Here is a 71551-nt window from a genome sequence, read left to right as displayed (position 1 = left end):
AACATACTCTGGCCAGCATATCATTATTTTTCTGTTTTTCCCCCCAGTAAGCTAATTTAGACTTGTTATTAGATTCCTTGGTTTGTCTCTAGGAAAGAAAAATAATATAGTTCTCACATAGGGAGAGAAACTCAATGGCTTTGCTCACAAACACTGTGTGAAGATAAGGATTTAAAATAAATACAAGTGCCACCTCTGATAAGATGCCCCTTGTAGGAATTTCCCCTGAATGACACCTCTAACAAGATGAAAATACATACGTATGCAAAAGATCATTCATCGAAGCATTATCTGTTCAGTCATAGGAGACTGTTGGAATAAACTATGGTGCATCCACACACAGAGTACTATGCAGATAAATTGAACTTGACGATAAAGGACAGATGGACATCATATGCCTCCAAATGTGCTGCTCTGAGAAGGACACTACATCACCCATATAATAATCTGGCCAAAAATACGTAACATTTTCAGATTTGCATGCCTGTGAGTAGAAGACCCTCCCTTCCCTTTGGATCCCAAAGTGGTTCGTGGAGGGCTTGGGGAGAGGCTTAAATTCATGTATGAAATAGAACCTATTTCTTCTGCAGTCCTCCCCCATCTCAGGAAAAGACAACTCCAAGCTTCCAGGTGTTCAGACCAAAAGCTTTTACTCCTCAAGATTCAGTATCCTCTTCTCGATAAACCGTAAGAAAAAAAATGGATCAAACGTGGATCTTTTTGGATCAACATTTGGCTCCAAGAGCCTCTGCTCAGGCATCTCAGATTTGGGGAAAGAGGTAGAAGATCTGAAGATAGGCAGATAAGATCTAAACCAACCCAAATGCGGGCACTCTCATAGGTCATCTTAATACATTGAGTATTAGGTTAAGGCCCACACTAGAAACCCCTCATTTACTTTTTGGTGATATCTGTAGATCCAGAGGGTCATTGGGTGGGAAGAGAACTTCAAAGAGGAGGTACACAGTGGTGGAGCCCACACTTCCCCTCGCCTTCTGCTGGCCAGTACTCACAAGGCTAAACCTAGCTACGGGGGGGGCTGAGAAATGTAGTCTAGCTGTGTGCCCGTGGGGAGAAGGGAAATTATTTGGAGAGCAACTGGCTAATCTTTGCCACCTTGGTGATAGATTACAAATAATGTCTTCCCCTTCATATATTAATTCATTAATATGAATCTATTATTATTAGCTATTAAAGTGTGTTATTTATTTTTAAATTATGATGACTTGATTTCTTTTAATTTATTAAATGGATGACCTACATGAAAATCCTGATAATGTAGAAAGCCCTTTAAGGACATTATGGATGCCAAACATCAAGTAACATCGCACTCAAGTCATACTAAATCATTTCTCAGAAATGTTCCCTGGTGATGGCACTGAGACTCAAGAAAAAAGGCTGGTACCTCTGTGGGGAATAAAATTCAGTGTTGCTGAAGAAATTTTCAAGTGCTAGCTGATAACAACTGCACACCAGCTGTCCCCATTTTATAACACTTTTCCATAAAGTTTTGCTCCCCTGGGGTGGGGCGTGAGGTGCAACTGGCATCTACTGGGTGAAACTAGGGGTGCTGCTAAACATCTTACAATTTACAGGACAGCCCCCACAATCAAGAATTATTGAGACCAAAATATCAATAGTGCCGAGATTGAGAAACCTTGACTAAAAGCAACCATATTCACAAAGTCCAAAGGCAAAAACCGTTTTAGGAGACCTGTAATAATATAAATCTGTGGTTCTCAACTGGGGGTGCTTTTGTCATGTCTGGAGACATTTGTCTTTGTCGCAAGTGGAAAGGTGAGCTGCTGCTGACATCTAGTGGACGGAGACCGGGGGTGCTGCCAGGCATCCTACAGTGCACAGCCCCAGGACAGAGAATGATCTCCCCCAAATGTCACTCGTGCCCAGGTGGAGAATCCCTGCCCTGGAGTCACCTTTATTGGGGCTGTTGGGCCCCCTGGTTTTTCCACCCCCTTTTGGTTTTGTGCTTTTGCTCCCATACCTTGCATCTGCTGCGTTTTGGATCTAGACCCGATACACCTCTGGCGTAGCAGTAGGGTGGCTAAGCAGGAGGGACGCGTGGCAGAGCCCAGCCATAGAACAGACCAACACTGGGGAGCAGCCGCTTACCGCCAAGGGTTCGGTCAGGGCTGGGGAAGGCAAGGCACAGTCACAATTCAAGCTGACAGCACATACGGCCCTTCAGGGACAGTGGCTGGGAATATGGGGTGGTAGAGACTTCTACTGTGGCGTCAGGCCCTTTCCATAAAGTCAGCAGCAGGCAAGGCGCTTCCAGCCAGCAAGCTGGGGCTCGGGCGTGGGGCTGGATCCGGGGCGGGGCACCTCCCCGCAGGGAGCCGGGGTACTCTGCAGGCCAGCTGAAGGAGGCTTGAGGCAGGGGCTGACGGCCCCGCGGAGCGGAGGGGAGCGGAGCGGAGGGGAGGCTTGGCCGCGGTGGGGAAAGGGCCGGGCCGGTCGGCAGCGAGTGCAGCGGGGGGAGCAGGGAGCCAGGCGCCCAGCCCGCCGGCCCGGAGGTCGGCAACGGGGCATTGCATCTTGGGTCTGAAAGACAGGAGCGCTGACTCCGCAGGGAAGAACAGACTTTCCCTTTCCTCAGCACCACGCACTCACGCACACGGACACGCATGCACATGCAAGCGCACACAGGCACGCGCACCACCGCCACCTCCTCTAACAGCAGTGTGGGGGTCACTGAGACAGTTCTTGCCTGTACGTAGAACTGGTCCGGGGAACTGGGGGTCATGTTGAAGCAAAAATTGCTCAGAACAGAGCAGAAGCAAAACAATTGAGACCCGAAGTGTATTCAGTTATTTGTGTTTTTTTAGATAGCATTGGCTTTATTTTAAACGTTACATTTTTCTAAAAAAATTTAAACATGACATACATTCTTTATAGAAAAATCTGGAACTTACAAAAGAAAATAAAGAAGGTGAAAAATTACCCACATTCTCATAATATCTCTATTAATATTCTCTATTAATGCCTCTATTAATATTCTTCTACTCTTATCTTGTGAAGATTCTATTTCTTTTTACAGAGGAGAAATATTTTTCTCTCTGTAACTTGGTATCCTTAACATTATGACAAAAGGATTTCCCTTGCTATCACAGACTCTACATGAATAATTTTTGTGATATTTCTTGGTTTTTGTCTTAGAGGAGATGGTATTTGAGATGGATCTTCTAGTGTTAAAATACATTTCTAGGCTCAAGATGGAGCTGCTGCTGCCCAGGGTGATACGTCAACAAACCAAAACTTAGCTAACTGTCATGTCCCTCTAAATGTTCCTCTTGACCAGAAACCCAGTATGTCCAGTCGGCCAGTCCCCAAATGCCAAGCCAACTCTGGGCCTTCTCACCCTAAGCAAGGTTGACTGTGGCCCCAACCAATCAGATATTTTCTGTTTTTCTATTCTTTGCTCTTTATTCTTTATCTTATAATAGCTTCCTGCCCCATTTTACCAGTCTCCAAATGGAGACCGTCCACTTCATAAAGTGTTAAAGTTTGTATCACCTAAGTTGTCTTCTTTAATCATTTTTTAACACCACAGTGGTAGGATCCAGAAAGGTAGAAAGGCAGTGGCCCAGAACCCCATACTCAGAAGGGCCCTCACTTAGCTTAATGCTCTGTGGTCGCTCTCTTGAAATTCTTAATTTGTGAACAAGGGGCCTCACCACGGCATTTTATACCAGGACCCCACAAATGATGTAGCTCATCCAATTTTCATTCTTTGTAGAAACCAGATTCTAACCTAAGCCTTCTGCCCTGCGCTGATGTGGAAGGGAGGCGACGTCTGGAGCAAATATCTAGCTGTATCAAGCGCTCTATTTTTTAAAATGTATCTTTATTGATTTCAGAGAGAGGAAAGGAGAGGGGGGGAGAGAGAGAGATGGAAATATCAATGATGAGAGTCACTGATCAGCTGTCTAGCCCACAACTCGGGCATGTGCTGTCTAGCCCACAACTCGAGACTTACTATCTATTCAGGACTCTCTTTAAGCTTGAGAAGCTATTTTAAAAATAAATAACAGGAACAACAACACGACTTAATTTTTAAAAAGGTGAAACATCTCTGGCACTTTCCAAAAGAAAGGTTTCTAATATTGGCCAGCAGATGGCGCCCTAGCTGCATGGCAGGACAGGAGATTTGTAACAGGCTAACTCATAATTTCAGATTTTTGAGCCTTTAGGGAGGCAAGGCCTCGAGCTTGATCTAAGAACTTTTATTATAACATCTTGCTTTCTTCTGATGAGGATACCACCGCAAAGACATGAGAACCTCTGATTTATAGCTGGCCAGTCATCAGAACTACAAGTAGGTAGTGTCAGATTGAATTGAACTGTAGCACACCCAGCTGGTGTCCTAAGAATTGCTCGTTGGATGTGTGGGGAACCCCCACTCCCCACAGTGAAACTGGCTCTCAGAACACGGAGAATACAGTAAAGACATTTCCCCAATGTGCTCCCTGTGGTTTTGAAGGGTTGTATTTGTTGCCAAATAAAGTGTCAAAGGTTCAAGTCCAGCAGAGAACAGTTTCGCTTCAGGGCTCATATGGGAAATGGCAGAGCGAACCCGAGGTTTCCCTTGGATGTGTTTCCTAATTTGCTGGAAGGTCCCAGCTGAGCATATATTGCCTGTCTGAGGTCCGTCATCCCCATATAAACAGTGATGGAATGAGACGATTTAGTTGCTAGAGTAACTATTGGTTGCTCAGACTGAGCTCCATTCTTAGGTAATGGGATTGGTCTGCCCAATATTAAAGTGACCCTAGCACTAAGGTAACAATTCATCATGGAAAGACACTGAGACAGCCCTCACGGTCTCTCGAATGGGTTCTTTTATGTGGCAGAAGATTAGAAAGCATTCCTAACTCTCACTAGAATCCAGTAGCTTGTGCCTCCCTGCAGGATCAGCAGACTTGCAGTACATACAGCAATGCACCTGCAAACAGTGATGCCAGCCAAGCGTCGTCATGCCTGTGTGGCATTAAAGAAAATGGCCTTGGTTGGTCCGTCATCTGGCAGTCCATAAACCGGCGGGATGATGGGAACCTAGCCCTCCAAGTTTCTGGGCTTGGACCGGTTATCGAAGATGCATATGCAACGGACACGTAATTTATCATGTGTATACGTAACCAAGTTGCATTCGTGTCACGCAGCATAAATGTCTTTTTTTTAATCCTCACCCGAGGGTATTTGTTTCCATTGCTTTTCAGCCCGGCCAGCGTGGCTCAGCGGGTGAGCATCGACCTAGGACCCAGGCGATCGGGGTTCGATTCCCGGTCAGGGCACATGCCCGAGTTGCGGGCTAGACAGCTGATCAGTGACTCTCATCATTGATATTTCCATCTCTCTCTCTCCCTCCCTCTCCTTTCCTCTCTCTGAAATCAATAAAGATACATTTAAAAAAATAGAGCGCTTGATACAGCTAGATATTTGCTCCAGACGTCGCCTCCCTTCCACATCAGCGCAGCGTGCAAATCCCCATTTGCACAGGTGATTCTGAGAAGTGGAAGAGCTTCCTGGGGTCATTCGGCTTCTGAGTGGCAGAGCTGAGATTTGGGTCTCGATCCGTTTGACTCCAGAGAACTCGTTTTCGGTGTGTGTTTTTGTTTTGTTTTTGTTAATCCTCAGCTGAGGGTATTTTTTACCATTGATTTTTAGAGTGGAAGGGGGGAGAGAGAGACATCGATGTGAGAGAGACACATCGATTGGCTGCCTCCTGCACATGCCCCGACCAGGGCCAGGGATGGAGCCTGCAACCCAGGTTCGTGCGCTTGCCTGGGAATCGAACCCGAGACCCTTTGGTACGTGGGCTGTCGCTCTAAGCACTGCGCACCCGGCCAGGCCAGAACACGTTTGCATTTCCAGGAGACGCGGGCCCCTGGTCCTAGACGGTCCTTACCCAGAGCCGGGAAAGCAGCGCACGCTGGCGAGCTGACGCTGGGGAGCACGGGCGGAGGGCTTCCTGGGGAGCAGGTGGGCTCAGGAGAACGCGTTTGCTTCGATTCCTCGGGTGGCTGAGGCCCCTGCTACGCATCCTCTCGTCCCTCTCTGAGGAAGGCTGTTTCCTGTGAATCCCTGTGTTTCTTGGCTTGAGGCTGTTTTCTGCTGGCACGAGGATGTTTGATGAGCCAAAGTGTTGGGAAGGTAAGTTCTGGAAGCAGCATTCAGCCAAATGACACATTGCGGTTCCCTTGCCTCCCTGGCTGGGCTAACTAACTCCTAGCAAGCCGGTCACTGGCTCCCAGAGGCCCCCAGGAGGATTGTGCCCATGCCCCCAGGAATCGATGATAACACCCACCCTTTACCGTCTCTCTTCCCTTCTCAGCAGCTCAAGTCCTGGCCCTCTACTGTCAAGTTTCTGGAGATAAGCTCCCCACACCCAGACCAACTGCTTGTGTTCGCATCCGTGCCCAGGGACTACTTCTGGAAACTCCAGGCTGTGACAACAGGGAAGCATCATAAAGAGATCATTGCTCTAGAGGAGACTCAGACGCTTCAGTTTGTATCTGATGGAAAACAATACCTCACTCGTTGCATTTTGTGGGCACCAGTGTGGTCCCGGACTCCTACATGGCATTTTGAGTGGGTAAGCCCAAGAGGCCGCGTTTTCCGTCGGAATGCACAGGACAGGGGCAGCTCTCGACCATTTGTCCAGATCACATATGGCCTAGTCCCTGGGAAGCTGCGCAGAGTCTCTGTCCCTGTGATGGAGTGTCGGACATGCGCGCCGCCATCTGTGCCAGCGCCAGAGAGAGAGGAGATGGGCGTGGCTCAAATGCCCTTGTCCCTGTGGGCGCTCCTCTGAGATGGAGCTCACTGGGTGCATTCACCCCCTCCCTCCCTCCTGTCCTCCAAAGCCAGAGCCCAGCCCCGCCTCTCCTTTAAGCAGCTCTGGCAATCACTACGTGCCCCAGGCCTCGCCAGAATCCCTTACACCGCTTAGTAATTTGGACAGAGATTCTTTCTGCTGTTCTTAGCAAAATATAACCCAAGATGCGTGGGAATTGCGCACTTGAGTAGCAGAGCAACTCAGAAAAAGACAAATGCCCAGTGACCTTGCCCTGCTTACGTGGTTCCCGGTGTCAGGCGTCATCGCCTCCGCGTGTGCACCTGTGCAAGGGAGGAAAAGCCGCGAGGAGACCTGACCACGTGCCAGGCAAGAGGGAGGGGAGGGCAGCTGTCAGTGAAGGCAGGGTTTCCATGTGGACGGTAGAAAGGGTGGAGATAAGTGTTGCTTGGTTTTCACTGTCACTTGCTTTGAATTTGGGTCCAGTTGAAGTGTGAAAGTGAGATGGAGGATGGACTTAACAACCTTTCCCTTATTCCCACTACCCGTGCTCTGCTGCATTAATACCTCCACATTCCTCCCAGGTCAGCCTGGAGTTTGCTCTGGGGCAGTCCCAGCTGCTGAGTCCTCTCTACTCAGGCTAATTAGGTTGCCGGCTTTTAAGGAGAGCGCTCCCTACTGGCCTCATGTTCCTGTTCAATGTAGACCCAGGTCTCAAAGGCAGAGGTGTTTTTTATCGTTTTGGTCCCTATCTCACCTCATGTATCAAATCAGTCACTAATCATGGGTTTGTCCTTCCTGGCACCCCTCTAAGTCACATTTCGGTTTCCATTTCCACTGCCTCTGTCTAGACAGGTCCTCATTAACAGGAGGGCAGAGTGTTGGTTATCTGGATTCTTCTGCTAGCATCCTAATGAATTTCCTTACTGGGGTTTCAGCACTCCCTAAACTGCAGGGTCATAGTAACCTTCAAAAATGCTGATTATGACGCAGCAGCCAGGGTGACACTTTAAACGTAAGTCAGCCTGTGTCACTCCTCTGCCCAAAACCCCTTCAGTGGCTTCCCATTTCACTGATGGTATAAAGTCAGTCTTTTTTATATGCACATTTTAAATTTAGAAATAATTGACATATGTTCGTTTCAGGTATACAGCATAATGACTTAATATTTATATAGTATATTGGGAAATGATCACTGTAATAAGACCAGTTAGCATCCATCACATACATAGTTAAACAGTATATTATTATAATTGTTACTAATTGTTAACAATTATTATAATTGTTCCATTTTATTAGTTGTTATTAATCCTGTGCCTAACTGATAAGTTAAACTTTATCGTTGGTGTGTAGGAAAAAACATAGTATATATAGGAGTTGTTGCTATCTGTGATTTCAGGCATCCACGGGGGGCCTTGGAACATATCCCTTGTGGATAAGGGGGACAGCTGCATGTGTATACAGACTGCAAGCGTGTTGACAGCAAAGAGTCAGTCACCAATCTAATTTACTTCACAAACATTTATTGAGCACCTACTAAGTGGCAGTCACCTTGTCAAATTGGAATCCAAAAGAAGAAAAAAAAAAAGAATGGGACTAGAAAGGGGTAGGGGAAGGCCCTTTTCCTCAATGTTTTGTGCAGAAGAGAGATGTGGCCATTATGAAAGCAGCAGAGGAAAAGCAGGCTGTGGAGGACATGAAAACTAGCAGCTAAAGGGGCAGATAGCCAGCAAGAGGCAGGTGGGGCCACGGAAAGCAGGTGACTTGGAGGGGGCCCTAATCCACAGTGAGCCATGCTGCGGGGAGGGGAGGGCGAGCAGGGCTGACAAGCAGCCGCCAGGTGGCAGCGAGGAGCTCGTGTTAGTATGGAAGATTCCACCAAGGTTTACTTATCAATCAACATTTAGATTGTTTCCAATCTCTTGCTATTCTAAATATGTATTATATATTCTCTCTATATCCTAATATTCTATAATATATAACTTAAATTTACCAATTTGACATGAATTTATTAGTTTCGTGGACTTCAGATTTTGCTATATGTGCAATGAGAAAAAAATGGATGGATTTTAAGCGAAAGAGAAAAATGATCCCCTTTATTTTTTCCTTCTTTTTAAAAAAATTTTTAAATTTATTGACTTTGAAAAAGAGAGAAATGTGGATTTGTTGTTCTACTTAGTTGTGAATTCATCAGTTGCTTTCCTGTATGTTCCCTGACCTGGGACGTAGCTCACAACCCTGGCACATCAGAGCAGTGCTCCAACCGACTGGGCCACCCGACCAAGGCCATTTATTTTTTCCAGTGAGGTAAAATAGCAAAGAACCTGAAAACAAGCCAGTGAAAAAGATGGAGGATGACCACAAAAAGGACCAGAAAAGGGCACAAAAAGTTACTTTTCTTAAGAAGTTTGGCTACGCATCAAAACAGAAACAGCCTTCCTGCTGCAATTCTCAATACTTGAGCTTATGTTCTGAAATAAAGCAGTTTCCCTGAGACTCTCTGAGCTTCTAGAATTTAGAGCCCATGCTACCTACTGCAGATTGTCTGCCTGTGCCCTGACTGGAGGGAGAGGCCAGTTAATGTTCCTTCGTCATATGGTTTCCGTACCACAGATGGTTTACTGCTTAGCAAACGGAAGAGCCAGCCAACATCTAATGTCGGCTTAGCAAAACCCCAATCCTGGGAGTTTGAAGACTCATAGTCCTGATTTTTCCAAGTTCCAAAAGTAGTACCCCAGTGGAGGACTAGCAGCACCCCAGCGAAAACGATTTGCTTAAGTTGCCAGAAGAATGTTTAAGTTCCTAATTCTTGCCAATGTCTACATTCGATTCGTGCAGGGCCTGCTGAAGATGTCATTGAGACCTGAAGGGAATTGCATGGAGAATGCTTTCCTTGCTGAGCGTGGGAGTCGGGGCACTGCAGTAGGGGTACAGTTCTTTATTTCTTTCACTGTTTTATTTTAGGAAAATATATCCTCTAACCCACTGACACATCTGTTGGCCACATGAAGGTCAAATCCAGATCAGCATAAATTAGAATAATTTTGCATCTATCTCAGGAAATTAGGTCATGAAAATAAAGGCGAGCTTCAGAAAAAACATCCCTGTCCTTAGCGATCTGTATTAGCAGTGGCGTCTGACTGGGGAGCCTCTGATCTGAGCCTGGGGGCCCTTGAGTGCTCTGGGCTCTTACCAGCATGTTGCTGCTTCCTGTGGGCAATGCAGAGTTCAGATCCCCTGCGGTTCAAAATCACTTCACATGTGTTAAGGAACCAAAGCTTTGATTTTTAACTGCTCAAGTTGAGACCACCCAGACATGTAAGAACTGCTGGGCTCCAGCTTTTCAGATGTGGGATATTTGCCATCATTTTTTCCTTAGTTTTATGAAGTTCACTTGATATGTGATCTAAAAATTGTTTCTCTGAGCTGTCAGGAGTGGCCACTGTCTTGGCCTGGTTCAGGCATTGCCATCCTTGGGGCACTGAAACCAGTGTTCCCTTATTCAATCAGGTATATGTGTGGGGAGATGGGCTGATTGAGTTCAGCTCAGTTACTTCTCGCTCTTATAGGCCCTGGAAACCGAAAGCATCAATTCTTTACTTTCTGTATCCTGACCCTGACCCTGACCCTGAGCGAAGCACCAGTTCAGGACCCCTTGGATGACTTAATTACTCAGAGAGCCTTCCAGGTCATGAAGAGAAATTGCTAGCTGTGTTTTCCCTTCAAAACTGTTACAGCAAGACAGAGTGATTCATGAATTTTTTTTTATGATGATCTATAATGAAGCATGGAATATACTCGCGTTATAAGCAAACCAGATCCCATAAATCTTTATGTCCCATCTGAGGGCCTGGAATATGAAAGAGTGCCTTCCTAGGCCACTGGGACCACTATATGCCTAGTCACAACTGTAAACAAAAAGTACCATTCTGGCCCAAAAATACAGTCACCACCCTTCCACCCCCTCCACACCCAGGTAAATAGTAAATGAGCAAAAATTCAATCAACCACTTCAGAAAAGTTATTAGTCTGTTTTCAGTGACATTTATCTGTTATGACATCATCTTCATCTTCTTCTGGGGACGGAAATGGTGACTCTTATTGCTACTGTGACAAAGTTTGAAATGCTCATTAAAGATTGCTAAAATAATATTAGACAGTGTGATAGTGAGTCACACTGTTAAGCCAGTCCAGTTTCTTCTCCATCTCTGTACCAGCTCCTGGTGTGTAAGGGCAGCCAGCAAGCTGCGACACATGGGCTCTTTGTTCTCTGTCTCGCACTATGATCAGGGACATTTTAAACTATGTGATGGCCTGATATTTTAAGTTATTAACCTCTGCTGCTTTTTCTGCTCTTTCTTGATGGTCCCACCCTTACTCTCTTCCCTGCACAGGTAGCCTTGGTTCCCTCAGGGTCTTGGTGATATGAGCAAAAGCAACTAACCGAGTGGCCCAAGTTTAGAGTTCCAAGGGCCCATGTCTGGACAAGCGCATGGCAAAGAAGGGCCCAGTTGCTCCATGCTCAAGCCTAAGAAAGTTATCTGAGATAAGGGAGAGGAAGGGAGTCAGAATGAATTGAGAATCATTCATATGCCAGGGGACCCTGAGGAGGCCTATGCCCTTGACCAGGCCAAGTCATGGCAGAAAGGAGGAAATAATGGAAGACCAGTCTAGTTTGGGGATCTGAATGCAAAGGGAACCTGTGCCCTGTCCATGGTTAAAGCTGAAGAGGGCAGGAAGACCCCAGGGTTCCCTGTACCCAGCTTGCTGTGGGAGCAGAAGATGCATCACTTGTTTTGTTTATAGGATGTGTAAGGCCTCCCCCAAGAGCTCAGAGCCCTGAGATGGCCCAGAATGTCAGAGTGTTTCCCTGTGCCAGGGAAGGGCATGGTCATGGTACTACAGGCCAGTGGACCTCAAGAGTCCTTGAAGTTAGAAACAAGGGCAGGCAGAATGGTGACAGAGTGCTCAAGCACCAAAGACCAGAGGAGAATAAGGCTGGCTCAGAGGGCGCCGGGAGGAAGAGCCACAGTGGCAGAATGGTCCTGCGTACAGGGCGGAGTGAGTCTCTGTCCTTTGGGAGAAAGGACCCAAGGAAGGTTGAATCCCATTACTTTAAGTTTTATTCCCATGCTAAGATTCATACCAGAAACCTAGCAGCACTTCGCTTCTCAGGGAAGACAGATTGGAGCAGCTGGACTGCAAAGAGGACGCATGACTGTGGCAGGCGGCGGGCGAGGGGAGGCGCTGAGCACGCGTGGAAATAAGGGGGACCGAGAAGGGGGTGCAGGCTCGGCGTGTGCCGCGCAGAAGGGTGAAGGGTGGTGGAAGAAGGCGGGCGCAGCTGCAGCGGGGGACAGGAGGCCCGGGGCGCGCGACCTGCAGGACCCGATGATTTGAACTCAGCCTTCATTTCATCCACGAAAAGTGGGGTGGTTTAGATTTTTACACAGAACAGAGACACATTTTAGAGTTTACCATGATTAGGGCATTTATATAATTTCTTTTCTGAACTAGGACACTTTAAAAAAAATTCCCTAATAATTAATGATATTGAAGATCTTTTCTTTTTTTTTGCTAATTTGATCTATTTATTTAAATGATATTAGTGTACATTTCTCTTTCATTTTACCCGTCTTCCCACCCCCTCCCATTTGGCAGCCATCTGCTTGTTCTCTGTATCTATGGGTCTTTTTCTGCTTTGTTTTGTTTGTTCATTTGTGTGGGGTTTTTTCCACATGTAGGTGAAATCGTACAGTATCTTTCTATGTATGACTTATTTCACTTAGCATAATGCCTTCTCTGTCCGTCCATGTTTACGCAAATGGCAAGATGTAATTTTTTTTATGGCCGAGTAATATTACATTGTGTACCTCATCTTCTTTATCCACTCATCTATCAGTGGACAACTAGGTTGCTTCTATATCTTGGCTATTGTAATAATGCTGCAATGAACTTAGGGCTGCATGTATCTTTTCAAATTAGTGTTTTTGTTTTCTTTGGATAAATACCCAGAAGTGGAATTGCTTGGTCGTATGACAGCTCTGTCATTAATTTTTTGAGGAACCACCAGGGCTCCCCTTTCCCCACACCCTCGCCAGCACTTGTTGTTTGTTGATATATTGATGATCGCCATTCTGAAAGGTGTCAGGTGATATCTCATTGAGGTTTTAATTTGCATCTCTGTGATGATTAGCGATGTTGAGCATCTTTTCATACGTCTGTTGGCCATCTGTATGTCTTCTTTGAAGAAATGTCTGTTCAGGGCTTCTGCCCATTTTTAAATTAGATTGTTTAGGGGTGGTTTGGTGTTAAGCTATATGAGTTCCTAATATATTTCGGATATTAACCCCTTCTCAGATGTATCATTTATATAATGTAATATATTTTCTAAACTAGGACACTTTTGAGTGTGAAAGAAAGTGCTAAGCAGATGAGATACTAGGACATATGGTTACCCCCTCCAGGCCTGTGAGAGACGGGGAGGGACGGGCCATCTAAAGGAAATGCCTACACGAGTTCATTTTCAAACCTGTGAGTTGCACTCGAGGGTAACTCTGTCCTTGAACCCCACCAATACATAGTAAGCTCTCAGTAAAGATTGTCTACGGAACCAACCAGTATTCTTTACTTTTGCCATTCTTATCTAAATTGAAAATTAATTGACCATAGCTTTCTGAGTTTAAGGAAAGCAATTCTCAAAAGCACCCCTTGGGGGGAAAGGGAGGTCTCTTATATTTGAGTTCATATGAAGTCCTTCATATCAGAAGGTCTTTCCTAAATTATGTAACAAGAAAGTATTTTTTTGGTGGAAGGCAAACTAGCCTGACATGACTTTAATCAGTACCAATTTTGGATACCTATAGAAGTCACTGAAAGAAGTTACTAGTAAAAGTCACCTTTTAATACAGATTTGGTCATTACTCCTGGGCATATGATAATATGTAACATGTTTTGACTGCTTCCTGGGAGCCAAGCATTAGCTCAGCGTTTTATTCATATCAAAGTGATCTGAAGTAAAAGGAACTCAAAACAACTTAAAAGAGAAGATAATTGAAATCTAGAAGATTCCTTTAGATGACTCAAAAAGTACCTCTCAGAATAATGAAGATATCATTGTTAGAAGATGCATGTGGAGAATCTGAATAAAATATCTTTTATAAAATGTCAACAGGGAAAAATTCTAAAGTAATGTTTTATTACACGTGTATTTAAATATGTTCAGTGGTTCTCAAATGGGAGTTTTGTCCTCCAGAGGACATTGGGCAATGTCTGAAGTTTTTAGAGCTTGGGAGGGGGCTGCTACTGGGATCCAGTGGGTAGAGGCCAGGAACGCTGCTAAATGAGCTTCTGTTCTAATAATGTGCCCCTAGACCCAATACATTCAGCCTTGAGCACAAACAGCTCACGGGGCTGTGATGTCACTCAGGACTGGGTGTAACCCATGACTGAGGCAGGAAAATGTCTCTCGAAGCACATCCTCAAGAGCACTAGTTGTGTGAACATCCCTAAAGAACGACTTGCATGGTCTTAGGATTTGGGGAAATGCCACATACCAAGTTTTCCCTTGTAATGTGGGAAGAGACGGTAGGATGCTCAAGTCTCTGAGAAGTCCTGCAAAGTGCTGGACATTGTTTAATCCAAAACTTCCCAAATCTCTTTGCTCGTGGAGCCCTTTAAAATAGTTTCTATTGAGTAGAGGGCAGGCATGCTTCTAGTGGTGTCAAGCTTGCTGTTCACATGTTGAAATACATTTTCTGAATTACTTTCACTTTATTCTTTTTTATATTACTATAAGAGAAGCATCCCGATTTCTGAAGGAAAAAAGGGTATGTGAAGGTAGATTATATTTGCATGTGCATTGCACAGAATGATGGAAGAGCGAGGACTGTACACTGCCTGTCATAAGGGACAGTGGCGGTTCAGTTGGGTGTGAACCGCCGTCGAGCCGTGCGGGAGACTGATGGCCAGGGCCACCCCCCAGCAGAGATGAGGCGAGAAGACGGGGAGGGCCATGGGCTGGGGAATCCTGCTGAGGTCCCGGCCTTGCAGGGCAGAGCCGGAGGCCACCTGGGTCCCTCTAGCCTCACCCCCCGCTTCACAAAGAAACCGAGACTCAGGAAGGTAACTGCCTCCCCGTGGGCCCTCACGGTCAGCACAGGCTGCAAAGGCCCTTCCAGTGTGGCCTGGACTCCTGCAGTATGTGACCAGAAAGTTCTGGAAGCGACGATTGTACCATGATACTGTTTCCATAGAATTTGCTCTGTTGGTCCATGTTCACAAGTCCCTGAAGAGCAATAGAGTGAGAAACACGTTTCCTCGTGAGTCCTTCGTTCCTCTGAACTACACGTACTCAAGCCCCCAGCAGAGTTTAAAAATGTCCGCATAGAGACCGTGTGACATTTGGGAAAGGGAATTGGCCCGGGAGCCAGAAAACACATACAAAAAAGAATAGCTTTATTCTTGAGGATAATACCTTTTATATTTCTTTAACCATAAAAAGTATTACTTGCCTCATTTGCCAGATGTGGTTGAAATGAAACACGACTCTTTTGAACAATCAAATCCACCCCAACAGGATCAGAGTTTGCCACAACTGAGCATTCTCGAAAGTGAGAAGTTAAGGGGTTCGGAGGCCTGGCTTTTACCCTGGCTAATTATGTGCACTTGAGATTGTCACCTCACTTCCCTGTTTTCCAGTCTGTAAAATAGGAATGGGAATGTATTTTCAGTGTTTCTCCTGGTTGTTTTGAAAGTAAATTAATACAGAGCTTCACAAATATAAGCGATTGTGGTTATGACCTGTGCACACAGCTTTTCCAACCTGAAATTAATGTGACTGTTTCAGGAGACTTCTGTCTTGGGCTACAGACTAACTCAGATTCCTAAATGTGATCATTGCCAAGTAGCCTCCCAGTGACTTGCTGATTAGTTCCAAGCAGTCTGCTTCCCTCCCTGTGGATGAAACCAGCAGAGACGCCAGAGAGTTCTGGAACTTACGTCCAGATGTTTTCATCATGCTTTCCAGTTTTCACTTAACTGTAATGGTATTTCTCCATTTCCCCAAAGAATCAAGAAATAGAAACTCCTCCACACACGGCACTGTTTACTCTCAGTCACAGCAAACGAGGATCTCGATTTGAAGAGGTTTCTGGATGCTTGGGACATTCTTTCCCAGACAGACAGGGACTGTTCGCCTCTGCGAATTTTTCTTTTCTTTCTGTTTCTTTATCTTGACCAAGGACCTCCCTCCCAGCACCACCAGGAACACCTAGAGTTGACACGAAGGCGTAGTTCAGTAGCGATAGTAGAACATGTTGGGTTTGTTGCTCGTTGCAATAAGGAAGACTACACACCGTGGGCAATTATTGGGCATCTCATTAAAGATGTTAGAAAGGAGTCATTTTAGGGTCTGGGCTAGTGTTAGGAGACGGAGGGAAGAGTTTAGGGAAGCGGGCTTTTGCATTAGAGTGGGTGGTGTGAGGACGTGCGGTAATTCTATGCTTGGATGTCTTAGGTCTCACTGATGAGGCAGAAGGACTAAATTGCGGCCAGAGTTATCGTTGGTCGGTGCAGCAGTCATCGTATTTGCCAGAAGAGGACATGGTTGGTGGTTTTGTCGCCTCACGGTGCACATGTTTTATCTTCTGTACTCACACAGGGCTGTCTTGTATTTGTCTCGACCCGTCCTGGTCACAGGTGGCCCTGTGTCATGTTGATACTGGTGAAATATTTATGTTCAGCGGAATACCGAGACCCAGAGGGAGCAGCAGGCAGCTTTTAGCAACAGCGAAGCCGAGCCGATGGGCCCGGGCTGTTGGGCTGCTTTTCTTTTTCTCGGCCTTTACCATGAAATAAAATACAGGTATGAGTGCCTGCACAGGATGAAGTTTTATGGATAAATACCCTTCGCCAGCCACCCCAGAAACCCGGCAGGCCCCCACCCCAGCCCCAGCCCCACAGGAGCCTCTGTATCGCCGTAGTCATCACTTCCTTGCATTTCTTCATCATTTCGTCACATGGCTGTCCCTAGGCATTGTACTTCGGTCTTACTCATTTTTAAAAACTCGATGTATCTTTTGAGTCTCTTTGAACCCTTAGTGCCTCCTCTCCTCTCCTTTTCCTAGTATTTATCTGTTGAAAAATGAAGGCCATTCAGCCTGTGAAATTGCTCACCATGTGGGCTTTGCTGTTTCCTCAGCCCTGAGCTCTGTCCTCGTCGTTTCTTTCCAGTGTCATCTGGGTCTAGAGGCCTGAATGGCCTCAAGTTCACTGTCTTTGGAGGTCTGTAGGTGATACGCTCTTTCCTCAGGAGGCATATTCCATTTCATTGTCTCCTAAGTAATTTTTTATAAGAAAAATGCAAGCTGTCTGCCTTCAGGTGTGAAATGCTGACTTAAACAGCCCCCCCGGAGGCCAGCCGCGCTTAGGCGGCGCCGCCCAGAGGAGCCCAGCACACGGCTGCCGAGGCTTCTGGAGCGCAGAGGGTCAGGCACAGGGGCTCAGACACCGCCTCGGTTGCTCGCAGCTCTGCTGGGGCCCAAAGATCAAACTGCCTGTGGGTGTCCTGAGTCAGGGCAGGTCCAGTCATACATCCAGTCCCTGGAACAATAGTTTTCTACGTGCATTAATTACCAAGCCTATTAACTATATACCTAAAGCTAACATTTTTAACTTTTTGAGTTCCCCATCATAAGCAAGGCTAGAAAGAGGCAGGGTGAGGAGGTGGGGTGCCTGGGAGTGGCTCCATGGACCAGTCCCTCAGAGCATGTTCTGCCTGAGGCCACCTTTCCTAGGGAGACACTGTCTGCTGGCTTAGACTGTGGGCCAGAGTTCCAGGATCTGGGGGAAGAGAGCAGCTGATCCAAATTTGGGGCATTTTGTCCCGATTGATTCATGGGGACAAAACAGCTCAGTGAATAAGTTTTAAGGTAAAAAATGGGAATTTGGAGAGTCCGGGTCTGTCCTTGTGCTAGGTAAACAAGGGGTTTATCTGCAAGTCTCATCAGAATCATGTGGGAAAAGGTGGTTCTTTACCGTTTCCAGGAACACAAAAAAGCATGGGGAGATTTCTTTTTTTTAAAAATTGGGGTGTAATTGACATATAACATTATGTTAGTTTCAAGTGTTCAACATAATGATTCAATATTTGTCTATAGTGTGGAATGGTCACCACAATAAGTCTAGCTAATGTCTGTCATCTTACAAAAATTTCTTGTGACGAGAACTTTTAAGATTTGCTCTCTTGGCAACTTTCAAATACAGTATACAGTCAACTACAGTCAGCACACCATGGGATTTCTTCACTTTCTGCTGTTTTCCAGGGGCTCAGGTAGAGTTCAGTATTGTCATTGCTGAGAGAAAGAACAGGGCATGTTTTTTCATGGCATATTCTTTTGTACTTTTGAATTTTATCCAAAAATAAACTAAAAAGTTAAAAAATATGAAACTTTAAAATAAATGTTAAATGAATAAATAGAAAAGCACAAATCCCAGAAACCTCTTTTGCTACAGTTTAGAGTTCTTCTCAAATGACTGGATGTAGAAAGAAGCCATAGCTGGTGTTCATTGAAACTCCAGTGACATAGCTGAGAGTTTAGAAACGTTCCCAGTGTTTTGATAACTTGGTTCCGCGTTTCACTCCTAAGATATAAGGGGCAATATGTGGTCAAGCTGGCACCCCCCACTGCAGAAAGCACCCCTCTCTGTGGGTTTCATTTCACAGGCAAGCATTGTATTGCATTCCCACGAATGCCTGTGCTTTCTAATCTCCACTTCTCATGCAAACCTGAGCCGTCATGAAACAGGAGACAACCTCTAGCTCAAACATATGCAAATAGAGCGTTGCTATTCCGGTCCCTACTCCAGGGGATTTTGCTTCTGTCACAGGGAGCCCTTGTTAGGGGCCTACTGGGCACAGTTTGCCAGGGTTGGGGGACTTTCTCTCACCTCCGGATCTGCTCTTTTTCTGCTACACATTTTCAGCTTCAGCCAAGAGTACTTCCTTCATCAGCCTGTCACTGCCCTGTCACATTTTGGCCATGGCCTTTTGCCCTCCAGGTGCTTAGGCGAGGCTAACGCACCCAGAGACGCAGGCCTCCTCTGGACCCAGGGTGCACAGAGCATTTGTTAACTCGATCTGCCTCTTTTGAGCACCAGAAACTTGATTTCAATCGCTGAAGTTCACCAGTCCAGTTCTAGTAACTGTAATTGAAAGGTGGTTTTACTAAAGATATCATAATGACGACAGGAAAATTAGTCAAAATAGTTAAACTCACTCTAGGGAAATGAACATACACAGCTTTCTGCGTAATTGACATTAGGGATTGATAAGGACAAGGCTGGCGATGGACTGGTTAGGACCTCAAGTTCCAGTCGGCCTCGATGCAGTGGCTGATCCAGACTCAGGAAGGCCCGCGAGAAGCCTCTGTCCCGGCCTGGGGTGCCCGTGAAGGGACCTTGCAGGAGCGTAGCTGACCGGGGACCGGGGCCCGGCGGCCGTGCTCGACAGGACACTGAAGCAGCCTGTCCCTGGGAGTCGTGGCTTCCATCTAGTGTGGCTTAGGCTCCAAGCCCTCACCGCAGCTTTGCCCAGCTTTCCTCAGCCCGCGCAGCCGCCTGGGACGCGCCCGCAAGGTGCCTCCGCGCCCCCTGCACTCCTCCTTGCGTCGGGTGCGACAGGTCCGATGGCCCTCCAGCCTTTCCCAGCGCCCCCTCCTCCCGCAGGATTTCCCCTAGGGAAATCGGCTGTCCCTGGCACAGACTTAAGAAATTCCAGCCAATTCCATCTCCCCTTTGATGAGAGTCTGCGATTCCCTGTTGAATGTCTGAGAGCGCTCTGGGCTTGGCCTTTCTAGATTTCGCCGACATGGTTGAGGGGAGTTACAGCCGCAGGATGTCTGGGGCAGGAAGAGCAACTACAGACTGGATAGGACCCAAAGGGCCCCCTGGTACCGAAGCCACTGACTTAATGACAATGCAGCTTTTTGCTGTTCAGCGCTACCCACTGACTGTTTGCCGTGTCACCCCTTTACACTCATTGCGCGGCTACACAAATACAGGTCATATCTCACTGCAAGGTATTTTGTTGGAACGGAATTTTGCTGCATCAAATGTAGTGCAAAAGAGTTGGAGCTCAAGGCTTGTGTTTATTTTGAAAATGGATCATCTCCACGTAGGTGATGGTAACTATTATATCTAAGGAAGGGTATTGAGTGACTAGAGGACGGGTAAAGAGGAGGCAGACTTCTCACTTTTGAATTGCTCTGTGCTAAGTAAGTATTACTATTTTTTCTAGAAGTTTTTTAACAACAAGAAAAAATGAATTAACTCATAATAAGCAACCAAATAATGAAAACGTGATTCTCCTTGGATTGTTTAGACATTTAGCTTTACGTTGTTGATTGAATCCTATGCTTGACCCGTTGCCACAAAAGCTGGATGGTGACAATCCTGATTGACTTCACCTCTAACTTGACTGACTACCACTCCCCTCTTCTAGTGCCTTTCTTTTTGCAATAATATAGAATTTAATGATCACTTTGCCTTCACACATTTGGTCTTGGGTAGGGGAATTGATTTTCACCACTTTTGTTCCCAGTGATGGTCAGCTTTCAGTTAGTCTTTGTAAAGTCCATAAATATGTATAGGCACAAAGTATCTCAAAGAGAAAGTAACCATCTGTAACATTACAATGCTCTTCTTACTTAAAAAACTAAAATATCCCTAATGTCTTTTAAAGCTGATGGCTTTTTCAGGGTGAAAAGGCTGCTAACAGAGAGGTACAGCGTTTCTAAACCAACATATGGAAAGCATTATAGACTAAGAAGGGAAAGAGTCCTGAATTACATCCAGGAGATCTCCCAGGTTATAATTATAAACACTAATGAAATCGCTGATGTATAAATGCAGCAATACGAAGCCATCAACTCTTGGCCAGAAGCAGGCAAAGATTTTTTTTTTTTTTTTTCATTCCAAAGTTAATGATTTATAGTCATAACACTTCTGAGCTGACACTAGCATTCTCATTGCATTTATTAATGAAAATGATAAATGGGCCATTTCCTGATGAACGAGCAGATGTACTAGCATTCAATGGAAAATAAAGTACAAAAGAGGAAACATGTCCCTCAGCAAAGCACCTATGTACCTTTCCTCTCTAGACTGACAACCAAAAATTACATGAAAAATGAGTGCCTCGCAACCATCTGAGTTAGACCTCGTTTCAGGGCTCCTGAGGGTGGATTCTCAGGCATAGCAAAGCCGAAAGGCTCTGACGCGCTGTGCCCGCCTGTCCCGGCTGGCGCGGCAGGCCCCGTGAGGAGGGGGTGCAGACGCCTGGGGCGGCGGCGCCTGCGAGGGTGCCCGTCCAGGGTGGGCGTGGGAGCCGCTGCCGTCGGGGTGTTCAGCGGGGAGTTAAAGTCCGCAGTTGTCCCTGAGTCACACACTGAATTTACTGTTGGTCCTGGTAAAATGGGCCACCTTTCCAAACCTACAGCTCATCTTTTTTATCAGCGTTGCTTTTGTATTCCTCCCAGCTTCCACATTCTTTCTCTCTCTCTCAGAATTCTTCTTTCTTTTCCACAATTCTCTATTCTCTCCCATAATTTCAATCCTTTCCCACATTTCCCAGTCTCTCCCAAATTCTCTCCTCCCCCTCACAATGCTCCATTCTCTCCCCCGTCCCCTGTATCTTCCTAAGCTCCCCGTCCCTTCCACAATTCTGTGTCCCTCCCACAATAGTAATTGTGCTCTCCCACAATTCCTGGTCTCTTCTACAGTTCTCCATATTTTCCTGCAGTTTCTTGTCTTCCTTTACATTTCTCTGTTTTCCCTCACAATTCTGTGTTTTCATTTCCTCTCACAGGTCTACATTCTCTCAAAATTCTCTGTTCTCTCTTAGATTTACATTTCTTCCCATGATTCTCATTTCTTCCCAAATTCCCATTCCCACAATTACAGTTACTCTCAAAATTTTCTGTCTGTCCTATAGTTCTGTTTCTCAGAGAGAAGCTTCCCACGATTCTCCCTTTTCTCCCACAGTTCTCTGCTTCTCCCACAATTTTCCATTCTCTCCCCCAAATCCCGATTCCCCTGCAATTCCTAGCTTTCCCGTAATTCCGTGCTTCTCCCACAGTTCTTGTTTTTTAACTCCTTTGACCCTTTCCCCTCAATTCCTGCTGCCAGAACCCTAAAGCCTTCATTTTTCAAACAAAGACTAGACTCTCCATAGCCATGGATTATAGTCCCTGGGCTCCAGCTCTAGGAATGAACAGGACAACTTGATGTGGTCCTCCCAGAACCATTACTGCCTCTTAGACTTCAGGGTGAAATTATGTGTCCTGTGTTTCTCCAGAAGTAAAATGCAGAAAGAAATCCTCAACTCTGCAGCTCTAAACCCAAAACACCATTTTTACAACATATAAAGTATGGGCCGCTGTCAAAACTCATATTTTATTTAAAACACCAATCCTGTCTCTCTTGGCCAACTCCAAACTCCCTTAAAAAAACTTTTAAAGTCCCTAAAGTCTAAAACTATAACCTTCCTGCCACTATGTTTCTCTCCAAATATATATTGCTTCTGGCAACTTAAATTCCAAAGGCTCCTATGAGCTGCTTTCAGCTGCTTAGATGATTGATTTTGAATGTCAACATTTATGGTACCTAGAGGCTGACATTTACAAAACCTTTAACTATGTTCTTTATATCATATACAACTCACTGTAACACTTAAAAGTCATTTTAATATGGCTTTCCTTTTTCTTATACACTAAAGGCAGTGTTTACTGAAATGACTGCGATCCAGTCTGGCTATACAGTGGGAAAGGTGTTTTGACAGGAAATAATACACTGCCTGTGATCCCCGATGAGGCCCTCACACCCCAAATGTTTAGCCCCCAGTTACATGTTGGAAACTTTCGCTTTGGATCGACTACTGTTCTGTCTTTGAAGATTTTCTACAGATGAATGTTGAATCATCTTGATGTTTCCCATATCTTCTTTCTCCAAAAATTCAGACCAAATGATGTACTTACTCAGTTAAGGTTCAGTTTCCAGAATATTTTTATGTTCTCATTCAAGTTTTTTTTTTAAGTATATATTTGAAATGACTTCATTAAATTCTTGAAAATATCTTTCTTCAGTTTGTAATATAATTTTTTAATTAAAAATTCTACCAGTGACCAATTTGGTTCCACAATTTAACTTCTAAAGGAAATTAGGCCTCCCCCAACTCTTACTCCAAGAGAGAGAAATTTGTCATCGTTGAGAAAATGGGGTTTTGGGTCACACATCAAGGCTGGTCTGCTAAACTGTGGAAACATGAAATGGCACAAATCGTGTGTAGATATAAAACTGGGTAGGGTGACTGGTCTTCGTATAGCAAGAGTCAGCAAAGTATGGTCCATGGCCACATCGTGCCCAAGCCTGTTCTTGCACATTCTGGGAGCCAAGAATGATTTTTACATTTTGAAATGGTTGAAAACAATCAAAAGATGAATAAAAAATTTTAAAACCCCAAGCTGGTTTGGAAATCCAAGTGGGCAAAAGTAATGAAGAGTAGAGCAACAGCAACTGGGGATGTGTTAGTTATTAAGCAAGTGCCCACAAATAAAGAAAACCAAGACTTAAAAAATATACTTTGTACTACATATACTTATATTTTTCAGATACTTAAATTGTTAGCTATGATTTTCTTGCTGTTATAGGATAAGTTTTCAAAAAAGGCAAAATAATGACTCTTGTAAAGATAAAGATGAACCCATGTTAAAGATTTTATTTAACTCATTACTGTGGGAACTAGTAAGATATTAGAAGTAGTTTAAAGGAGAAACCAAAGAACAGAATTATATATAGATCAAGATTGTTGACATGAACTTGCAAATGGCCTTTTCCTCCATGGGGGAGGGAAGTCACTTGAACCCCCACGGGACTTGATGAACTTGTCTCTGGATATAAATGATTCTACATCGTTACCAGTCATCTACAACTTACAGTAAAATAGCTCCAAGACAATGAAAGGCTGGAATAAAAAAACCCAGGAAGGGTGCAATCTAAACAGTGCATTGCTTTTTGTTGAAGCACAAGTGTTTCTCTATCTTCATCACCAGATGATAAAACATATTTTTTGACTGAGTTTTCCCATTGGTGTCGTCGTGAGCGTTGAAGATCTTAAACCAATGTTAGTTTTGAAGGTGGGTCATAGTGTGGTGTTAAGGGCTAGGGGTGAAGCTCTGGTTGCCACTGTCAAGTCATGGGCCTTGGATACATCTCATAAAAAACAATTCCAACCCCAATGACTCCTTTTGTGGAGCAAGAAGGAATAGAAAGAAACAGACTGAGAAAAACACATCAATTTCTAGAACGTGTCGCTGGGCTGCAATAAAGGTAGAAGATTAAAAAAAGAGGTGCCATTGTCTTCCTCCATAGGAATGATTGAGAAAACATCATGAAGTTGGAGGGAAAGGACTATATGATGGAAACACAGAGAGACGAATGCATCCTGTGTATGACCTTGGACAAGGCACGTCACATGCCGGCCCTGAGTTTTTCCATCTGTAAGATGTCAGAGTTAGTCCAGATCAATGGTTCTCAATCTTGGCTCTCCATTAAAACCACCCGAGGAGTTTCAAAGTGTCCCCATGCCCAAGCCATAGTCCAGACATTAGACCCTCTTGAGGTGGGGCCCAGGCATCAGTTAGTTTCACAGCTTCCCAGATGATCCCACTTTGCTTCTGGTGCTGATATTTCAATATAAGTTTTGGATCTCAGCACCAGGCACATCGTAAGTGTTAAAAGTTTTATGTGTGTGTGATGCGTATATATTCAGAAAGCACAAAAATATCCCATCACACCTGTTCTACGCAGGGGCCTAAGTGGAAATAGATTAGCAGAACAAAATGTAGCCCTGCGAAAGGTGTGGACGATTTTATGAGATTCTGATCAAAGATTGTTTTTCCTTCGTAGAATGGAGCAGGGCCCCCTAAAGAGCAGTTCTCTTCAAAGTCAGCAACACCACGGTGGTTATTAAACACCTGCGTCTGCTTGATGGTTTGTGTCCAACCTGGCAACACATCATTTCCAGGCTCCTTCTCTGTTCCTCACACTACCTGGTGGCCCTTTTGTCCTCCAGGAAATAATAGGTGGGTTGGCCAAGGGGTGGGGGGCTAGAGCGTGACAGATAAACGTTATGCGAGATGCTACTCTAACCCCCTCTAACTCAGGGCTAAGAAAGCGGGATGACCCCCCCCTTTTGAGCTGACCATGTTTTATTTGGACTTTTTAAAAATAATGTATTTGGAGGAGGGAGCGGCTTGGATCTGAGTGTTTAGGAAGCAGTGGCACGGGCTCGGCCATGGTCTTCAATTCAGCTGCTGGCATTAGGCAGCGGTGCCGTGCCCACCCGCCTCCCAGGCTGGGCAGTCAGCATGGGCGGGGTTCTCCGCCCTGGGCACAGCAGGCGGAAGGCCTAGGACCTGCCTCCGGGAGGCCCTCCGGGAGTGCCTGGTGGGGGCGGGGCCTAAAGACCCCCGCTCCCTGGCCTCTCGGGAGACCCTGGGGCGCCCGCGCTCCGGCTGGTGCTGTGCGGTGCCGGCAGCGTGAAGCCGCAGTCGCCCGGTGACCCCTGGGTACGGACGCGCTGCCGTTCGCCTTCCCTCCCTGGATTCACCCTCCACGGCGGGGCTCGCTGCTCCTCGGGAAGGGACCCTGCCGCTCCATCGCCCCGGGCTGCCCGAGGGCAAGCCCACGCCCGATGAGCTGTGTCCCCGTCCGCTCGGGGGCCTTGGCAGGTGTGCCGTTCACGCCCGACAGCCTTTCCTTTCCGGTTTAGTGCTTTCGGCAGATGAAACCGGCTCTGTACAGAGAGCTCAGAGGGTTTGGGTAAAGGCCCGGGCGAGATCATCTGCTCTCGTGTTCGTGAGTCTCTGACATCTGATGCTGCAGAGGAGTAAGAAGGTGAGGACGGTGGGTTGCTCAGGAAGGTGACGCCTGTCCCTGTCGGCCGTGAGCAGCCCAGTGGCCGAACTGGTTACTAACCAGGGATGCTGAATCCATTAGGATGGTTTCAACCATGAAACGAGATCCACTCAACATGGCTTTCTTTCTTTCTTTTTCTTTCTTTCTTTCTTTCTTTCTTTCTTTCTTTCTTTCTTTCTTTCTTTCTTTCTTTCTTTCTTTCTTTCTTTCTTTCTTTCTTTCTTTCTTTCTTTCTTCTCTCTCTCTCTCTCTCTCTCTCTCTCTCTCTCTCTCTCTCTCTCCCTCTCCCTCTCCCTCTCCCTCTCCCCCCCTCTCCCCCCCTCCCTCTTTCTCTCCCTCCCTTCTCTCTCCCTTTCTCTCTCCCTTTCTTTTTTGTAAATTTGATTCTCGGGGTTCACAAACCCATTATAAAACCATGAATGAAAATTATAATCAAGACAAACCTCTTTCTCCATATTCTTCTTTATTTTATTTCTGACACCAGGTCACAGGGGTGTCAGCTACAGCTCGCGTAACACATCATCACAATGGGCCTCAGTAGCTTGGCTGGTCCTGCTGACTGTAGCTGATATACACTAGGCTTGACCAAGTGGTTTTGGTCTAAGCTATAGGTCTGCAAATTGGCCAAATGGCTCTGCCCCACCTGCTTCTCATTCCCCTTGAGCGATGAGGCCGGGTGGGGCATGCTCCTCCGTGGCCATGGTAGGTGCTCTGGGGTTTTAAGGCCTGGGTTTGGAACTGGCTGTTACGCTACTGGTCAAAGCAAGTCACACAGTCAAGTCCAAAGCCAAAGTGTGGGGCCATAGGTCTGCCCACCATGAAGACAAAGGGTGTGGATGCAGGGAGGGGCGAAGGAAGGGCCAATCGTTCATTCTCTCAGAACAAAGAACATGTTTAGTACCCAGGTGAATCCTCTGGACTCATACAGCATTCGTGTTTCTGCCATTCATTTCTGCACTGGCTACTATGTTACTGTATCATCTGGTGGGCCCATGTGAGTAAGCTGTGGCAGGTGAGTATGGCAGGTCCCTTGTCAGAGGAAGGGGTTGCAGGGGACTTGACATTCCACACTAGCAGCCCATGATTTGCAGCGTGTGAAAGAAAACTCAGCGGAGTATGAACGTCTAAACAGGTATGGGATAAAAGTGTCATTCTGAACCCGCATCCTTGGTTCCTGTTTTGACTTTTCAACTGAATTACTTTTTTTTTTAATGCTCACCCGAGGATATTTTTTTCCATTGCTTTTTCAGAGAGAGTGGAAGGGAGAGCGAGAAACATTGATGTGAGAGACACACCAACTGGTGGCCTCCCCGCGGAGCCCTGGCAGGGCCCTGATCAGCCGCCAGCAGAGCCCGTGCCCTCGAGGCTCTAACCGCCTGGCAAACCGGCTGCGGTCCGACCAGCGCAGGTCTCCCTGAAAGCTGCCCGCATCCGAAATAGGTGGCGGTGCAGCTCCAGCGAAGTGAACTGAGTCTGGGGAAAGTTTCTTGGCGAACTCAACGCGAGGATGCGCGAGGGGCGCTGGAGGCGGGTCCCAGCCAGATGGGCCGGGCCCGCCCCCCTCCCTCCCGCTCGGACCCTCTCCACCCGCAGAGGAGCCTGGCAGCCTGGCTCGGGCGCCCCCACCTCTCCCGAGGCCGCGAGCGCCACCCCGCACCCCACCCCACCCCACCCGGCCAGCCAGCGCCGGCCTCCCTCCCGCCTCTACGGCCGCGGGGAGGCGCGGAGGCCCCCAGCAGAGCAGCTGCGGACGCGGGAGGCTGCGCCCCTGCGCCCTGTCCCGCGCCCTCCGGGGGCAGGCGACAGCGGAGAGAGGCCCTGCGAGGACCATGCGGGCGCCCTGGGCCCTGGCGCTCCCGCTGCTGCTCCCCTGGGTGGCAGGTGGATTAGAGAGCGCGGCCAGGTGAGTGGCTGCCGATCGCCCCCAGCTCCCCGCGGGGCCCCTACTCCGTCCCCGTCCCTCCGGGCCCCCGCGGGTGTGTGCATGCCGAGCGGGACCTGAACGGTGGTACCGGTGCCCGAGCGCCCAGGGCGTCGCTCCAGCCCCCTTTGCGGGGCCGCCTGCCCGCGTCCCCGGGCGGAGGAGCGAGCTCCGCGCGCTGCCCGTGGTGCGCTCGGGCTCCGTGGCCTGCGGGCACCTAGCGCGGGGCGAGCGGGCGGGGGCCTGGCCGTGGGGCGGGTTCCGTGCCTGTGCAGTTCGTGTTTTCCGCCCTCTCCCAACGGCACCGACGGGTTGTCGTCGCGGTTTTGCTGGGGACCGAGGGGAAGGCACTGGGAGGACCTGTACTGAGCGCCTGCTGCCTGTGGCTGAGCCCGCAGTGCAGGGGCTTCCTCTGCTCAGCCGCTTTCTCATTCGGGTTGGTGAATTGGGAAGAACGTGGTTGTCGGAGGAAATCGACTCCTTCTTCTTGCTGTGGCAGTTAAGAACCTGAAGCTTTTCTAAGCTCTGAAACTTATTTTTGCAGAGATCAGCAAAGCCACTTAGGAAGTACGCACATAAAGTGCTCCCTGTAGGCCCGGCACTGTTCAAAACCCTTCAGGACTATTAGCCCGTTTAAGCCCCCTAACTGCTCCTTGTGGAAGGTACTGTTATTATCACAGTCTGGCCCAGAGTCCCTGCTCTTCCCCAGTCATTGGGGCAGCGTTTTGGGACTCACTGGAAAGGGTTTCCTGGTTCCCTGGCTGTGATGTCTTGCTTTTTGGGGTGTCCACTAGAGCAGGGCTGCTCTACTGTGGCACTATTGACTTTTTGGGCTGGAATGGACAATTACGGGGGGGGGGGGGGGCTGTTCTGTGCCTTGTAGGATTTTAGCAGAAGCATCTGTGGCTCCTCTATCCACCAAATGCCTGTAGCAACCTCCCCAAGTTCTGACAACCAAAAGATGTCCCCTGACATTGTCCAATGTCCCCAGGGTGGGAGCCAGAATCGCCTCCAGCTGAGTGAGAACCACTTGCTATTGAGATTTTTAGTGGACAGTTCCCAGGCAGAGCGAGCTGCTTTGCTTTGGGACAGGCTTCTTTAAGGCGAGCCTGTCTGTGTTGCCCTGTAGGAGAAAAGCTTTCATTAAATCAAAGTCCGCCACAGTATTAAGGGATTTTGAAGTTCAAAGAGAACAAACCTCAAATCAGGTTCTTTGAATGTGTGGTCACAAGTTTCAATTTCCTCTTCATGATAAAAATGTGAGATGTTATTTGCTCATAATCACATTGTCCTGGAATGGTGGCAGTTCTTATCTTGCCTGCTTATGAAAGACCAAGTGCTCTTCGGAGATGAGATTACCAATTCTCTAGCAACCAGCAAACTGACCTTCAGGAGCGTCACTCTCAAAGTGCCACCAAATTAAACGAAAAGACGAAAAGCCCCCCAAATAAGCCAAAGAATATTAAAATGGAGAATCCACGTCAGGATTCTGCAGTTCTCAAGATGTGAAGCGTGGTTCACCAGCAGGTGTGTTTATTATCGCCTCAATATGCTTTGAGATGTCAAGTGGCCAGCTCTTTAGGAGCTGCCGGATACCGTGTGTAGTCAACTCCAGACTCCGAGTTACAGGGACACACTAAAAGAGAAGGCTAGGCATTCACTGCAATGTCTACTGATTATTTTCCGAGGTTTCACAACTTATAGCAAAAATTGCCCCTGCTATAGAGAGATTTCTAATATAATCACCAGGTTTTTATAAATTAAAAACCTGCACCATAATTTTAGTGACCTAGAAAATTATGTTTCTTAAATAGTGTTTAGCACATAGTAGACAATTAGCACTCATCAAATAAATAGTGAAAAACACGGATTTGTAGCACAAATTACTCGTAATCCAACAAAACCCACACTAGGTAACTCTTGTTCAACCAAGCTCTTACACTTAATGCATTTAGATGATAAAACTAACCAGAAAGTAAGGGCATTTTGCAGTGAAATTCAACTGTGTATGTACAAATGTTCATTTCAATAGGTTCCAGAGAGCTAATGCATGAATTACTTCATGTCATCGATGAAATCCTTACATTTGCACAGGCTCATAATAAAGATGGTGAAGAACAAATCATAATAGTAATAATAATAATTAGTGGCATGCATTTCTGTAGTCTTAAGCATCAATATTTGGCTTGAACCCCACACTTTTCTATGCCCTTTGGGCATTGGGACAATTTAGGTGCTCTAGACATGCTTTGTCTATTCCTAGCTCTCCCATATTCCCCTGCTTCTACTGTAATTCTCCACTCTTTCCCATAATCCCATTCTCTCCCATAGTACTCTACTGCTCCCATAATCCCATTCTGTCCCATAATTCCATTCTCTCCCATCATTCCTTGCTTCTCCCATAATCCCATTCTATTCCATTGTTCTCTGCTTCTCCCATACCATTCTCTCCCATAGTTCTCTGCTTCTCCCATAATCCTATTCTCTCCCATAATTCCCTGCATCTCCCACAATTCTCCATTCTCTCCCATAATCCCATTCTTTCCCATAGTTCTCTGCTTCTCTCAGAATCCCATTCTTTCCCATAGTTCTCTGCTTCCCCCATACTATTCTGTCCCACAGCTCTCTGCTTCACTAATCGTTTTACACTGATTACATGTTGAAATGATAATGTAGATATTAGATAAAATATATTACTAAAATTGATTTCATCCCTTTTATATTTTTAGAAATGTGGCTACTAGAAAATTTTAAATGCCATATATGGTCATATTTCTGTTGGACAGTGTCAGTCGAGAACATTTATAGATCTAAACTCTAGTTCCTAAGTCTGGCATCTTGTTCCCTATGCATATAAGATAAATATGTTATTAACTTTGCTATACTCGAGATATTCACTTTACTGTGGTGGTTTGGAATCAAATGCACAAAATCAACAAAGTATGCCTGTATTCCAAATGTGTTTCACTCCCCCCACAAATTGAATACATGAAAGCTGATATTTCTACAAAGTGCTTTTGCACACATTATCACCAATGATCTTGTTAGCTTGACTCTGCCTGGCTCGATCAAAGGACATGTGTAGCATAGGTGGGACTTCCTGATGGTCCACCCTGCCAACACCACCGCCTTCCTCTTTAAGTTTACATTCTCTTAGAAGCACACTCAGACCAGGGTTTGAATGTGCATGGTTTATTTGGGAGGTGGCCCCAGGAACTTTAATATGGAAGCTGGGAAGTGGGACAGAGAAGGGAAAAAAGTGTTATAAATATCAGTTACCACTGTGACTTAATCCTACTGAGGAATTCTAGGAAGTTGCAATACCTTCTATGTCCTAATCTCAGGAATTACATTCCTTTATTCCCACCATGTTCCCTTTGTCAGAAGCCAGTCACTAAGTACAACCCTACAGAAGGGGAAGAGAATTATGTTTTATTTTTGAAAGAAGGAGTATCAAAGGATTTGTGGACATATTTTAAAACCCACACACCACACGTGCTGGTTTTCCTCCCACACTGGTTACTCCTTCCCAACCTCTCCTACCAGCCTCCATTTCCAGACATCAGTCTCTGGCCCTATTCTCTCTTTATCTGTACCGTCTCCAGTCCTAGCACTTTCAATACTTCTATATGCAGATTATGCAAAATAGGAATCTCAAGGCCCAGGCTTTCTCTGTGCTTAGGACATCTAAAACTGAATTTTTAAAAAATATGTGTTTTTTTATTTTAGAGAGGAAGGGAGAGGGAGAGAAACATCGATGCACCAGCGTTAATCGGCTGCCTCCTGCACGCTCCCCGCTGGGGAACAATCCCGAAACCCAATCATGTACCCTGACCAGGAATCAAACCAGCAACCTCTCGGTGCATGGTGCGTGGGTCCACGCTCAACCACTGAGCCACACTGGCTGGGCTAAAACTGAATTCTTTTTTTAAAAACATCCTTATTGATTTGAGAGAGGGAGAGAGAGAAACATCAATGACCAGAGAGTCACTGATCAGCTGCCTCCTGCACGCCTCCAACTGAACCCTTGATCAGCTCTCTAGAACTCGCTGACCCCCACCTCACCCCTTCTCCCCATCTCAGAACAAACAGCATCGAAAGTGGTTCAAGCCAAAAACCTGGGCATCCTTCCTGACAACTTGCTCTTCCTCCCCATTTGTGTTCAATCCGGTGCCAAGCCCCATTACCCACCGTCGCCTCACCTGAACCCCCACAGTAGCTTCCTTTTGCTTTTGCTTTTGCCTTCTCCAGTCCACAGTCCAAAATGTTGCTCTTAACCTTTAAATCAGATCACATCAGCCCTCTCCTTAAAGCCTTTCAGCGACTTTCCATAGGATTAAGAATAAAATCCATTCTATTGTAAATAGCATGAAAGGGCCTGCTTGATCTACCCTGTGCCTATTTCTCGAACTCCATTGTATGGCATTCTTCCCTGTGCTCACTATGAACGAATGAATGTGATGAGAAATAAACGTTGCTGTCTTATTAACACTGGCTGTTTTTAATGACCTTCCCTTCCTTGTCTCACTTCCCCACTCCCCTGTCGACCTTTCCTTCACCTCATCACTAAACAACTCCTGCTCTGCTTCTGGGGAAGCCCAAATTAACACACTCCTTTTCCCCAATTTCCACCTAACTCCCGAGCTTGGAAGATAAGTGAGAGACAGAGAGGAAGCAATGGAGAGTTCCAGGTTTTGCCAGTGCTTGCCCTGCCGCTCATAGCATGGGGAATTTGAAGGTCCATCAGTACACACTGGGACTGGCCAGCTTGGTAGCCTATACATTCAGGAAGGTGAGATGCTTCGGGATATCCTTGGGCCTGTTGGACTTGGACTCTGTATCTTGAAGATGGATGGGAACCCAGAATTAATCTCAGCTCCTTAAGTGCAACAGACTTGCCATACTTGGAGCTACGAAGAAAACAGAACAAAACTCAAAAACAAAACAAAACAAAAAAACTCGTCATGGTTGGACCTTGTTATCCCTATTTAGGAAAAAAAAAATATTTCATTAATTTGGCAATATTTAAACGGATTTAAACATCAGTAGAAGAAGCTTTAACTTCTCAATCTGTCTTGGAGAATATCATGAAGTTTCCTGGAACCATAAACAAACATACGGAGAATTCTGGCACAGTATATTTTTGCAGAAAATAAGGAATCCCATGAAGAAATACTACACTACTTACACAATCCCCGGAATGTTTTTAAATTAACTTCAGCTGTGGAGACAGCAATTTTCTGATTAATTTGATCAATGTAGACAGCAAGCTGTATAATGCATTAAAGGAACTCTGGCAATTCAGCATTTAGCTCAGAATCCCACGGCTCGGGGCCTCCTCTCCACAGAGACTCGCTCACCTACATTAATACTTCCCTGCCTCAGGACTAGGCTCCCCGGGCCGTTTATGTGCCAAACATTGTTTAAGAATAGAGATCTGTGAGAGAGATTGAGAGATAGATAGAGATAGAGGGATGGGGGGGGCTGCCCAGCCCAGTCAGGCCTCCCAAGGTGGCAGAGGGCAGTGGAAGTTGTGGGGTCATTTCACTCCACGATCAGGAATTCTTTTTCATAAACTCCCCTTTATTGATGCCCTCAAGTTGATCAGGTTCCATGGGGTTGGGTCAGTCCAGTCAAATGCACAAAAGCTCATTGTACTCGGACATCTGCCGAATCCCAGTGGTTAGTACTATGCCTTAGCCGTGTATGCTTGACACTCCCAGAATCACTGGCCTAATTCTACACATTTGCAAAATGCACGCCGCACTAAGTATGGAACGAAGTGCAATTCCTGCCGAGGGCTTTGTAAGGCGGCGGCTGCTGCTGTTCTGTAGGATGGCTGCCCGGATGGGGAAAAGCTGGGTGCCGGCCTCAGGAAGGGAAACGGCTCTTGGGTGCTGCCGGCATCAGGCCGCCTGGAAGCCCGGCGGCCGGCGCTGTAAAGGAGACAGAGAGAGAAACATCGATGTGACAGAGACACAGCGGTTGGTTGCCTCCACCCGAGCCCCAGCTGGGGCCGGGGGTCGAACCCGGGGCCCTTCTGTGCGCAGGCTGACGCTCTAACCACTGAGCTCGCCGGCCAGTCCCATATAGTGTAACCTAATACTTCCTGGCCCTTATCCGGAATACTCATGACCGGATGGTAAAGTAAAATAATCATTTGAATTAGGGATGGGGAAAGTTCAGGAGTGGGCGTGATGTTCAAGCAAAGCTACGAAGAGAAGCTGCTGGGGAAGTCATTTGAATCATTTGCTAACATTAACATGGCATGGCATGTGAGAACTAGGTAGAAACGGAAAGGTAAAGCTCTTTTAGCAGTTTTTCTATGCTTATTTTTTTTTAGTTTTATTTTTTTCCATCACCATTTACCCCCTCTATGCCTTCTTCCACCTCCACCCACCCCTTGCCCCACGATCTCCACGCTGTTGTCCATGTCTATGAGTTTTCTCTCCCCCCATTAGCAGTTTTGAAGAGATTTTATAAGATAGAGTGTCCTGCTGTTATTGTCAGTATCATGCTTGCCTGTGCTGGATTCCTTTCTTCCCCTCAATAATATTGTTTCAATTTAAACAGAAACACTTAATAATTAATTTACTTTTTATTTGTAGTTTTAAATAGCTGCACATGTGCATTTTTGAAAAGCTGGCAAGCATAAAATGCAGAGCTGGGTTCTTGGTGTAATAAATCAATTTCCTCTGGCATCTGTATAAACCAGCAAGTAATTATAAGCGTTTCTGTCCAGTAGTGATTTCCTCCCTTTAAACTAGTTTTCCATTTTCATGACCAGATATAGAATTTGATGATGAAACCAGTAAAACCCCATTTGTAGCTGTCCCTTTGAAGCTGTCTCTCAAAACTGGGTGAATATAGGGATGGCACACCCATTAATTAAAAGGCGTGTTGCTCATTTATGGACTCGCTTGGTTCTCTGGTGGTTTTTCCTTCAGTGTTGTTTGAAGCTGCTTGGTTGTCTTTTGAAAATATGCACAGAGCATGTCACTGCATCCACATTATAGCTGGAAGCTGAACCAGTGTTTTCTAATTTGTATAGTTCTCTGAACATCAGAATCCATTTTATAGTTCCTAATCATGAGTTGATTCTTAACTATTTTCATTTTTTAAACAAATGAGGCTAAGGCAAGATTTAATTTAAGCTTCTGATTTCTTCTAAGAGAGCGTGCATTCTAAGATACATTTGTGACTGAGAAAGGAATTTCTTACAGTGAATAAGAAATCTTACTTTATTAACATATTTTTGATGGCCCAAGTGTTACTCATTAACATCTCGGAGAGTTTTACAAGTGACACTTTGTACCATGTCAAAAACGATGACTTGGAAGAAATTAATACAACTCAGATTTCTCAGTTTCACCTTTTCACCTACAGGCAAGCATGTGAAAGCAATAAAACTTGAGAGAGAAGATGTCTCTGGAGAGTTGTGGTAACGTGCAAACAGTATATGAATTTCATCTCTGGTAACTCTCTCCTGTCAGTTCACCCCAGGCCCTATTCTGCATAAACCAAAGTAATTGACTTTGCCCAACACACATGAAATGGGTTTGTCCACCTCGGCAGGGGACCCTGGGCTTTTTCACCATAGTTTCTAATTAGACTTTTGGAAAAATATCATATTTCAACAAATTTCAATTTTTTGTATGTGTGATTTCACATCTAACAGTTTTAGTAATCTTGTTAGAGCTTATCAAGCTCATCATAGTTCTATGGAGGCTGGTTTGTGTTTTGTCAAATCTTTAATATTTCCTATTGCTTGAAATCCTTCCATAACTCTCCAGAGCTTTCAAGATGGACAAAATGTTTCCCATGGACACAGGTCTTTCCTTTCTGGCCCCTGCTAATCTCTCTGCTTCCTCTCCCACTCCCCTAGTCCCAACACACACTAGTTCCTATGTTCAAGTTTATAGGCCACCAACTCATGTTCTTAGTGGCTCCATCCTTGACACAGGCTATTTTCTCTGCCTGAAACACCGTCCCACTAAACAGGTTCCTCCCTTGCACCTGGGTAAGTTCCACCAGTCACCAGAATTCATATCAGGTCCCATTTCCTCCAGAATACCCCTTGATGCAGGCATTCCGGGGGTCTGGCAGCTACTGTGGGTTCTTGGCTTCGTACAAGAAAGAATTAAAATACTTTTAAAGAACTTAAAGTGAAAGAGAGTTTATTAATGAAGAAGGGAGACTAAGAGTGGCTACTGCACATACAGAGCGGCCCCTCTCTAGTGGGATTTACTTCATTTATTGAAGCCCATTTAATCGGATGGTAGGGCATTCAATAAGGAGGAAGAGGAATATCCAGGATCTTTCTGGGAAAGGGGTGGAAATTTCTGGGAAGAGCCCCAGCAGGCCTTTCCGTTTCCAGTCATGGCGGTGCAGGGTGTGTCATTTAGCATGCTAATATATTACAAGGAGCATATAAGGAAGCAAGGGGTCACAAAACGGAACCAGAAAGACCCCAAATAGCTGCAGCAATCTTGAGAAAGAAGAACAAAGTTGGAGGGATCACAGTACCAGATATATACTTTTAAATGGTAAATTTAATATTATGTGAATTATATTTCAATTTTTAAAATGCTCAAAAAAGATTCTTAAATGCATCACTGTTTAGGGCTTATTTGCTCAACACACTTTATGTTCAGTAGTCTGTGGTTTCTTCCTTGGGCATTGTTAGTTCCATGCAGACTGGATCAAGTTTATGGTATCCCTTGTAGAACTGTTAGTAATGTCCAGATTAGATTACAACAGATGGCTGTATTATTTCCCAGCCAGAACTCTTGCTGAGAGCACTGTGTTGCTACTTACCAGGCTGTCCTTGACTCTAATGTATCTGTTTACAGTAGACCATGAACTTAGAGAACAGTCTAAGTTCTCTTAGATCGGGTCATTTTCATCATGCTATGTGCCTAGGACAGTGTTTGGACTACAGCAAGCGCTCAGTAAATGTTTCGCTTTAATGCAGCGCTACTTAACAGGGACAGTTCTGTCCTCCAGGGACATTTAGCAATGCCTCAAGACATTTTTGGAGGGGTAGGTGCTACTGGTGTCTGTAGATGGAGGCCAGGGATGCTGCTAAGTATCCTACAATGCACAGGACAGCCCTTAACAACAAAGATTTATCTGGCTCAAAATATTGGTCATGTAGATGTTGTAGGGGTTGAAAACCCCCATTCAGGGGTTGAGCGAATGACTTATAAATCCCGCAAATTAACTCCATTAGAGGATGAAAAAATAGTCCCTTCAAGATCACCTTGATTTGGTGTTCTCAGTTAATGAAGTGTCGCAGTCCATATCTTTGTAGCTCTTAACTGAATAACCAAGTTGGTGGGAGGCAGACCACGAGGGAAACCAGAAAGGTGGTTTAACTTACCGACCTTGACTCAGATGTCATTAACTTGCATAAAATTCAGTCCTGCAGCAGAAAGCACATGGTAAAATGTACATTCCTTGTCAAACAGCCCAGGAAACATTTTACAGTGTATTTAATATGCATGTGCAAACAACCCCAGCCCTCCATAAAATATACAACTTAAGTCTTTTCTTCTAGAATCTGGTAGCAGCCCTGTCCCATGCTAGGCCTGTAAGTAGGCAAACATGCAGCGAGCTTCATCCATGGCCCAGAATACTTAGGGGCACTTGGTGGCCAGGCTCATCTGGTCAGGGGTCAGCAAACTGCAGCCTGCAGGTCAAGGGTGGGTGGGCATGTTTTTATGTGGCCCATGAGCTAAGAATGGTTTCTACCTTTTTAAATGGCTAAAGCTAAGACAAAAGAAGAATACTATTACATGCCACGTGAAAAGTATATTAAATTCAAATTTCAGTGTCCATAAATAAAGTTTGATTGAACATAGCCACTCCAGCTGTTTACGATTGCCTGCAGCTACTTTTGCAATTGGACAGTGACATATAACCCGCAAAGCATAAAATAGCTACCATCGGACCCGTTATGGAAAATGTTGGCCTGCCCCTGCTGTGCGGTTGAAGAGTTTAGCAGAGAGGAAGGAGAAGGTGCCAGGGCTGGGGAGGGGCCTCTTCCACTGGGCTGGAGTTCCCTCAACTATAACACGGGCGAGCCTGGCCCAGGGGGCCCCAGAGTCCTTCCAGCTCTTACCCGGCTCTAGTGTGTGGACCTTCCAGTTTGTCCAAGGGCTCCCGGGTGGCCAGTGGGGCAAAAGTGCAGTGCTCTTACCTGGACAGAGCCACAGGCAGGGGACGTCGCATAAACAGACACAGGCCTGGGTAGCCGCTGTGCCTACGTGGAGCAGACTTGAAAACTGGCACCCTGGGAGGCTCGGGAACATAAACGTTTGGCCACTTTCACGTGCCCTAGTTTCCTAGGTTATGTTAACCCCAATTCTTTTCACCCTGGGGAAGAAGGAGATGAGTGACGCTAATTATTGGGGAAGCCTGGCAAGGAGCAGACAGGCCGCCCCGAATTCGGGTTTTCAAAGCGGAATTGAGCGCTTCCGGCGAGTTTATTGGAAGTAGCCGGGTAACTGAGATGCCTGCTGCGCAGTCAGTCGCAGGGAATGTTCTCTGCTGCCCTTTCTGTGTCCTTAATACTAACATGCAGCCTTTTGTTCGCAGCCCAAGGCGCCACGGACTGTGGGGCCCAGCGCTCCGGCCCGGCCTCTGTCGCTATGGACCCAAACTGGCCTGCTGCCACGGCTGGAGGGGCGGCAGCAAGGGAGCCTGTGAAGGTAATTTTGTAAACTCAGCCCTTCTGTGCTCGGGTGGTGGGCCAGGTCTTCAGGTTTTTGTCTGTGACACCATACGCTGTGGGTTCCCGGCAGAGGAACGTGGATAGCTGCGAGCACCCAAGCTCTGAGGCCTCTTCCCATCGAAAATGTGACTGACCCCATCACCCTAGATGTGATTTGTTTTAGGAGACCTGCCTTGTCACTGATTCCTGTTGCTATCTTAGTGAGCGTGACGGGGTGGCTTGTTACTCTTTTAATCTGGAGAAACTGAGTTGGGCAAAAATAGGCCAATAAATATCTCCTTCCAATTATAATTTTTTGCAATTGATTTCTAATGATACATACTTTTTAATTATGAATCATGCAACCGGTAGGCTTTAGTCAGAAACATGAAAGTAAGTCATTTACTTTATAATTTTGTTACATTTCAAAAGTCCATTGTGCCAGTTTCTAGATGATTTGAAGGGATACATACATATATGCAAATATTTTAAATATTTTTCAGATTCCTTATACAAATTTCATACTAAGGAACAATAATTTGTCTTGGACATTGTTTCTCAAACCATATGTTAGGAGCTCCGAGAAAGGACTCTGATCATTTCAAGAGGGCTGGGGAGGACAGGGATTTACGCTGAGTTTTGTGGTGGTTTGTTTTTGGTATGACTTTCTACAATAACCAACACCGCAGTGTAGAGGAATGAAATCTGCATTCATCCCTCCCAGCTGACTGAGCTGGGGTGCACTCTTTTGTGGCAGGAGTCTGCTCTCACTGTCCCTGTGTCCCTCAGTGGCATATGGCTGAATCTCAGTGTTTTATCTGTTAAACGGACGAATGCGCCACTGCATGTCCCATACACTTTAGGTGATGGTGTGGGTTGTATTAGATTATAAACTGTAAGGCACAAAAATTTAGCTATTTTTAAGAATGACAATATTGCCTTATTTTTCTGGTCTGTCCCTGCCCCAACCTGCTCCTCTCTCTGGTTCAAAAATATCTGGCTAGGTGAGGGCAGAACTTGATAATATCCAAAATCCACGAGACACTGGAAGACATTGACATCACTCCTACACGCTCAATATTATTCAGAACCTTCCACCATCACAGTTTCCTTGTAATGAAATAACAGAGGATGAAGATACTTGAAAAAATATTTGAAGGTCATCATTGCTGGCCTAGATGAAGTTAGACATCCCCCTGGGACTTTATCTTTTAGAAGGGTGAGTCCTCACACTGATAGCACCATGAGCAAGGGCGCTGCTTTAGAACCAGAGTGATGCGGCCGCCCAAGGCCGGGCGGGTCAGCTCACTGAGGCCCCACTTCCTCCCCTGCACCCTGGAGAGACCAGCACCTACTTCAGAGGGTAAGGAGTGGAAGCACTGGAGAGTACGCTCTTACCTGGCACACAGAATATACCTCGTACATTACCCTCGGTTCAGAAAAGGCCCATAACTCTCCTCGCAGACTTCTGGCTGTTAGAGGACCAACCAGGCGACGGGGGAATTAAATGTTGATTTATTTTATTTCTAGTCACAACATAACATATTCGAAGTCAGTCAGGTGGAAAGGGGCAAAAACCACGTGAACCACATGACTTGGATCCTCTCTTACAGTCACAGGAACCTCAGCACCTGCTGCCGTAAAACGTGCATGTCTGGTGAATAAATGAGGGTGAGCTTCGGCCTTCTGGAAGGGCTATTCTGTAACTGGATCAGAGCAGTTTGGCCACGGGACACATGGCCGGTCACGTTCTCAGTGCTTTTGTGGACGATATAATACTATAGGCTCGAAAGAATTTAAAGCAAGATGTTAAAAGAGCAAGTAAGTGCAGAGGGTTCGAGAAAAATGCTCACTGTGCAAGTCTGGCGAGCTGAAGGGGTGCTTGGCACCCCCACTGCCCCAGTCAAATGTTCAGGTTAACGCCGTTGCCGTGACTTTTATATGTAAACTCTGTATCATATGTTACCCAGTTTGCATGGTCCTTCTTGATAGTCAGTCATATGCTCCTTGAGGCACCGAACAGCAGGGTGCTTGGTCCCCGATGGCCAGGTCCCTGATTGCTGCGCCGGAGTGTGGGCTGCGTGGCAAGGGGACAAGAGCACAGAGCCGGAGCCGGCCTGGGGCCCCGGCCTACCCAGGGCCTTCACCTCCACCTGCCCGGCCGCGCTCATTCCTCTCAAGGCCCAGCCTCGACGCCAGAGCCCTGCAGACCTCGGCCCTCAACTCCGTATCGTTAACTGTCACCTGCACATCACTTAGCCAGATGTTGGCCGCGAACAAGTCGCTAAGGAAAAGCTACAGATGGCGGGCTTTCGGGGAGAATTGAACAAGAGAGCTTTACTTCCTCTAAAGCCCACTTGAATCTCAGACCATTTTAGGCATAAACTGAGTTTCTCCGTGGATTGGCTATTCAATCGCAGGTCCGAAGTTGCTTTCTGGAGCTTGGACCTTATGGTAGCAGGAGTATTATTCACCGACGCTTCTGTGTTCTGTTTGGCATTTATCCTGGGCTTTCCTGTCTGGACCGCATTGAAAGTAACTTTCCAGGGAACAATCAGAGGGCTCCAGGGCTTAAAAAAATAAGAGATTTCTTTTTCTAACATTTAAACTTAAAGCTGTACCACAAGTAGGTATCCATAACAATATAGACACCGCTGAGGGCCCTCGATTCCCTGCGCCTCCTCTCTCTCTCATTCATTGTTTCTCTCTCTCCCTTTCTTCTCTTCGGGTTTTCCCATTTCCCTTTTTTCCCTATCTACTGCTTTTTCTCCCTGTCTCCTCCCTATGAGCTGGGCTTAAACTGCCCATCATCTTTGACTATTTTTTTCTTGCCTCCAACCCAGTCAGTTGCACATCCTATTCTTGTGTTTTCTCCCACCGTTTCATTCAGCAAGCAAATATTTATTGTACTGAGTGCTTCATTTGTGTCAGGTGTCCGGATACAGAAGTAAATAAAGCAGTAAAGTCCTGCATTTATTATGGTGCCGCCATCATCATCATCATCATCATCATCATCATCACCATGCTTTTCATTCCCATCCTTAGGGCTGGAGCTTCCCACCCTCCCTGCCTCCAATCTGCGGTGGTTCTTTTTACTGATAATCCACAGCATTAAACGGCTTTGATCATTCAAAATGAAAGTAGGAGAGAAAATATGGAAAAGAAAGAAAAGGCAAGTGACAAAAAGAAGGAAAGGGACCTTGGCACTTGGCCCACTAGTCTCTTCCCGCTGACCCATTATACTTCTTTTATTAAATCTTTCATGTTTATGTGCAAGGCTGGCTGGCTGTGGTCTGAAAGGCTCTGTTTTTCTTTGAATGCCACTGGAGGTGTGGCAGTGCTAAGCAGAGTTACAATAAATTTGCATTCCTTGGGGTTGAGGGGTGATGGGGGGTGGTCTAGTTCACAAGCAAAACACTTTCCAGTATATTAAAGGTGAAAACAGGCCAGAGAGAAAGCAGATTGTCCTCAATGTCCCCATGGGTTTCTCTGCCATACAGAAGGCGGCTGAGTTTGACGTGAGTACCTTTCACTGTGCTAACTGCTCCTGTTCTTATCCTCAAAACACCTTTTCTTTCCACAGCTACATGTGAGCCTGGCTGTAAGTTCGGTGAGTGTGTGGGACCAAACAAATGTAGATGCTTCCCAGGATACACCGGGAAAACCTGCAGTCAAGGTCAGTCGAGAAGACCAGGGTCCTAGTCCAAACCTACCCCAGACCTTTCACAAGCATTTCCATCACTGCAGCGAGGTTTGTGGCATGATATACTGCTCAGCATTTCATAGGTTTTTGCTCCAATCTTCAAACGAAAGTGGTCTCAGAACTAGAATTTTCAGTCAGTCTCTTCTCCCATAAAAGTATAAAAGTCATTTTGATGCTTTTGTCAAGATGCCAGAGAAAAGGTCTTTTTCTCTAAAAAAATAGTTTTATTGTGTTTTCAAACTACTGAAGTAATGCATATTTTTCACTAAAGAAAACAGTGTAAAAGATATACAGTAAATTAAAAAGTGAGTGCCCAATCCTGGCCAATGTGGCTCAGTTGGTTGGGCATCGTCTTGTGCACTAGAAAGTAGGTGGCCAGTTCAGTTCCTGGTCAGGGCACATGCCTGGGTTGTAGGTTTGATCTCCAGTAGGGGGCGTGTTGGAGGCAACCCATCAGTGTTTCACTCTCACATTTTGCTCCTTTCCCTCTCCCTCTCCCTTCCTCCCTCTCTAAAAATCAATATATATATATATATATATATATATATATATATATATATATATATTTTTTTTTTTTTTTTAATTGAGTGTCCACCCCCAGTCCCTACTCTAACCATAGTTAACAGTCTGTCCTAGGTCCCTGCAGGCCTCTTCTGTGATAGGACCAACATCAGCATTTCTCATGGGCTTCTCCCATGTCAGCACATACAGAGCTGCCTCCCACTTTTTAAGCCTGTATCCTACCGCCTAGTATGAATACTTTTATCATTTATGTAAAAAATACTTTATTTAACCACTATCATCTAAGTTGTCTCTAATTATTCGTCATTATAAACAATGCTAAAGCAGACATCATTCTATGCATATCTTTTCACCTTGAGTGGATATTCTTATAGGATAAATTCTAAAAATGGAATTGTTGGGTTGAATAACATGCATATTTTTTATTTTAATGGAAATATTTTAAAAGGCAATTTGTGACTTTTGTCACAGGCTATTTATTTGAAGATATAGAAGAGTTTATTTATAATATTGAGAACAGCAGTTCTCAATCTGGATAATTTTGTCCCCCAGGAAGAGTTGCCAGATAAAATACAGATCCCCAGTTAGATTTAAATTTCAGATAAACAACAAATAATTTTATAGTGTACATATGTTCCAAATATTGAATGGGCTACATGTATACTAAAAAAGTATTAGTCATTTATCTGAAATTTAAATTTAAATGGGTATCCTATACTTTTATTTGCTGAATCTGGCAGCCTTACCCCAGGGGACACCTGACCAAGTTTGAAGGAGTTACGACCCTCCTCTAGGGGGTGGAGGCCAGGGATGCTGCTAAGCAGCCACAGTGCACAGCGCTGCCCCCTACAGTGAAGAACCATATGACCCAAATGTCAACAATGCTGAGGCTGAAAAGCCCTGGCACGAAGAAACCTGCAATAATTCAGAAAGTGTCCCCGGCTCTGTAATGCAGGTGAGCAAAGAGCAGCAAATCAGGCTCAGTGGGCCTCAAGAATAAGGCTGCCAGTGTTGTGGAAAGGCAGATGAGGTCCCCAGCAAGGCCAGCACCCGCGGCACTCGCCGCCCCAGGCCTTGCGGCCACGCCCGGAGCGCAGCTGTCCGGATGGAAATAGCCTTCCTTTGAGCTGCGGCCCTGCAGCCTCAGGGAGGAATTTCTGACTCTGTCCCCCCCCAGCAGAGAGGCCAGCGCCCTGAGGCGTGTCCTGGCCCTGTGTCCAGCTCTTGAGGGAGCTGCACCAAGAATCATGCTCCCCTAAGTACTAATCCAGCTGTGTCCCCTACCAGGCTCTTCAGACCAGGAAGCCTCATTTCCCAGATGGCTTGGATTCTGAGAGATTTGGAGTAGAGAAGATATTTTTCATGCTGGTTTTCAAGCCCCAGTAAAATGTTAAGATTGAAGGAGTTGTCCAGTTGGCTCAGGTTTGAGACCGCCTGTCTTCCCCTACAGCCTCCCTGTCCCAGGACAGCCTGATCGAAGTTTATATATGTGTGTCCATTAATGGCAGCAGGCCTCAGCCCTCCACTGATGTGTTTTCCAAAAGTGCCTCTTCCAAGAGACGAGTGCGTCACCTCCGGGTTGGGGCCAAGTGATGGGTGTTCCTGGCTCTGCCATTACGTCCAATCAGCGTTCTTCAGCTCCCCCTTTTGAAGCAGTTAGGGTTCGTGCAAGAGATGGTAGGGTGCAAGGGATAGGCACTAGACAAGGGCTTTCAGATGTCCAGCTAGGGCACCGGAAAATCCCCACGTAAGGGTCTTTTCAGAGGCGAAAGCATTGCTTATGCCGAATGTTTGTCCTACAAGGAATGTGGTTGTTGTTATCTTCCTTGAAGGGGTTAAGCTGTGAGGCACCCACATGACAGAATTTCTAAACTCAAGCTCCTCTGCCCATGATCACTTTCAAAGTTTCGTTTTCCTTCTGTATCATTTTTATTGTAATAAAATTATTCATTCTTACCACCTGGAGATAACCAGCATTAGCATCTAGAACATAACCTCCCGGGCCTTTTTTTTTTTTTCCTATGCGTTTTTATTTTATGTTTTTTACAAGTTTGGCATCAATCTGTACAGGTGGTTTCACAGTCTTCTGTCCTTATTGAACAATATTCGCTGAACATCTTTACGTTGGATTCACTGTTGTCCTAAGGCCTTACCACCACTAGCTGCCCCGCTGGGCTCCCTGCAGAGGCTGTGGGCCAAGGCAGTTTGGCCAGTGCAGGTCCTCCCTAAATGCTAACAACCGAAGCCCGGCCGGCGTGGCTCAGCGGCCGAGCATTGACCTAGGACCCAGGAGATCGTGGTTCGATTCCCGGTCAGGGCACAGGCCCGGGTTGCGGGCTCGATCCCCAGCAGGGTCACGTAGGAGGCAGCTGATCAGTGACTCTTATCATTGATGTTTCTCTCTCTCTCTCCCTCTCCCTTCCTCTCTCTGAAATCAATAAAGATATATTTAAAAATAATAATAATAACTGAAAAGAGGCTGTGCTGGGGGCATCTGGCATAGGCTGCTTGAGATAGCATCAAAGGCAATATTATCTGAAATATAAGTCTTAACTTTTTATTCAAGTAGTGCACACACAGAACTGTGCATGTATCAAAAAGGTACAGCTCAATGAATTTTCCAGAACACCCGTGAGGCTGGGATTCAGATCAAGAAACAAAAATGCAGCCTGCCAGAAGAGCCCTCCCCCTCCTGTGCAGTCGCTTGTCCCCCACCCCCAACAGGACGCCATACCTTGACCTCTCACGTGATGAATTCGTTATGCATCACGTCCAGCTCCCTCCGCTCAGTACCATGTCGTGCGCTCCGTCCACTGTCCTTGCAGCGTGTTCCGTTGCATGAGCATGGAAGGTGGTGGCCCGCCTCCTGCGGGGCGTGTTGCTGAGCTATATCCACGTGGGGTCTCTGTGCGCTGGACACCGGGACTGGAATTGCTAGGCCCTGAGTGTGTGTCTAGGTTTAGTAGATTGTGCCAAACACTTTTCCCAAGTGGTTGTACCCATTCGCGTTTCGTCCAATATTGTACCATCACTCTGTGTGCTCCACCGCCTCGCCAACCCTTTAAAGAGGCCAGCCGCTGTCCCATGTCCCATGTCCCCAACCCCACGGTGAGGTCAAAGGAAGCCGACCCAGTTCCTCATGTGGATGTTTCGGGATTCAACTAACCTTTCTCGTGTTCTCACTGCCCTGCAGATGTGAACGAGTGTGGAGAGAAACCCCGGCCGTGCCAACACAGATGCGTGAACACACATGGAAGCTACAAGTGCTTCTGCCTCAGTGGCCACATGCTCATGCCCAATGCCACGTGTGCCAGTAAGTGTCAGTCAACCTCTGAGGCTTGACTTTTGCCATTTGATGCTTGGGGGAAAGTTGACTTGAGTGTTAAAAAAACCAAAATGAAACAAACAAACAAAACACCAAGAAAACTCTAACATTGCCCCAGGCTAAAACATTTTTGAGCACTTTTATAAAAAATTGTGGTAAAATATATATAACATAGAATTCACCATTTTAACCATTTTAAAGTATACAATTCAGTGGTATTTTATACATTCACAATGTTGTATAACTATCTAGAACTATAACTCCAGAACATCTTCTTCACCCCTAAAGGAAACCATCTCCAGTAGCAGTCACCCCCATCCCTCTGGCGATGACACATTTGCTTTCTGTCTCTATGGATGTGGTTATTAAGTAAAAAGACTAGCTGAGGAAAAGAATAAATTCGATATCTCTATACACAGGGATCTACTGGGTTTCTTGATGAAAATAAACATGTTGAATAAAATAAGCATATTGTTTTAGGAAGGTGATAAATTAAAATTCCATCTTGAGATATCAGTGCCGCCAACTACCTTTCTCATGCCCTTTGCCTCAGGCTCAAAGATTAGTCCCTCTTGTTGTAAATACACTCTGATTCATATTCCTGAAAAGAAAAGCCCTTCTGTGATAAAGAGAAATACGTGTCCTTTGGGAGAGTGAGTCTCTATCCATTCATTTATCGGGAAGAAAGGCTTTTCAGGTTTGATGTTGCAGCTAAAAGGTAAACACATCCCCCTTGCCTGCCTCCCCCTCCCTCCCCTCTCTGCATCTCTCTTTCCATGGCCCTGCCGCTCCCACAAGCCTGGAGCCTGTGCCTCCTGCCAGCCTCCTGTGGTTGCAGGGCCTTGTGGACTCCCCAGCCCACCCTGGCCGTTCCTGCGGTTGTAAAATCGTGGCTCATGCAGAGCTCACTGCTCCCCTGGCGCACCCTTGTGCTGTTCCTCCCTGGCACAGGGCCCCCGCACCGCCACTCGTCCAGATTCTTTCAGCAGGCAAGCTGAAGAGAGAGAGCCGGCATTCAGAGAGGCTTAAAAAAATCCTTACCATTAGAAATTAAACTGAAGGCAAATACATAGCTTAATGAGTTCTTACAAGGTGAGCACCCAGGCAACTACTACCAAATAGAACTCTGCCACCCCTGTGGGGACCACCAGCCAGGCTTCTATACTTAATCACTTAACATTTCTGAAAAGATATGTGCTAATGGATGTTTCTAAAACATTCCATGAAAGCCCAGTCAATGCCAAAAAGATATCTTTCTCCAAATGGAAAGATAGAATTAGGTAATTTTGAAGGTTCATTTTAAAAGAAGACTAAAGAGAAGGAAAGGTAAACTCGGTGTTTGTTGCATTGCCTTGGCCTGTGTGTCTAGCCCTGCACCTTCTTTGTCTATTTCTGTGTGTGTAAGGGTTGCCTGTGCCTCCCTGTTTATAGCTCAAAGTGTCCAGGTAGCCCTGGACCTCTTTCCTGGATGCTGATTTTTTTTAAATATATCTTTATTGATTTCAGAGAGAGGAAGGGAGAGGGAGAGAGAGAGCTAGAAACATCAATGATAAGTCACTGATGGGCTGCCTCCTGCACGCCCCCGACCGGGGATCGAGCCCGCAACCCGGGCACGTGCCCTGACCGGGAATCGAACCCCAATCTCCTGGATCCTAGGCCGACGCTCAACCGCTGAGCCACGCCGGCCGGGTGCTCCCGGATGCTGATTTTATTCCACCCGGCTCCTTGCAGTCTCTTGTCCAGCTGAGTGATTGGCATGCTGTGGATGTGGTGGATGGAGTGAGCATATTCACCATGCTCCCCTATTGTAGAAGCTTATGATCCACACATTCCGGACTCCTGCTGAGGAAATGCATTTTTGTGAGATAAGTTACGTTTAGCAATGAGTGACAGAAAACTCCAACTAAATCATCTTATTTGCTTAAAAAACAAAACAAAAAACAATCTGGAGGCAGGCAGTTTCACAACAGCTCAGCAAGGACTCATCCTCAGGGTATTGATTTCGTTGTCATGCTTGTTGCCTCAGAGTCACAATGTGGCTGCCCCAGCTCCAGATATCACACATACATTTAAGGTAGGCAAGACAGTGGGGAAAGGAGTGGTGCCAATGAATGAACACCTCTTTCATGACCATCCCTTTTGTCGTGCGGCAGCATCTTTTCCAGCAGACTTGTCTGTATATCTCTTTGGCCACAACTAGGTTACATGGCCACTCCTTATTGCTGCAAGGGGAACTGGGCAAAAGACAAGTGTCTGGCTTTTCAGCCTCAATGATGGCAGTAGCAGGAGAAAAGGGGGTCCAGAACGGCTTTCTGGCAGCCGATCAGTTGTATCTGCCACATGTTTTAAAACTGGCACCTAGGAGACCAAGTCTCATGACTCAAGTGACTCTCACTGAGCCTAGACATGCACGGAGAGACATGCAGAGCGGATTATTTTACCCTAATGACTCGGGTTGCTCACCTGCACCGGAGGTTGCATTTTTAACCCGAGAGAGCAGCCAGGTGACATGAAGGAGTGACTAGAGCTCAGGTGGGAGGAGAGAGGTGCAGGCTGGCGACTGAGGGCTGCGTGCCCCGCCTACAGAAAGTCACATCCAACATGGGCCCACGCAACAGACCATGCGGCCACCAAGCGCCGCCCTGCGCAGAGTCCGCTTAGCTCTCAGACTCCCAGGCGTGCCTATAGCTGCATGCCACGTGTTGCGGTCAGCACCCCGGGCTCACGGTTTCTCGGTACAGTGTTCCCTGTCGTCTTGGGAGGAGGGGGCTAATCCTTGCCTGCTTTTTCAGACTCTCGGACGTGTGCCATGACCAGCTGCCAGTACGGCTGTGAAGACACGGAGGGCGGGCCGAGGTGTCGGTGTCCGTCCTCGGGACTCCGCCTGGCCCCGAACGGAAGGCTCTGCATCGGTAGAGCAGCGGGCATCGCCTCCGCGCCCTGGCCCCTTCCCTTCACCGCTCCCTTTGCTTCATTCCTCCTTTTCCGCTGATCACAGTCTGCTCGTTGGCTAGACATTGCAAGCTCCTAAAAGTACAGATTTATGCCATTTCTGAGACAACATTGTTACCCGCATATGCTCTAGGCACACTTTGGAGTGCTAGAAAGAACACTTCTTATTTTGGGATTGCCTACTGCTGTAGTGAAAAAAGAATAAAAATAATTTTACTTTAGTATATTTACCCTGCACATATTACTTCAGCCACCAAATTGTATGACCTCATAGTACTGTACTTAATTATATTGCACCAAATCTACATAATATTTAGAGCAAGGAGCACATAGCATTCATAAGCGATGTCAAACCAAATCAGACTGTTGAAAGAGTTCTTACTCTTTTTGATTTAAATAAGGAAATATCAGTGTGATTTAATATTCTTACTTCCTTACTACAATAGAGATATTTTTCACTCAAGGTGCTGGATGTTTATCATGGATGTATATAACTTGATAAACTGCATTTAGAAAACTCAGCCAAATAGGTCCTAAATCAGTTAAATGCTTTTAAAAATCACGTAAATTAAAAATTTGGCTCTGCTCTTTGAGAGTAATCAAAAAGATTTAATTGGAATCACAGGTTTAGTACTCCGTAGTAAAGTAAGATTTCTGTGACAAGGCTGATTTCTGATCGAACTGAATCCACGAACTGAATCCACATTTCTACCCACCTCTTTGACTGGTCGGGCGTCGTTTTTATTGGAAGGGGAAGGGTATGTGCAGGAAAGTGATCACTGAAAAGTTATTTTTGTCAGCCCATCAGTTATTTATTAATTATTTTAAGAATGCAAAGGAAACAATAAGCCATCACTCACTTGTATGTTTAACCACAGTTCTAAAATAACAACAAAACATCTGTTTGGCTTGAAAACTGAAAGTGAAAGCAAAGCCTGTCTTAGTGGTTTGGTGGACAAGCTGTCAGCCCCTCTATAACATGACTCTCAGGGAAGGGCAGGAAGCCTGTTGTCCACTAAAGCTGCACCCTTACATCATTACACTTGACCCACGACTTACGTATCAGTGCACTCTTAGAAACCACATTTCTGTGATTTGGGTCAATATTGCAGGACTTGGGGGAGCTTGCAAATGAAGTAATTCTTTTGTAAAATGTGAAATTTAAACATTGTATTAAAATGTAGCTATCTGACTCTGTTTTCAAAAAATGTATATGCTCTGCAGTGCACAGAGCTAGAAAAATACGAATTCACTCAGCAAACACGCTCTCCTTGCGAGGCTGCGTGTGTGTCCCAGAGGGAGAGTGCTTTCCTGCCGTCACTGACGCTTCTGGCTCTCCGCCCCAGATATCGATGAGTGTGCCTCTGGCAAAGCTGTCTGCCCCTACGATCGAAGATGTGTGAACACATTTGGAAGCTACTACTGCAAATGTCACGTTGGCTTCGAACTGAAATACGTCAGCGGCCGATATGACTGTGTAGGTAAGATTTGGTGGCACCTTTTTCTTTTTCCTGTCCCCACCAGACCTGCAGGCTTTCTCTACAGCTATTTCAGTTCAGTCTATTTGTTGAACAATCTATGGTACCAACCAGCTTAACAACACAGAACAAGTTACATTTTTTACATTTCTGGCGTTTAGGGAACTCTGATGACATGAATTATATGAAGCGAGGTCAGTAAAGATTTGAACTAAGGAACTTCGGCCTGTATCGCTCTGTTACGGTGATGCCAAGTCACAGGGCAGAAGCCTGTTCCCTGATACCTCCAGGGAGGTTCCACAGGACTGGGTGTGAAATACCGTGGAGAGCTTCCAAAGAAAACAAATCTTTGTGATTTTAAAGGTGATTAAGATTAGCATCTGAGTTCCATTTGTGGCTAAATTAAAAACTGCAAGGCTACTTTGTGTGCACATCTACAAAAGCAGAGCTGGAAAGTGATGGAGAAGAGAGCTAGTGCACTCTTCACCAGGGCGAGTTCTGCAAAGTTTCAGTCCAAGTGCAGCAGGCAAGCTCAGACCAGCCTGACCTTGCTCCTGGCAGGTTTTGAACTAAATGCCTATATAGCCCTGGCCGGCGTGGCTCAGTGGTTTGAGTGTCAGCCTGTGCACTGGAGGGTCAGAGGTTCAATTCCCGGTCAAGGGCACTTACCTGGGTTGTAGGTTCAAACCCCATCTGCCCGGTCAGGCCGTATGCTAGAGGCAACCAATCAGTGTGTCTCTCTCACATCCACGTTTCTCTCTCCTTTCTCTCTCCCTCTCCCTCATCTCCTCCACTCTCTCTAAAAATCAATGGAAAAAATATCCTCACTCCTTGGGTGAGACTTAAAAATATAAAGCCTACATATTCAGATGATGTCAGTGGCTCCAAGCTAGTCTTGTCCTTTGTTAGCTAGGAGTTCAAAGCCCTTCCTCATACATAATTTATTTCTTGATATTGTGACTTAGTTCTGAATTAGACAGATGGAACAGTTAAGAAACAACCTAAACATCTTACAGATTTCAGCAGTATTGATAAGCAGATGAGATTGCTGTGGGGGTGGTAGGTACAGACACAGTCGCTACCTACCCGGAGTCAGGCAAGCTGGGGCTCTGGGCCAAGGCACTGGGGGTTATGAACACCTTAGTTCTGTGGCCATGCTTGGTTTGTTGGCAGTGTTAATGGTTGGCCCAAGTGTAAGGGATGGTAGTCTTTCAGCATGCCCTGTTACCACAAGTTTGTTCACAGGGTGTTCACATTTTTATTTATTTTTATTTATTTTTTAAATTTATCTTTATTGCCCGGCTGGGTGTGGCTCAGCGGTTGAGCATCGACCTAGGATCCAGGAGATCGGGGTTTGATTCCCGGTCAGGGCACAGGCCCGGGTTGCGGGCTGCAGCCGATCAATGACTCTCTCATCATTGATGTTTCTATCTCTCTCTCTCCCTCTCCCTTCCTCCCTCTGAGATCAATAAAGATATATTTAAAAAAAATTATCTTTATTGTTGAAAGTATTATAAGTGTCCCATTTTTTACCCCCAGTTGACCTCCTCCACCTCGCTCCCACCCCCTCCCCAGGCCTTCACCCATTATTAACTGTGTCCATGGGTTATGCATATATGCATATAACTTCTTTGGTTAATCTCTTCCTACCCTCCACCCCCTTCCCTCTTTCCTCTGAAATATGATCGTCTGTTGCCTGCGTCAATGTCTCTGGATCTATTTAGTTCGTCAGATTCTTTTCCTCATTAGCTTCTTCTTAAAGAAGACCCTTCAACATTTCCTGTAGCGCTGGTCTGGTGGTGATGAACTCCTTTAGCTTTTTCTTGTCTGTGAAGCTCTTTATCTGACCTTCAATTCTAAATGATAGCTTTGCTGGGTAGAGCAGTCTTGGTTGTAGTTCCATGTTTTTCATCACTTTGAATATTTCTTGCCACTCCCTTCTGGCCTGCAAGGTTTCTGTTGAGAAATCAGCTGACAGTCGTATGGAGGAGGCTCCCTTGTAGGTAACTAACTGCTTTTCTCTTGCTGCTTTTAAGATTCTCTCTGTCTTTAACGTTTGGCATTTGAATTATGATGTGTCTTGCTGTGGGCCTCTTTGGGTTCCTCTTGTTTGAGACCCTTTGTGCTTCCAGGACTTGTAACTCTATTTCTTTCCCCAGATAGGGGAAGTTTTCTGTAATTATTTTTTCAAATAGGTTTTCAATTTCTTGCTCTCTTTTTCCCCCTTCTGGCACCCCAATAATAAAAATGTTTGGCCTCTTGAAGTTGTCCCTGAGGTTCCTTATACTATCTTCATATTTCTGGATTCTTTTTTCTTTTTGCTCTTCTGGTTGGGTGTTTTTTGTTTCCTCATGTTCCAAATTGCTGATTTGATTGTCAGCGTCCTCTACTCTACTGTTGATTCCCTGTAAATTATTCATTTCAGTTCGTGTAGCCTTCATTTCAAATTGGTCCTTTATTATGTCATCGATTTTCTCAATTATTTTCGTCATACTCTTACTAATATCCTTGAGCATCCTTATAACCATTATTCTGAACTCTGTATCTGTTAGTTTGTTTGGATCTATTTCATTTAGTTCCTTTTCTAGAGATTTCTCCTGTTCTTTCCTTTGTGACATGTTTCTTTGCCTCTGCATTTTGGCTGCTTCCAGGTGTTTGTTTCTATGTATTAGGTAGAGCTGCTATGCCTCCTGGAATTTGTAGAGTGGCTTTGTGTAGTAGGTGTCCTGGAGGGTCCAGTGGCTCTGCCTCCCCAGTCCCCTGAGCTGGGCCTTCCAGGGGCTCCCCTGTGTGGGCTGTGTGCACTGTCCTGTTGTAGTTGAGCCTTGGTTGCTGTTGGCGTCCCTGGGAGGAACTGACCCCCTGGCCAATCAGCCGTGAGGACCCGCTGCAGCTACAGCCAGAGAGCCGCTGTGCTGGAGACACCCCCATGGAGCAGGATTTACTTCAGTGGAGCTTTGGTGTTCACCAAGTGCGCCCCTTGAGTGTCACTCGTGGATGTGGCAGGGTTGTAATCCAGCGTGGTCGAGTCTGACCCCCAGGTGCACTGTCCCTGGGGCCTCCCAGGAGGTGCAAAGTCAGCCTGTGCCAGTGCCTTGCCCAGGGCCACCCAGCATGAGCTACACAGCAAACCGTAGTTGGCTGCTCCTTGTGCTGGGCCTGGAGGTGCCCAGGAGAGGCCCAGCTATGAGCCAGTGCAGCTGCCGCTAGTGCCAGGCCTGGGGCCGCTTATCAAGCCGCATGGGGCAGCTGCTGCTTGTCTGAGAGATTTTAGGAAAGTCCTAAGCATGGGGCTCGAGAGGCCACGTGCACAGAAAAGCCCCTGGAAATGGCCCGGATGAGCTGCAGGCGGGGAGGGGCGGGGCCTCCGGGAGTCACGGGGCGGGGCCAAGGGTGAGTCAGGTGCTGGCGTCTCAAACATGGCGCCTGCCTGCGGGCTGTGCGGGGAGGACTCGCCACAGGAGCCGTGGCCTCCGCCAGCCCTTCTGCCCGGGAGGAAGCCGCCCTCCGCCTCTCGCCCGGATCTCAGGCAGGTCAGTCCCTCCCCGAGTGTCCCGGGTCCTTTCAGGCCGCTGCCCAGCGCTGGGCTCAGAGGGAGCGTCCGAGTGAGTCCGCGCCGGGCCCTTGAGAGGAGCTGCTGGGGCTCCCGCGGCCTCCGCGACCCTCAGGGACAGTCCCCGCTGGTTTCACAGCCCGGAGTGTGGGGACGTCTCTTCCCGGCCTGGAGCCCTGGGCTGGGGGCTGCTGTGGGGCTGGGACCCCTGCTCCTCCGGGAAACCCCCGCCGCCGAGATTCCCTCCCGGGTTTCCCCGCGGCCCCGGGTGTGGGCCCGGCCGCGTCTCCGGGATTCAGCCCCGACCCGCCCGCGTCTCCCCCTCCTCCCGTCTCGGTGCTGCCTCAGCTCCCTGGTTGCGGGGCTTCTGTTCCACCGCATCTCAGGAGGCTCTGAGGGACGGCGGTTCTGTGTTTAGTTGTGGTTGTGCTGCGGTTGGGGGGGGCCGCGGTGCAGCCGTTGCCCGCGCCGCCATCATGTTTCCTCGCCGGTGTTCCCATTTTTAGATATAAATGAATGTGCTGCGAATACCCACGTGTGCAGCCCCCACGCCAATTGCCTCAATACGCCAGGGTCCTTCAAGTGCACGTGCAAGCAGGGCTATAAAGGCAGCGGGCTTCAGTGTTCCGGTAAGTAGCCTTTGGCCATGGTGTCTTAGCTATTCCCGGGAAACCTCTCCCTGTCTGCGTCCTCCCTCATCTGTTTCCAGCCCTCCCCCCGTGGGCGGGGTGCCTGCAGTGCTTGAAAATTGAACTCGGCCTCAGCGTTGTCTTCTCTGCTAGTCAGACCACATCTCCAATACTCCAATACTAAAGTTGTAGGCACAAAATTTAAAGACTAGCAAGGGTTCTAGATATTTTTCTGGTCGCAGCATACTTTCAAATTCTGAAAATAAGATTTAAAGACAACACTGAGAAACTATGTGTTGGTATAGACGATGTTATGGTGCTGTAACAAGCAATCCTAGAATGTCAGTGGCTTAGGCCCACAGCGTTTTTTAACCATGTGAATCAGAACTTTTTCCAGAATGCACAACCAAAACAAAGTATGATGAAGCTGATGTCACTGCGTTTCTCATCCTCAAACCTAGATTCACATTTTTAATGTATAGCAAGGAATCCCATTGTTCTTGCTTGTGAATTCCTTAATGCTTAGGTGGTAAGATCTTAAATTTATAAACCAAGTGTGTAATAATAGAATGTCACTGCTATTAACAGCCACAACAGTGGTTTACTTCTCACCCGTGCTATGTCTGGAAAGAGTTATCAAAGTGTTTCTTCTCCATGTCACTGAGGGACCCAGGCTGACAGAGGCCCCACCATCTTATGGTACCTCGGTAAGGGTTTGTCACAGCTGGGACAATCACACAACAGCTCTTAATTAATTCAGTTTGGAAGTAGAGGCAAAAATATATATAATTTTGTGTGTCCCAAAAGAGAAGAAAACTAGAAATCATGATGACCATCTGGAATATATCCCAAGGTAAGCCAGCAATGTTCCAGTACAGTCACTCCCCTGACAAACAGCATCTCACAGTGTTTAAAGTCATCCAGGTTTGTCCCTCTGATCACGTCAGGGTAACTAGGTTTGTTTTCTGCCCTGACCCTACTCTCTCATGTACCCATATAGCAGAGTTCCCATGTGTTCCAGTAAATATGGCCGCAACTTTTACCTTGACCTGTATCATAGCCCATGGCCCCATTTGGCCAACGCTCCTGGTGACACAACAGAGTGGCCACTCAGTGATGGCAAAAATAAGCTGTCCATACCATGACAGACACTGAGCAGCACACCTGTAACAGGTTCCCAGTACCCTGGTGGGCTGTGGTTGAGTGCCCCTGGACAGAGTGTGTACAAAAGAATGTAATCAAAGAAAGTGAGTCTAGGAATCAAATTCTATGACGAATTTCCAAAAGAACTGGGCAGCATTTAATCAGGAAGGAAAAAATAGTATGGAAAAGCGTAAATCTGCCTGTAAATATTTTAAGGAATGTGAAATAAAAATGGCTTCCGAAAGCAGACTAAGACCGATGGGTGGAAGTTACATTCTCTCTTAAAAACGACTGCCAGGTATCTGAGAGTAGAGCAGGCGACCCTGCTGAGTAGGGATATTCCACTGCCCAGGCTCTCAGGCCCAGGGCTCGAGGAGGGATGCCCATATTGTCTGGAGATGGGATTAAATGGCCATTCAGTCGCCAGCAACCTGATGCTGTGGTGTCTGTCCCTCTACAGAAGTGCCCATAATGTCCTTCTGGAACTTTATGCAAACAGAGAGAGATTGGCTGCGCATGCAGGGCTGTGCATGGGAGGGTTGGGGGAAAGGATGCCATAACCTTGAGAGGCCCCGAGAGAGGAGACTGAATAAATCAGTGTCCACATTGGACGAGTGGTTGAGGGTTCCCTCAGGCATCCCTCATGCGTCTTTACCTGGAGACTACCAGCTACATTCAGGATGGTGCAACACACCTTTGGCATATTGCTTTTGTAATAATAATAGTAATAGTATTGAAAATAAACTCTAGGAAGCTAAGGCCAAATATATGTTGGGCACTAATCTTAGTAATTGACATGTATTCGTTCATTTAAACCTCACCAAAACCCTAAATAAATGGGGAGACTGAAGCAAAGAGAGGTTAAGTATTGGTTGGAGGGCACATGACTAGAATATGTGAGAGCTGGGATTCAGACCCAGGAGACGGCTCCAGGGCTACGTGCTTAACACAAGATAAGTGTGTCCATGACCCATGGCTACTCCTCTGGGGTGAAGACCACTCCTGGGCCCCTCCCAGACAAGTTCTCATGACTAGCTTTTCTGCCATCCTTGCCCCTTCCTGTTTCCTGGATCTCATGACCTTGTATATCCCTCATCCACAATTAAGCCTTTCCTCCCAGGATTGTGTCCGAAGCTCAGATGAGAGGGGCGCTTCTCCTGCCAGATGAAATCACCTGGTGAACTAAACACAGGTGAATGAAAGTCAAAGTCATATTCCTCCCGAGAAAGATGTTCTCACATCATAGTGATCTTTTCTGAGTAAAGTTGGGATTTTTAAGTAGGTAGACATTTTGCACAAAGTGAGTATTTAGAGAAATTTCAAATCTCCCCGAGATAAATTGCCAACATCATCTACAGAAGAGTGACTTCTGAAAACTCTGGAATTCCTTACTTTTATGTCTGAGATCCCCCAACATGTCAAAGACCCTCCTACTGCAACTTCCTCCCACATTTTTATATTCTCAAGAAGATGATACAGTAATCAAGAAATTTTAAAGTAAAAAAAATCAGTTATGTCAAATTTGAAACAGCAATTCCCAGATAAAGCCAAATCTATCCATTCGTGGTCATGCACATGCATGGCTCCTTTATCCTTGCCGCAGCTCTCTCTTTACATACTAAGGGAGTGAAATTGTTGACACCACAAAGGTCGTGATGGCTTGATTGTTTTCCAATAGAAAAAATCAAAACTTCAAAACAGAAACTGAAAGCAGATGTTTAGGTTTGCCTGGTGTGGATTGAAACCCTCTCCCCATTATTTATTAAAGGTCCTTAGTTTTATGTTACTGATTGCATAAAGGAAATTTCCAGGGAATGGGTGTTTCCTGTTAAGTTTTCCTGCTGGGTCCTGGGAAAAGATTCAGGAACCATGCACAGAATTAGACAGTGGGGCCTCCAGGAAAAGGTCTATATCTGAGCAGCTTATTACAGTCAAAACTTAACATGTGATCTCTGGCAAAGAAGCTGAAACAGGCCACCTGAAGGTCAGGAAAATGAGTAATGATGTGTTATTTGTACTAGTAGTAGCTGGTTTCAAACCTATAACTACAGGCTATCATGTTGATAACTAAGACATTTCATTGAAAAGGGAAATGTAGCTCTTGCTATAACTGCCTTAGATTGATTTCAAAGTAAAAGCAATGTATTAATTTAGAGCATATATATTTTCAAAGCATTTTTCTTCTTTTGATTGCCCAAAATATATTGTGGACTTCTCCTTGTTTATTTTCTACCACTTTGGTTCACAGTGAATCAGCCAAATGATGGAGAAGGAATTGAACAGGAGAAGAGATTAAAACATTGCCAAGAAAAATGTTATTTCCAATTTATTTTATAGTATTCTTTTCAGGGACTGAAGTTGATGTCTACTCTCTTATTTCATTTCCCTCTAAACTATATCAAGGTAGTAGAATTGAATGCATTGTTTCAAGTGTTATTAGACCCTTTCTTGCTTAGTTTTAGATTAGCACATGCCTAGATATTTTATAAAATGACAATATCTTTTATTTTAAAGGTCAGTGTTTTTAATTTTTAAAAAATTACTTTTTTTAACATCAGTTGGATATTCTTAATTATCATGAATAAATCCTTGGAAAGGGGGCATGCATCTTTAGATTCTAGATCTTAAGGCATCTGAACCAGTCTAAAGAAAAGTAACACTTAATCCTAAAGAATGGAAATAGGACTGGGAAAACAGTCATTCATCTGCTTCACCCTCAAATTCTAGCTCTGCCCCTGGGTATCTGAGTGACTTTGAAAAAGTCTCTTAACCCAGTTGCCTCATCTATAAAACAAAGGTATTGGGCTAAATGACCTTTTTTCTACCTCTTGAGTTCTTCTACACTAATGTTTCCCCCCAAGGGTCATTGATCCACTGGGGGTATGAAGAATCAACCTAGAGGTGCATTTTTAAAAACAATTTAATTTAGTGGTGAGAAATAGAAAATGAATGTAAAACAGCAAATGTAGAAGCCTCTCTATAAATATTCAATAAATAAAATTCTTTCACATTAGATGGTAGCAGACTGAGGTTAAGAAATTCAAAGCGGAAAGAGAACAGGGAAGAAAAATTAGGTATATATACATTGAACCATAAATAACCATTTTTGTGGGTCAAAAATGGTCCATTGTTAACAATTTACATGGTCCAGCCTAATGCTATAGCTGTAATCTTTGAACAGAAAATTTGGACAAATCTATAGGGCTACCTGGACAATACCAGCTTTGGAGAATACCTGTGTCAAAGCGGAAATATTAGAGGACCCTGGAAAATCCATCACCTTAGAACCTGTAACCCAACTTGGTAGGAGCGGGTATTTCATCATCGTAGTCTCTGAAGTAAAGCAAAAGTATGTCCTCTAAGGAAAGGTAGTTAAGATACTACCATAGCATTGGACCTGCTTAAAACAGATGCAGATACAGTTCTTACAAAAATATCAAATGGGAGAGCCTCATGTGGGCTGATTCTGGAAACACTCCTTTCCTGCACTTTAACACTGTTTAAATGCTCTACTTTTTGTGAGTTATCTAATTATAGCCCAAGGTGGAACTTCTCATCTGTTACTGTTTGTTTTAGTTATCCCTGACAAGTCTGTGAAGGAAGTCCTCAGGGCACCTGGTACCATCAAAGACAGAATCAAGAAGTTGCTTGCTCACAAAAACAGCGTGAAAAAGAAGGTAAAAATTAAAAATATCATCACAGAACCTGCTGGGACTCCGTCCCCTAAGGGTAGCTTGAGGCCCTTCAACTCCGAAGAGGGTGTTTCCAGAGATGGGAACCTGAGTGGAGGGCGAAAAGGGAACGAGGAGAGAAAGAAAGAAGGGCTGGCAGGAGAGAAAAGAGATGAGACAGCCCCGAAGAACCACGTGGAGCAGGAGCAAAGCCTTCGAGGAGATGTGTTTCGTGAGTATCACTTTTGTTATTTTATACATTTTGTGAAAAATGAGTTGTGATTTCTCTGGGAAATGAAAGGAAAAAAGACAGATTCACTCCTTAAGTAAAACGTATTTGGCTTTAAGTCCTAAGAAGCAGGGTTCTCTATAAGGTTTCAAACTAACATCTTCTTCAAATACAAAATCAAATTTGCTCCTGTGGGACACAAGGAGCATAGGTCCTTTTCCGTTACCTGGGGGGGGGGGGGGGGGGCTGTTTGACACAGACCCTCTCGTTCCACTCCCAGAAAAGTTAGCCCGCCTGCCCTGCAAGCACAGTTGTCTGTCTGCCCAGATCTCCATGCAGTACACCCCAAACCAGAGAGACCCTTGCCAGATGGATCTGCCAAACCCTACATTTTTCCTTCTTGAAGGTACCTTTTATAGGCCCACTCAAGGAAAGTAGAATTTCACAGTCATGTGGTTATGATTTTAAAAACCGAAGTAGACAATTGTAGGGAAGAAAATTCTATAGCAGAACTTAAGCTTCAGTTTTCTCCATGAACTGGAGATCTACAGAATCCAACATAAGCCCCAGCCCCTGAAGGACGGTTTCCCCATTAGCCCACCCTGAATCCCCCGCACTGAGACTGCATTTCCTTCTTACCAGGCATCCGTTGCTCCCTCTATATTTTGCCTTGCCTGTTCTTGGCTCCATGGCTGTTGGATTTAACCACGTAAGAAGTAGACCCAGGACCACCCATCTAAGAACTAGTGTGCCAATGACATCATCTCCCCTAACAGAGAGAGGAAATCCCACAAAAGTATATTTCTAGAACCTGGGGAGAAGGGACATGTTACCTCCTCCCACCCCACTGCTTCTCTTTTGATTATTAATAAATGTCTTAGATAAAAGTGATTATAACTTATCATGAAACATTTTCAATACATGAAAACAATGACATGCCAGATAATCTCTGAATATGCAAATCAATATTTTAAGAAAAATCACTATACTACTACAAACTACCAAAATCTGAATATATCCAGATAATTCCATTTCAACTATATAGCTCTACATTAGATGTTCACAGGGAATATGACATTTCTTCTAGCCAGTTTTTTAAAGAAAATCATATTCTTTTATTTTTGCTTTTTTTCTTTAAATGGGAGTTCAAAAATTTCTCAAACCTTACCCTTCTCGGCATTCCAGGGCTTCCCAGGTTCGTTTAGGTGTTCCAGTGACCCTGTTTTCTCTGAGCATAACTCGTTCAGCATGGATAGCTGGCATGTGGAAAATAGAATATATTACTACTACTCAATGTCAAAGTGTGTTCCTGCGCAGTAGGGACACGAGTTTAGTCCTCTTTAATAGCTGTTAAATAGTTTGATTATACCATTGTTTTGAATATTTTGAAGTAACTTTTATTCCCTCTCCATTATTAGATCATTTTTGAAGCAGAACGTGTAAGGGCAAAACCGGAAAAATTGCCGTAGACAGTGTCATGCTGGTGTCGGGTGTATCCAGACGGCCTTTGATCAGTGGATGCTTGAATGTTACTGTTGTCTTCTGTATCTTTATATTTGACTTTTAACGTCCGTTCTCTGTGTTTGTTTGGGGTTTTTTTTTGACATTACATCATAGACACCCCTCCATTTTAAAAATACAAACAAAGATTGTAATGTACCAACAGGAACATTATTGTAAGATGTCTTTCTTGTATAGATGCATCAATATTTGCTTTAAATTCATTTCTGAATTGATAAAATGTGGAAATGTCAGCTTAGCTTTTTCACCCAGTATATTTGATTTGTCTACATGAGTTGATGAACCTCTCTATACAACATTTCTAGAATTACAAATAATAAACAAAAAGCACAGAGAAATATTTACCTGTGTGACTTTTATGACACTTTTTGGAAACTATGATGTCACAGATAGACTTTTACCTGAGTGGCTTAGCCTGATCTTTTATAACCAAATGTGTATATTTAAATTCTTTGTAATAATATCCAAATAATCACCTTGTGTCATGTTTTAAGTTTTTCTAAGTAAGAAAACGTGCTTGTTTGATTTTACATTTAGTTATGTGTATAATTATTTGTATAATTATGTGTATAATTATTTACTTTGCTAGGAAATGTGGTTTTTATTCTTTTCTCTATGGAAATACTTTATATTCTTAAAAATTCTTAAAATTACTTTCTATTATGGGAACACATGGCTGCTTTATTAGGCCTCATAAATGCAATGGAAATTAGCATAAGTTATTGAATTCAAGGCCTCAGAGAACCTAAAACTAAATTAAGCAAGTAGCAGGACTCAAAAAAAGATGGATGCCTTCTTTTCTGTTTCTCTTTTCTTCCAAATTCAAGAACAGCTTTGTGTGGTAATGAATCCTGAGTAAATTCTCTGAGGATGAAAGGATATTCTGCTTTAAGGTTCTGAGTGACAAATAGCTCTAAGATAGCTCCCAAATAGAAGGTTCTCTAGATATTTCCTTGCTCTCCCCTAAAGCAATGAAGGCATTGGTCTGCAGGGGGAAGGAAGGAAAGAGAGAAGGTGGTCCACTCATTACTCTTCAAAATTTGTGGTCTTACTCTTAAAGTTTTTTATACTGAAACTCTGGTGGGGGTGGGGAAACATTGTTTTTCTTTAGTGTGAAGTAATTTTGGCACACAAAGTCTACACAGGACTGTAGCTGTAGCTGTTGGGTAACTGTTAGTTATAGAAGCCCCCAAAATAGTGCTTCTAGTGAGACGAGTTGAAGACCTGCCTAGCTACGTCAAATCAGCCCACAGAATTATAAGAGATAATAAAGTGGCTGTTTTAAGACATTAAAATTGGGAGCGGTTTGTTGTACAGCAAAAGCTAACTGATACATGTGGTTTCAAATACTGTGGTAGAATCTGAAGAAGACTTCCTGTCCATTCAGTGACCAAGGAAATTTGAGGCCATAGTTGTGGCTTAGAATAAAGGGAGATAGAGGGGAGAACTTATAATAAACGACAGTGTCCCAGTGATCCAGATTAAAGGAAGAGATGTTGAACCAAAAATGAAATAGGGAGGCCTGGGAATCATGTTATATGTGGATAAAAAAAATCAATGCACAAAGCTGAGCTAAGTTGAATAATATTTCATGTTTCTCTAATATCTGTAGCAGAGACTTCTAGTTATCTACCTAGTATCCATTCTCACCTTTTTCCTTACTAATATAACCATATATAAATATACTTGGGGGGTTAGAGGGCAATGTACTCAACTAAAAGACTGCATTTCTCAAAATTCCTTTCAGTTGGAGAAGGCCACTGAAGCTTTGGTGGGCTTCCAGGAAGGATCATTCAAGGGTCATCAGCTGGCAGCCCACTTTTGCCACTTCTCTTCCTCCTCCCTGCCTTCAATGTGGTTGTGAAGGCACAAGCTCTATGAGCTACTTTGTGATCATGACGGCAAGGACCACACCCAATGAAGGAGTGCGTAGCTGGAGGAAGCCTGGGTCACTGATGACATTATGGCATCTCTACCCCTGTCCCAGGCTAGTCACTGCTCAATGTTTTATTAAGTGAAAGAAAAATAAATCCTTTTTTGGCCTACCTAGGATTTCAAAGCACAATCCAGACTCAGGTAACCACTCTCCCTGACCCCTGGGGGCTGCTTCTGCCATTTCCACGACAAGACCATAGCCTTGGGAACTAACTTCTTAGACCCTTGAATACCAACATATTGTTTTAAATTGCAATCAGCAGTCTGTAGTGTCATGGAACTCTAGCCTGCACCGGCACCAAATCCTTCTTTGCCCCCTTGGGGGAACCGCAAGTCAGCTGATTCGGCCATGACTCCCGTATCTGTTGACCTTGGCCACCACCCAGTGTGCAGACCGCCCACGTCATCCATCCTCTCCCGCTCCCTCACCCCCGCACTGTTACGGGTTTCCTCTTCTGGACGCTGGCTCCCACTGGCCTGCCCTCCCCCATCACACACACTCCATGGTCTGGCAAACTCTGCTTCATCTTAATTCATGCCAATGATGTCTTCCTTCATCTCTCACCCTTAGCTGAGCTGAGCTCTCTCCCAGAGCCACCTCTACCCCTGTAGCCTGATCAGGTGACTTCCACTCTTCCTCCCACACTGCACATATGTCAGGGTCTGGAGTCTAAGGCGACATCCTCCTTGCCCTGCTCTCGTTTACAATCTCTTATTTCTCGACTTCCATGTAAAGGCCACTGTTCATTGGAGATGCTGTTAAGTAGCTATCCAGCCCTTTGTCCTTCCTAGCCGTTGTCATCAACCAATCTGTACAAGTGACATCTATGCCAATGACCCATCCAATATCCTGGCCTCACAGTTCTTTCACCTCCTCTATTCCAGTTACCATCGCCTCCTTACTGTCAGTGTCCTTTTAAACATCTTTTTCCTCAGGAGTCCTAGCTGCGGTCACACAGCTGTCCTGCTGAATGTGAGACACTTTCCCCTTGCACCACTCATTTTTCAGACCCTTTCTCAGAGTTCCAGCAGTGCCCCCTTGTGGCTGCCATCAGACAGACAGCTCAAAGGACTGCCTTCAGCATCTTCTGCTCCCCCTTTGCTCCATTTCTCCCTTCTCCGGTGTCTTGTGAACTCATGATTCTTTCTGGGTACGCAAAACCTTACGATTCAGTCACCCCTGAAATCTTGAAGAATCCAATCTTGCAGGCCTTTCATTCTCTCCTATCAGCACTTACTGGTCCTACGCCCTGTTCCGCTGTTCTCTGACAAGTGAAGGGAGGCTACCCTTAAAACATAACTCAAGTGTCAGGAATAAACAGCTGCAAGCGTAACCTTAACTAATATTTCCTGTTTTATAATAGTTTCCTATGCCTTCATACAAAGGAACAAGTAAGAAGGCAATTTTAGCACCACAGTAAGATCAGGGATTCTCTTCCGATGGCCCTCAAATCTCATAGCTACATTAAGATGGGGGCTGTGTCAGTTAGAGTTCATTGGTAGCAAGCAACAGAAACAGATCTCAGCTAACTTACGCCGAAGGGAAGTTGCGGTAGAGAAGCAGGAGTGTACAGGCAGGTTAAAGGACCAGCGATCCAGCCTTAGAAATGGGCTGCAGGGCTGGAAGGAAAACGATGGAAAAAAGCCATTGCTGGTCAGGATGCCACCATTGCCAGAATGGCCTCACACCATGTTAGTCTCCGCATTACTCGGCTCAAAATTCACATTCTGGGGAGGGGTGTGCAATCAGACCAGCCTGGGTCATGTGGCTGCCCCCCGCTAGGGCAGATCAGGGTAACTTGTTAGCTTTCCAGAAGCCCACTGAAGTCCACCACGTGGACTCTATCACATAAAAGCTGGAACTGAGTACATGTAATTGTCCCAGCCAACATGCCAACATGTCGATCTAAATGATGTACTCTCGTCATGGCAAAGGAGTTGATACCTTCATCCTCTTCAGCAACTAGAAACCTAGGTGATGTTTGGGTCACGTTTGAAATTAAGAACAACTAATAAAAACTATTATATGAGCCAGATGGTGCAGCAACTACAATGTGTTAGGTTGTTACGGGGGTGGGGAATGGGGCCAAAATAGAAAAATGCTCCTCTTGGGCACCATAAATCAGAGCAGTACACTTCTGGCCAAATGTGTCTCCCCCTGAAGACTTAGACCTGGAATGAAAATGGTTATCCTTTATATTGTCTTTCTGGGGGTGTGTGTGTGGTTTTTTTAAAATTGAATTTATTGGGGTTACATTGGCTGATAAAATTATATAGGTTTGAGGTGTACAGTTCTATAATCCATCATCTGTATATTGTATTGTGTGCTCACCACCCCATGTCAAGTCTTCCATCATTACTTGTCACCCCCCTTACCTTCTACCTCCCCTCAGCCCCCTGTCCCTCTGGTAACCGCCACGCTGTTGTCTGTGTCTATGAGTTGTTGTCCCTCACCTTTTTCACCCAGTCCCCAGCCCCTCCCCTCTGGCAGCTGGCAGTCTGTTCTCTGTATCTATGTGTCTGTCTCTATTTTGTTAGTTTATTTTGTTCATTAGATTCCGCATATAAGTGAAATCATGTGGTACTTGTCTTTCTCTGCCTGGCTTCTTTCACTTAGTATAATACTGTCCATGTCCATTCATGCTGTCACAAAAGGTAAGATCTCCTTCTTTTTTACACCCAAGTAGTAGCCCATTGTGTACATGTCCCACAGCCATTTTATCCACTCATCTACTGATGCGCACTTGGGCTGCTTTGAAATCTTGTCAATTGTAAATAAAGCTGCAATGAACATACGGTACATATATTCTTTTGAATTAGTGTTTCAGATTTCTCTGGATATATTCCCAGAAGTGGAATCACTAGGTCATAAGGCAGCTCCATTTTTAATTTTTTGAGCTAACTCCACACTGCTTTCCACAGTGGCTGCCCCAGTCTGCATTCCCACCAACAGTGCACAAGGGATCCCCTTTCTCCACACCCTCGCCAGCACTTGTTGTTTGTTGATTTATTGGTGACAGTCATTCTGACAGGTGTGAGGTGATATCTTGTGGTTTAACTTAACTTGCATCTCTCTGATGATAAGTGATGTTGAGCATCTTTTCGGGGGTCTATTGGCCATTTGTATGTCTTCTTGGAGAAGTGCCTATTCAGGTCCTTTGCCCAGTTTTTAACTGGACTTTTTGTTTTTAGGTTTTGAGTTGTATGAATTCTTTGTAAATTTTGGACATTAACCCCTTATCAGATGTATCATTGGCCAGTATATTCTTCCATTCAGTGGGTTGTCTTTTCATTTTGTTGATGGTTTCTTTTGCTGGGCAAAAACTTTTTAATTTGATGTAGTCCCATTTGTTTATTTTTCTTTTGTTTCCCTTGCCCAAGGAAATATATCAGAAAATATTACTATGAGAAATGTCAGAGATTTTACTGCCTATATTTTCTTCTAAGATTTTTATGGTTTTGAGTCTAGCATTTGTCTTTTATCCATTTTGAGTTTATTCTTGTGTATGGTGTAAGAAATTAGTCTAGTTTCATTTTTTTGCACATATCTGTCCAGTTTTCCCAACACCATTTATTGAATAGACTATCTTTACCCCATTGCGTACTCTTGCCTCCTTTGTCAAATATTGACCATAAAGCTGTGAGTATGTTTCTGGGCTCTCTATTCTGTTCCATTGATATTTATGTCTGTTTTTATGCCAGTACCATGCTGTTTTGATTACTATGGCCTTGTCGTATAGTTTGATATCAGGTAGTGTGATTCATCCAACTCTGTTCTTCTTTCTCAAGATTACTGTGGCTATTCAAGTTCTTTTGTGGTCCCATATAATTTTTTGAAATATTTGTTCTAGTTTTGTGAAATACACCATTGGTATCTGGATAGGGATTGCACTGAATGTATAGATTGCTTTGGGTAGTATGGACATTTTAATGATGTTAATTCTTCCCATCCATGAATAAGGCATATGCTTTCACTTATTTCTATCTTCTTCAGTTTCTTTTTTAAATGTCCTATAGTTTTCTAAGTACAGGTCTTTTACACCTCTGGTTAAATTTTTATTCCTAGGTAATTTTTGTTGATGCATTTTGAAATGGGGTTGTTTTTTTAGCTTCCCTTTTAGATAGTTCATTATTGGTGTATATAAATGCAACTGATTTCTGGATATTTATTTTGTATCCTCCTACTTTATTGAATGCATTTATCACTTCTTACTAGAAGTGATAAATGATTTTTTTGGTGGAGTCTCTAGGTTTCTCTATATACAGTATCATGTCATTTGCTGAATTGTTTTTTTCGATGAATGGTCCCTTGTGGTAGCATGCCCAGGTTATATCATGAAAGGAGGGCTGTGGATGGTGTGTAAAGAGTCAGTCAACAAGAATGAGCCTTGAAGCTACATGGCGCAAGAACAAAAGACAAGGAAGCTGCACGGATCAGTGATTTTTAGTTCAGTGTTTATGTCTTGCTACTCTGATGAATTGCTGAGAACCAAAATGAAGTGAGGCATTTCACAGAGCAGTCCACACATCAGGATCACTGGCAAACTGTACTCCTCCTGGTAACAAGCCATTCTAACTAAATGAAATTCCAGTGGTGGACTCAGATTTCTTAATAGCAATGCAAAAGTCAATTGAGTAGGCAGGCCTTTGAATAGAGTTGGCATCTTTTCATCCCATTTCTTTTTGTACTTTTTGATATTTTTCTGATTAAATGAAATTTTGAAGCATCCCAGTAACCAAATAGTATAAATATTGTTTCACTGCCTCTGAATTTCCATCCTATGATCTGCACCAAGAAGTGATTAAAACCAGACTTGCTGGTCCTTTATTTCTCTGCTAATCAGTTGCTATAAATCTATGGCAGAATAACCCATGTTCTAGAGAAACGACAACATCGACTAATGGTGTTGGAAGAAGAACAAGAAGTATAGAAATGACCTAAAGATCACTACAGGTACAAGAGGGTATTAATGGGACTCTTCCTGACTTGGAGTTTTGCCCAAGGCCCCAAAGTTGAGCCCACTTGTAAGTACCCACTGATTCTAAAGAGACATGCTAGACCATCTACACAGGGCTAAGTGGAGAGCCCAAACTGCTTCTGCCATCCATGGCCTCTTACCCCTCTTCAGCTTATGTAAAAGAGAAGACAAGAGTGAAAGAGGGCTGTTAGAATTCTGGAAGCTTCCTCCCACCTTCCAGGCAAGTGGAGGGGACTTTGAGAGACCCACTCAGAGAGATTGACAGGCTCCCCTGTCATGAAAGGGCACAAGAAATGGTGCTTGACTGTCCCGAAAAACTCAACAAGTGATAAACCAGCTAGGGCTTCCTAAGACTGCCTGTGGCGTTGAAGAGAGTGGCTACCCAGGGAGCAGCCTCTGCTTCCAGGGATGAGTAGGCGACAAAGCTGCTGGAGTGTTCCCATGGGCTAAGCACACAGCAAGCAAGTAGCTGGGTTTAGGTTACTTTGGATGGACCCTGCCCACGGGGCCTGTCTGCGGGCGAGGTGACCAAACAGAAAAAGGCCGGGTGGGACATGCCACCAAAAGCAGGAGCTAGCGGTCAACCAGAGACTGTATCATCTGAACCAGACAATGAGTGGGAAAGGGGAGGTCTCTAAATATCCAGAAAACTGAGCCCATAAAAAGAACAAAAGAGGCAGCCTTTGGGCATTAGCACACAGAGAGTTCCAATACCAGGTAACAACATCATTAATCAAATTAGTGTCCTGTGGCTGCCATAACTGGGTGGCTTGAAACAACAGAAATGTATTCTCTCACAGTGCTGAAGCCAGTCATCCAAATTAAAGGGGTTGGTAGGACCACACTCCCTCCAAAAGCTCTAGGGGAAAAATCCCTCATTGCTTCTTCCCGTTTCTTCAAAGACCCCCCAAAAATAATGTCACATTCACAGGTTCTGAGAGTTAGGAAGTGTACATATCTATCTTTTGGGAGGGGTACCACCATTCAACATACAACACGAATCAAATAAGACCTTTTAATCACTCCTCCCCCTCCTGCCCTCACCCAGGAGAGACCAGAAAATAGTAGAATAAGCAGAAAAAAGGTGCAATACAGTGAATGAAGAAATTGATCCATATGTTACAAACCACACCTGAGCTGAGGGAAGGTCAGAGCTTTGAATTTGATGAGTCATTGAATTTTTATATTAGTTTAGAATGCATTTTAATAACCTAAAAAATAAGATGACTTCTTTATACAGTGGCACGTCAGTTTTCGAACGTCTCCGTTGATGACCATTTCAGGTTATGAGCGCCATAAACACGGAAGGAGATGCTTCGGTTTTCGAACCCGCCTCGGAAGTCGAACAGGCCCCGCGGCTTCCGCTGAGGGCAGGATCCTGAGGCCCAGCTGTTGGCTGTGGACCCCTCGTTTTTCGAATGTTTCAGAACCCGAACGGTCTTCCGGACGGATTACATTTGAAAACCGAGGTCCCACTGTACCTGAAAGTAATTGCAAAAGCTGCGGGCTTTGCTCAGCCCTCCAACTCCATCCAGTCCTGCAGGAGCCGCTGGGCGGGGGAGAGAGCCCACAGAGCTCGTTTGGAGGCAATGGTGGGGAAAAACGTCCCTTATTACATCCACCCTACAGAGCCCGGCCTGTTCAATGTATAGGTGTTTCACTTCGTTCTTGTGATAGAGACAATCTTATAGCAATAAATGTTAGAAACTAAAGCCTCTTAGGTTACATCCCAAATGGGCCAGCAATGTTGCAACAGTTTTTAAAACTGAGTCACTGCTGGGTATTTTTTTTTTAGTCTTAGCCTTGGTCTTGTCTTCCCTGCCCCTAGGTAAGGTTTATTACTCTTCCTGCAGCATCCGATCCAGAGCAAAGCCCCGCTTGCTTAAACTGGGAGGGGGTCCGCAAAGAAGGCTGCCACATTCTAGTCCTCCCATCGCTTTGGCTTTATTGGACCCTGGCAGGGGAAGATGGGCACAGGTGATTCGTGCGGGATGCACACGGCTACTTGGTGAAGGCCTACTGCTTTCACGCCAACTGATGCGTGCTAAGGGTGCAATCAACACTTGCGGGATTAATCACTGCGTTAAAGAGATCGTGAACATTTTGTCCAAAGCTCTGCCAGTATTTAGCTGAGCGCTGCCTTGACTGGAAGCAGGAATGGTACGTTTAGAGCAGTTCCGCAAACACTGCTGCTCAGGAACAAGAGCCCGCGGAGTTCCCTCGATTCGCGCCGGGCGCTGGTCTGCCGGCCCCGGGCTGACCTCTTCCCGCGCGCTGCCGCCCGCGGCCCCGCCGCCGCCGAGCGCTGAGCGCTGAGCGCCGTGCGCAGGCGCGTTCCCTAGCGCATGCGCCGAGCCCAGGCCCGTTCTTCGGCCCGCGCGCCTCGGTTGGCTGAGCCTTCGTAGTCCCGCCCTCGGAACCGTGAGTTCTCCCCGGGCCCGGAGGCCGCCGAGGGCCCCCCGACTTCCCCGGCGCTTCTGGGTGAGCCACGCCCCGGGTTCGCCTGGGCTTCCGCCCGGCCCCGCTCGCGGAGGGTCCCCGCGCGCCCTGGGCGGGGCAGACGCGGGCGTTCCCGCGTCCCTTCCTGCCCTCCGGCCGCGGTCGCGGGGGTGGGCGGGTCCCTAGGGCCGCCGCTGCTTGTGTGCTGGGCGCCAGGCTGTCACCCCGGGACGGTTGGCAGCAGGCTTTCCTTGTCGCTCCACCCCAGCCACTGGAACCCGGGCCCGGGCCCGAGCGGGCCCTTGGGCTGCACCTTGTGCTAGAGGTCACCTTAAAGTGAGAGGGCCCTAGCTCAGGACTGAGGGACAGTTTGGAAACGCGACGCCCCTACCGGCATTTGGATTTGTCTCCTAGAGGAAGGGGCTCCCTGTGTAGCTGGGTTAGATCCTGGAGCGATCTAATAATCTAAACAGATCTAGGTCACTGCTGATTGGTTGCCAGCTTTTGGAAATTTTCCTTTGAGCTTTCCTCTCCTTGGGGTTTAGGGCAGATCGTGTGCACCTTGCCCATACTGTAGTATTAGTTAATAATTACAAGCTTTTATATGCACTCAGTCATCATACTTAGGGCGTACTCTTGCTGGCACTGTATAAACTCTATTTTTGATATGTATTCAGAAGCTAGGGTTACAAGTGTGTATCTGAGTATTATCTATATTAGCATATGCTCTGGAACTGTGTTGTCCAATATGGTAGCCACTAGCTACATAAGGCTAGTGAGTACTTGAAATGTGCCTAGACCGAATTGAGTTGTGCAGTAAGTATAAAACAGCGAAATTTTTGAGAATTAGTATGAAAAAATATAAAGCATCTCAATAATTTTTTATATCACATGTTGAAATGGCAGTATTTTGGATACACTGGGTTAAGTAAAATGTATTATTAATTTCACTTGTTTGTTTTTTAAGGCCGCTACTAGACAATTTAAAATTCTACCCGTGGCTTGCATTATGTTTCTATTGGACAGCAATGCTCTAGAAAGGGATCAG

General features: G+C 45.6%; 1 protein-coding gene across 2 annotated transcripts; it reads left to right on the top strand.

Annotated features, from left to right (window-relative positions):
• Window positions 1–27576: 27576 nt before the first annotated feature.
• Window positions 27577–61172, top strand: EGFL6 (EGF like domain multiple 6). Of its 2 annotated transcripts, none has more exons than XM_087829319.1 (9): window positions 27577–27692; window positions 38310–38422; window positions 42008–42034; window positions 45843–45962; window positions 48767–48886; window positions 50273–50407; window positions 54464–54586; window positions 59306–59632; window positions 61048–61172. In XM_087829319.1, the coding sequence occupies exons 1-9, from the start codon at window positions 27619–27621 to the stop codon at window positions 61056–61058; spliced, it is 1050 nt and encodes a 349-aa protein (XP_087685445.1). In that variant the 5' UTR covers window positions 27577–27618; the 3' UTR covers window positions 61059–61172. The 2 variants fall into 2 exon arrangements, with proteins under 2 accessions (XP_087685445.1, XP_087685444.1); XM_087829318.1 differs by having other exon boundaries at window positions 42008–42100.
• Window positions 61173–71551: the final 10379 nt, after the last annotated feature.

This window comes from Miniopterus natalensis, chromosome X (assembly GCF_054644295.1).
Source record: "Miniopterus natalensis isolate mMinNat1 chromosome X, mMinNat1.hap1, whole genome shotgun sequence".
Taxonomy (NCBI): Eukaryota; Metazoa; Chordata; class Mammalia; order Chiroptera; family Miniopteridae; genus Miniopterus; species Miniopterus natalensis.
This window is presented reverse-complemented; position numbering and strand designations above follow the sequence as displayed.

Excerpts from the sequence above, each read along its gene's own strand:
- EGFL6 (XM_087829318.1), top strand. The coding sequence starts at position 27,619 with ATGCGGGCGCCCTGGGCCCTGGCGCTCCCGCTGCTGCTCCCCTGGGTG. Across the intron at positions 38,423-42,007 it reads CAGCAAGGGAGCCTGTGAAG|CTACATGTGAGCCTGGCTGT; the intron begins GTAATTTTGTAA and ends TTCTTTCCACAG. Across the intron at positions 42,101-45,842 it reads CGGGAAAACCTGCAGTCAAG|ATGTGAACGAGTGTGGAGAG; the intron begins GTCAGTCGAGAA and ends ACTGCCCTGCAG.